This window comes from Gossypium hirsutum, chromosome A01 (genome assembly GCF_007990345.1).
Source record: "Gossypium hirsutum isolate 1008001.06 chromosome A01, Gossypium_hirsutum_v2.1, whole genome shotgun sequence".
Classification (NCBI taxonomy): Eukaryota; Viridiplantae; Streptophyta; class Magnoliopsida; order Malvales; family Malvaceae; genus Gossypium; species Gossypium hirsutum.
In genome coordinates this window covers 106,979,215-107,051,303 of record NC_053424.1, presented here as the reverse complement: position 1 = coordinate 107,051,303, position 72,089 = coordinate 106,979,215, and the positions used below count along the sequence as shown (strand labels likewise).

At 35.1% G+C, this 72,089-nt stretch overlaps 4 protein-coding genes across 5 annotated transcripts; all 4 read right to left on the bottom strand.

Moving 5' to 3' along the window:
• Window positions 1–41,672: 41,672 nt before the first annotated feature.
• Window positions 41,673–42,299, bottom strand: LOC107917503 (AT-rich interactive domain-containing protein 1A-like). Its single transcript, XM_016846846.1, has 2 exons — window positions 42,062–42,299; window positions 41,673–42,013 (listed from the first exon to the last, which is right to left on the bottom strand). The coding sequence occupies exons 1-2, from the start codon at window positions 42,297–42,299 to the stop codon at window positions 41,673–41,675; spliced, it is 579 nt and encodes a 192-aa protein (XP_016702335.1).
• Window positions 42,300–45,811: 3,512 nt separating this feature from the next.
• On the bottom strand, window positions 45,812–49,163 carry LOC107916765 (ubiquitin-conjugating enzyme E2 10). Of its 2 annotated transcripts, XM_041112411.1 has the most exons (5): window positions 48,257–49,163; window positions 48,042–48,169; window positions 47,864–47,968; window positions 46,693–46,787; window positions 45,812–45,981 (listed from the first exon to the last, which is right to left on the bottom strand). In XM_041112411.1, exons 1-5 carry the CDS (start codon window positions 48,324–48,326, stop codon window positions 45,930–45,932), a joined length of 450 nt encoding a protein of 149 aa, XP_040968345.1. In that variant the 5' UTR covers window positions 48,327–49,163; the 3' UTR covers window positions 45,812–45,929. The 2 variants fall into 2 exon arrangements, with proteins under 2 accessions (XP_040968345.1, XP_040968346.1); XM_041112412.1 differs by lacking the exon at window positions 45,812–45,981 and having other exon boundaries at window positions 46,153–46,787.
• A 118-nt stretch (window positions 49,164–49,281) lies between these two features.
• Window positions 49,282–53,708, bottom strand: LOC107916764 (rac-like GTP-binding protein ARAC3). Its single transcript, XM_016846133.2, has 7 exons — window positions 53,305–53,708; window positions 52,238–52,325; window positions 52,036–52,145; window positions 51,873–51,936; window positions 50,032–50,096; window positions 49,846–49,911; window positions 49,282–49,762 (listed from the first exon to the last, which is right to left on the bottom strand). The coding sequence occupies exons 1-7, from the start codon at window positions 53,401–53,403 to the stop codon at window positions 49,658–49,660; spliced, it is 597 nt and encodes a 198-aa protein (XP_016701622.1). The 5' UTR covers window positions 53,404–53,708; the 3' UTR covers window positions 49,282–49,657.
• Window positions 53,709–65,228: 11,520 nt separating this feature from the next.
• Window positions 65,229–69,108, bottom strand: LOC107916885 (protein MCM10 homolog). Its single transcript, XM_016846255.2, has 11 exons — window positions 68,794–69,108; window positions 68,331–68,508; window positions 68,045–68,119; window positions 67,431–67,668; window positions 67,225–67,349; window positions 66,467–66,500; window positions 66,335–66,381; window positions 66,084–66,224; window positions 65,909–65,973; window positions 65,752–65,824; window positions 65,229–65,662 (listed from the first exon to the last, which is right to left on the bottom strand). The coding sequence occupies exons 1-11, from the start codon at window positions 68,894–68,896 to the stop codon at window positions 65,536–65,538; spliced, it is 1,206 nt and encodes a 401-aa protein (XP_016701744.1). The 5' UTR covers window positions 68,897–69,108; the 3' UTR covers window positions 65,229–65,535.
• Between the last annotated feature and the right edge of the window lie 2,981 nt (window positions 69,109–72,089).

Below are 72,089 nucleotides of genomic sequence, written 5' to 3'. Positions count from 1 at the left end.
AAAGCTTTGACTTTTTTAATTCATAAAATAAAATTAGATTTTAATTCATTCGAAAATTAAGAATTCTCCACCACAAAATTTTAGTAGAACAAGACAGCTTACAGATTCTGGTTAAAATGAGATATGAAAAATATAAAAGCAAACATCAAAATGTCATGTATTACATTCATATTATTATTCATGTAATTGCATATTGTATTCAACAAGTTGATGAAAATTAAGATCGGTTTAAGGTCGGTTGAACCATTGAATGTTGTATAAAGTATAGCATCAATGATTTTTTAATGAATACCAATTTTGATGGACCAACTTCTACCACATTTAGACAAAAAAAAGTAAGACTGATGATTATGACAGGAAAGTATCCTCCAGTTAAAACTTCAGTTAAATTATGATATAATATAAAATTAATCAGATCCACTATTTTATTAAAAAATTCATTTCCTATTTTATTTACGAAAATGAATTACTTTTGTAAAGCCCAATTTTAGCCCGAGTTCAAAATAAAATCAAATAATAAAAAATTAAACAGTCCATTTATAAAAAAAAACTCAATTTCAATTAGCCCAAACCCGAAGTCCAATCCAAAACCTAAACCCTAGCCTAAAATTACAAGGCCCAAACGACCCGAAAACTAAAACAATTTTAGCCAACCTTAAGAACCCTAGCTACTCTTTGGCGCCGCAGCCTTCAGCCATGACCACTACGTCCACGCACGATCTCCGTGCACTTCACGTCACCCTCCTCCACGTCTTTACGGCACCTGCGACTTGAGCGAGAAAATAGCAAGAAACAAATTGTATTCGACTAAAAAAGCCCTTAAATTTTTAATGTTTGGGGACTTTTTTTAAAAAAAAACACAGATTAATCAAAAAAAAACTCAAAAGTTGCAAATGAGGTTATTTTTATTTTAATTTACTCTTTTTTTTTACAGATGCAAAAATACAAAAGGGAAGGAAAAGGAAATCACCGGATTCATTCCGCGTTTTCATCGTCGGAGGCTCTTTCTCTGGTGTCAAAATCGGTTGTAGGAGAAAGGGGCTTTTTCCTTCGTTTTTTGGGTGTTTTAAGGCCAGATTCGGATTCAGGGGGGTCGAAATCTTAAAAAACACCTTTTTTTTATCTTCGCCGGCCACTGTATGAGGCGACGCCGACAAAGGCGACCGGCGACTGGTACGGCAGTGGCCCATCAGAGATTTGGCCAGAGGCTTGGGGCTGAAGGAGAGAGTTGAGAGGATTTTTAAAGTTTTTTTTTTAAAAAACAGATGCCGAAATGAAATTTTGGTTGAAAAATTTGCTTAAATAGAGGGCCAAAACAACGTCGTTTTGGCCTGGGTCTTTAAACCCCAAAATGGCATCGTTTTGCCCTTGACCCGTTCGACTTGACCCGCTCCAGCCTAGGATTTGCGTGTTTTTAATCGGAAGGGCTAATTGCGCATTTAGCCATTCCGCTTTTTTTATAGCTTTTCAATTAAAATTTTTTTTATTTCTGATTTGACCCTATGATTTATTTCGATTGCATTTTAGTTCATATTTAAACGACTCCGTTTTGGAAGGCGGGAATTATTGCCCTTTTGGTCCCTCCTTGTTATTCGCGCGTTTAATGTGGTCCTTTTTTCCTTTTATTTATTTCAAATTTTCCCCGAACTTCTATTTAAAGTTCAATTTAGTCATTTTTAGTTATTTTTTGCTATTTTATTATTAAAATTAATTATTATTATTTATTTTTCTTACATTACCATTATTATAATTGTCGAAACCATTCTTTTGAAAACGGGAATCGACTTTGTTTGAAAGTGAAAATTAAAATGGGAGTCGCCACCGATCTTTTATTAGGTGTGATCGGATCACCTTTGTTTTAATAAATCAATTTTAGTTTACTAAAACAGGGCCTTTGGTCTACGAAACTTGAGAGAATGAGTTCGGGAGTCAGTTACGTGCGAGGAAGGATTATCACCCTCGACACGCCCAAAAATTGGTACCGAATTGATTAGTTAGTGTCTTAATGTCGAAAATTAAAAATCGGGAAGGGACTTGAAATACGATCTTTTCTATTAATACTAATTTTAAAATTCTTGAATTGGCTTAAATCGATTTGTTTAAAGATTTCCTTATCTCGAGATATCGGAGTATCACATCCCGTAAGTTAGGACACAATACCATGAATTCCCGAGCACAAGGTCGTCTTTTAATTTATATTGGAAATTCGTGTATTTCAAAACTCAAAAGGATATTTAGCTATTTAGAACCAACGAGAGAACCGAAACCCCGTAAGTTTGGGCACAATTCTTTGACGTTCCAGAATGCAAAACATTGCCTTATTTATTGAAATTAGTAAAAACATGAATAAAAATCTTTAAAGTAATGAACAACAGAATGATATAAAATGGGCAGGAGAAAAAAAATAAACGAGTTGGAAATACATTGAAACAAATAATAAATATGAAAAAATATTAAAACAATAACAATGCATGCGATATATTAAACGTAATAATAGCATCCAACGTGAAATAAAAACAATGAATATATACATAATAAAGATATTGAGAGTATGTACGTAAAATATATATATATAAATAGTAATAGTGTTAGAAATATACTATATATAGTGTTTGAAGTATATACATAAGATAGTAAAAATATATAACTAGTAATGTTAAAATATATATAATATATACATATATATATAAAATAAATATTGAAAAATGTATGTACATGATGTATATGAAAAATATATACATAATGATATTAAAATAAAATAATAAATTATGACAGTGAAAATAATAGGTATAGTAATAAATATAATGATATATGAAAATAATACTATGTATAAAAGTATATATATACTCGTATAATAAAATGTATATACTAGTATTAACAATATAATAGGGATAAAAATAGATATAATAATACATACATAATATGGTATTAAAAGTATTTACATAGCTTTTACATATTAGAAATAAAAATGTTAAAAGTACCTATTAATAATATTATATAAATATAATAAATAATAATAATAATAATAATAATAATGATAGCAATAATAGTAAAAATACAAAAGAAAGTATGACGTAATAATGAGGTAAGGAAAATAAAATATAATATATTAGATATAAAAATATAATAGTAAATATAATAATGTTAAAAAATACCATACATAAAGAGTATATATAAACATATATAATAAAAATATACACTAATATTTATAAATAATAATAGTAAATGTAAATAATAATAATATTAAGTATAGTATAAATAATATGTACATAACAGTAATAATAATAAGTAACAATAATAATAATATAGAAATTCAAAAAAACTAAACATAATATAATAATATTAAAATAAAAATAATTTTAAAAATACTATGTAGATATAAATACATATACGTATATAAATAAAATATACACTAATATAATAATAACGATAATTGAATAATATTTAAAATGAAATAAAATAACAAAGATAATACGAAAATAAACTAAAATCTAAAAAAGGACTAAATTTTGAACAAAAACAAAGTTTTGGGGTAATTTTAAAGAGAAATAAAGAAAAAGGATCAAAATGCTACACGCGCATAACCTAGGAGGACTAAAATAGCAAATATTCCTTCCCATTAAAACATAATATATCAGTGGGGACTAAATTGAAAAGCGCGACAACTTCATGGGGCAAATTTTAAAATAAAAAAAACTTGATTGCAAAAGCTTGAAAACGCGGAAGGACCGTACGCGCAAATTCCCCCTTTTCCAAAAACACGCGGATCCTGAGGCTGGTCGGGTCGAACCGGGTCGCATCAAAATAACGTCGTTTTGGGGTTAAATGGCAACCCCCAAAACGACGTCGTTTTGGGAGGCTATATAAAGGCCAAAATTAACAAAAAAAAATCATTTGGTGAGGAGAGAAAGAAAAAAAAAATGAGAGAAGGAAGAGGGATGAGGACTTCCGGCCATGGACCAGTCACCGGTCTGATCGCCGGACCGTCGCCGGCCGCCGCCGGCCACCTTTGCTTAATAATATATGTGTATATATATATATATGTATATGTGATTGAGTAAACGAGAAAGGAGTAAAAGAAACCGATTTAAAAAAAGGAAAATCACCTTAAGGTTTCGACTACTGTTTTGGCGTTTTTGACTCTTTTTCTTTGGACTGCTTTGTTTTTTTTTTGTTTACTAACACATTGTTTGGCTTTTATTTCAAAGATCTGATATTTTTATTTCTCAAAACAGCCCCCTTTACATTGATCTCATTTCGGATTTTATAGCCTTTACAAGTTCTTTTTCTATTATTTTTTACTATTGTTGTGTGCTTGCTTCCTTCCTCTGTCTTTGCAGGTGCGGTGGGAGTGTGTGATGGTGCTGGTGGCAGACAACATGGGAGATTGGGGAGAGGCTAGTGGCTGAGTCAGTCGAATTTAGGGACTAGGGTTTTGATTGGGCTAGCTTAGGGTTAGGGGTAATAGTTGTAAATGGGTCAAGGGATTTGGGTGTAAATGGGCCATTCGGGTTTGGGTAGTTAAAAAGGGTAAATGGGTAATTGGGTTTATCTTATTGGGCTCCGGGTATTGTAATGTAAATGGGCTTATGGGGTTTAATGTGAATGGGCCCAAAATTGGCCTATAACAGCTGCCCCTTTTTTCATTGTCGTATAACGGGAATAGAGCAAAGACATAAAGAAAAGCCAATTTTGCCTAATCTCGTCGAGTCTTGACTTCTTTGGTGCTTCTCTTGTTCATGTAGTCTCTTTTCAGTCCACCCTATCTTGTAGCTTTGGTTCAATCTATTGCATCTTTTGATATATGCCTTGTAGCTTTAAACTATTCCAATGTAACTTCAAGGATATAAAATTTGTAGCTTTGATTTGCTTCACTACATCTTCAGGAAGGTGAGATCTACAACTTCAATCTGTTCTTCTATCGCTTCAATGAGGTAAGGTTTGTAGTCTTTTCTTCTGCGACTTCAGAAAGGCAAGATCTGATGTCCTCGATTAACTCCGCTGCAACTTCAGGGAGACAAGTTCTGGTGTCTTCAATTAGCTCCAATCTTTATTCTTTACTCGGCATGTGATCCTTTCACGATATGAGTTGATTTTTTTTTGACAAAAATAAATTGAAAAAGCATACTTTGAAAATACCTCGACATGTGACCCAAGGCTCAGCTCACCTCTCGCAATATGAGTTGATTTTGACAAACAGGAATTGAAATTACCTCAGTGTGTCCTGAGGCTCAACTCACCTCTCGCAATATGAGTTGATTTTCTTTCTTTTTTTTTTGAAAGGCAGAAATTGGAAAGCAGAAATTGAAAATACCTCAGCGTGCCCTGACGCTTAACTCACCTCTCGCAATATGAGTTGATTTTTGAAAAACAGAAATTGAAATTACCTCAGCGCGTCCTGAGGCTCAACTCACCTCTCGCAATGAGTTGATTTTTTTGAAAGACAAAAATTGAAAATACCTCAGCATGTCTTGAGGCTCAACTCATTTCTCGCAATATGAGTTGAATTTTGAAACATAAATTAAGAAACAAAAATTGCCAATACCTCAGCGTGCCCCGAGGCTCAACTCATCTCTCGCATTATGAGTTGATTTTTTTTGAAAGATAGAAATTGAAAGTTCCTCAGCATGTGAACCGAGGCTCAACTCACCTCTCGCAATATGAGTTGATTTTTGAAAACATAAATTGAAAATACCTCAACATATCTTGAGGTTCAACTCATTACTCGCAATATGAGTTGAATTTTGAAAACAGAAATTGAAATTACCTCAGCGTGTCCTGAGGCTCAACTCACCTCTCGCAATATGAGTCGATTTTTTTTTTTGAAAAATAGAAATTGAAAATACCTCAGCATGTCTTGAGGCTCAACTCATTTCTTGCAATCTGAGTTGAATTTTGAAAACAGAAATTGAAATTACCTCAACGTATCTTGAGGCTCAACTCATTTCTTGCAATATGAGTTGAATTTTGAAAATAGAAATAAAAATTACCTCAACGTGTCTTGAGGCTCAACTCATTTCTCGTAATATGAGTTGAATTTTGAAAATAGAAATAAAAATATCAAAATACCAAAACCTGTTATCTGGTGGAACTCAGGTGTCTTTTCCTTTGATTCAGTACAGCTATCATCACATCTTCTCGCTCTACTGGAGTATCTGTGTATGTCATGCATGACGTTATCATGATATGCACATGTTTGTCTTGAATGATTTTATGCTTACATGATTATGCTATGAGCTTTAGGCATGTTTGTCGTATGTCCTTCTTCGTCATGATTTTTGCGATGACATGTATTCATTACTTCGGCTCTTGACTTTCTCTTTAGGTCCTATACCCGTCCTCAGGCTTCACGTACAATCTGCATTTCTCAGTTATCGCTCTCTTGCCCCTGGTTGAACTTTGTCCTTGCTTTGAGGCTCTTGTACTTATCAAGTTCTTATCTAGGTAGTGCTTAACATTTCTCTTGTTTAGAGTATGTCATTTCACTATTTATCATGAAAATAAACGACATAATGAGATGCATGAAAATGGTCAGGTAGGGACAAAAGGATACCTCACATTTATTTATTTCAAACGTGGCAAACAAAGAAAATTAACCAATGATAACGAAAAAATGTCATAAAGAGAAAAGGGATCGCATTCAATGGATACAGATGCTCTAGATATTCAACACACGAGCTCTTCCACGTTTCTTATCAAGAATCTTTTCGAGCATGGCTTCTGTAGAGGATTTCGAGCTACTGAAAAATGCTTCAAATACTGTAGTCTCGCTGTTTAACCCACCGTTCAACCGCCTTGCTCTTTAAGCCCGGGTTTGCTTCATTAGAATGCCCTTTCGGGTTTTCATCCTAATCTTTTGTGTTAATCAAGATGCCCTTTTTGGGTTTTCACCTTGATCTTTTTTTTTCTTTTTAGGCATAATATTTCTTCACAGCATCTGAGTTCACTGGATTCGGTAACTCCTTCCCATCCATCTCAGTGAGAATCAAAGCTCCGCCCGAGAATGCCTTCTTTACAACGTATTGTCCTTCCCAATTTGGTGCCCATTTTCCTCTTAAGTCCTTCTGTATTAGGAGAATCTTTCTCAGTACGAGTTCTCCTTCGTGGAATTCTCTTGGCCGTACTTTCTTGTCATGGGCCGCGATCATTCTCTTCTGGTACATCTGTCCGTGACAAATTACCTTTAAACGTTTTTCTTCGATAAGGTTTAACTGGTCATATCGAGCTTGAAACCATTCTGCTTCCTCTAGTTTCGACTCCATTAAGACACGTAAAGAGGGGATTTCAACTTCGATGGGTAGCACAACCTCCATTCCATAGACCAGAGAGAAAGGAGTTGCTTCCGTAGATGTCCGTACAGATGTGCGATATGCATACAAAGCAAATGGTAGCTTCTCGTACCAGTCTTTATATGTCTCGGTCATTTTCCCAATAATCTTCTTAATATTCTTGTTGGCCGCTTCAACAGCTCCGTTCATTTTCGAGCGATAGGGCGATGAGTTATGATGTTTTATTTGAAATTGCTCACACACTTCCTTCATCATCTTGTTGTTCAGATTCAAAGCGTTATCTGAAATGATTCTTTCAGGCAAACCATATCGAAAAATGATTTCCTTTTTCAAAAATCTGCAGACTGCAGTATTTGTCACATTGGCAAATGAATCATCTTCTATCCATTTTGTGAAGTAATCAATAACCACAAAAATGAACCGGTGTCCATTAGAAGCTTTTGGGGAAATTGGCCCTATAACATCCATGCCCCACATAGAAAAGGGCCATGGAGAAGCTATGACATGAAGGGGCGAAGGGGCTACATGAATCTTATCGCCATAAATTTGACATTTGTGGCATTTTCTTGCAAAACTAATGCAGTCGCTTTCCATCGTCAGCCAGTAGTAACTGAGTCTCATAATCTTCCTGGCCATAGTGAAGCCATTGGCATGTGTCCCACAAATTCCCTCGTAGATATCTTCAAGTATTTTTCTAACTTCAACAGCATCTACGCATCTCAAGAGTACCTGATCTTTTCCTCTTTTGTACAGGATATCCCCATCAAGAACGAATCCAGCTGCCGTCCTTCTAATTATCCTTTTGTCATTCTCATTTGCTTGTTCGGGATACCTTTGATTCTTGATATATTCTAAGACATCATGGAATCATGGTCGTCCATCTGGTTCTTTTTCAATGCTGAAACAATATGCTGGGACTTCATATATGCTCATTTGAAGAGGCATTATTTCTGCTTCTCTGTTTGCTTTGAACATTGAAGCCAAAGTGGCCAAGGCATCAGCCAATTGGTTTTCTTCTCGTGGGAGGTAATTAAAAGTTATTTCTTCGAATTCTTTAATCAACTCTGCCACTAGATCACTGTATTTAACCAGTTTCGAATCTCTCACTTCTCAATCTCCACGGATTTGGTAAATCACCAAGGCTGAGTCTCCGTATACCTCTAAAGTTTTGACGTTTCGTTCAATAGCTGCACGAAGTCCCATGATACATGCCTCATATTCCGCTATGTTATTGGTACAGAAGAAATTTAGCCTGGCAGTGAGTGGGTAATGGTTCCCTTCTGGCGATACTAAGACTGCTCCAATCCCATACCCCAATGCGTTCGATGCACCATCAAAGCTCATCTTCTATGACTTCTTTTTTGATGACTCGCCCTCTTTTTCTGTAATGCACATCAAATCTTCATCCAGGAAATCAAATCTCAATGGCTCATATTCATCCATTGTTCGGGTTGCTAAGAAGTCAGCTATTGCGCTCCCCTTTATTGACTTCTGACTTACATAGGCAATGTCGTATTCCGATAGGAAGATCTGCCATCATGCTATTCTTCCTGAGAGTGCCGGTGATTCCATCATGTATTTTATTGGGTTCAGCTTTGAGATTAACCATGTCGTATGATACAACATATATTGCCTGAGTCTCCGAGCTACCCAAACCAGAGCACAACAGTATTTTTCAATGGACGGATACTTTGCCTCATATTTAGTGAACTTTTTGCTGAGGTAGTAGATCGCCTTTTCTTTCTTTCCTAACTCGTCATGTTGCCCCAGAATGTAACCCATTGAATTTTCAAACACAGTCAAATACAATATCAATGATCTTCCTAGAGTTGGCGGTACTAGCACTGGAGGACTAGACAAATATTATTTTATCTTATCAAAGGCCACCTGGCATTCCTTATTCCATTCTTCCGGGTTATGTTTTCGAAGAAGCCGAAAGATTGGGTCGCATTGGTTGGTAAGTTGAGCGATGAATCGGGCGATGTAGTTTAACCTCCCTAAAAATCCTCTAACTTCCTTTTGCATGCGCGGAGATGGTAACTCTTGAATGGCTTTTATTTTATCTGGATCAACCTCGATACCTCTTTCACTGATAATGAAGCCTAGCAACTTTCCCGAGGTAGCCCCAAACGTACATTTGGCTGGATTAAGCTTTAGCTGAAACTTTCTCAACCTTCCGAACAACTTCTTGAGGTTCACTACATGCTCTTCTTCACCTCGGGACTTGGTAATCATATCGTCAACGTAGACCTCTATTTCTTTATGCATCATGTCATGGAATAGCGTCACCATAGCCCTCTGATATGTTGCCCCAGTATTCTTTAACCCAAATGGCATTACTTTGTAGCAGAACATTCCCCACATCGTTATGAAGGTAGTTTTCTCCATATCTTCTGGGGCCATTTTGATCTGATTGTACCCCGAGAATCCGTCCATGAAGGAAAATAATGAATGTTTTGCCGTGTTATCCACCAATGTATCAATGTGCGGTAAGGGAAAATTATCTTTAGGACTTGCTCAATTCAGGTCACGATAATCCACACACATTCGTACTTTGCCGTCTTTCTTTGGTACCGGGACTATGTTAGCCACCCATTCTGGATATTTGGAGGCTTGTAGAAAACCAGCATCAAATTCATTCTTAACTTCTTCTCTTATTTTCAACAACATCTCAGGTCTCATCCGTCTTAGCTTTTGTTGAATGGGCTTGCATTCTAGCTTTAATGGGAGCTTATGGACCGCTACATCTTCATCCAATCCTGGCATGTCCTGATATGACCATGCGAATACATCTTTGTACTCGCGGAGCAAAGCAATCAAATTATGCATGGTGCCCCCTGAAATAGAAGTCCCAATCTTCACTTCTTGCTTCTTTTCTTCAGTTCCCAGATTTATTGTTTCAACAGATTCTTGATGAGGCAAAATCTGTTTATCCTCTTGTTCCACCATTCTTAGCAAGTCAGGAGACGAGACATAGTCTTCAGCATTTTCTTCGGCTTCGAATTCTCCTAAACAAACAACATTCTCAAAATCGATTTCAGGACTCGTAACGGGTTTGTTCATGCTGTTGACATCTGAGCACCTGAAAGTTGAATGGAAAAGGAAACTATAGAGGGGCATCCAATTATTGGAACCAACAAACGAAATGTTATGGCATGGCATGAGGCAAATGTAAGGATTGGTTATGAAATGAGAAAATGATTATGAAATTAGTGATAATGTGAAAGATTATGACAAAATGCATCTCCATTGATATTTATTTGAATGATAAAGAGCGAATGTAGGCTCTTACAAAAGAATTCTATTATATCTAAGGACATAATAGAATGTTAACGTTTGAGCATTACTCTGAAGACTTATAAACTACAAGAAGATCCTCGGCAATCCAATTGTTCAACCTGAAACCTAGGGGACAAGGACGTATCCTTGAGACGTCTTTACTTGCGTTAGCTCCTTTGTCAATGACATTTATACTGATATTCTGAAAACTCTTTTCGATCATTAACATTGTGCCTTGTGCATTATCCCGCCCTGGGTATATCATTCTCGCAGACATAAATGTTCTTGACAAAAGAGGGAATTCCATATGCTCTCATCCTGGTTCTCGGCCTAAGGTTCTCGCGATCTTTCTTTCCTGATCTTTCTTTCCTGATCTTTCTTCCACTGCCTTCTTCTTTGACGCATGTCCGGCTGGAAACCTAAACTGTATCGGGCCCTGTGGTGTACTGGCCTTAGAGCCCTGACTATTCCTTGCAGATATCTCCCTAAACCTCTTCTCACTCGAGCTCCCCTTCCTACAGTCAACTTGACACCCATTCTGGTATTTCTCGACAATTTTGGCACCGAAATTCTATTTCCCTCAGTGACAAAAGTGGCATTGACAAATTCAAGGGATCGGAAGGAACATTTCACTGCGTCTTTGCTTACTTCAAGATATGGTGCATCAGCAGAGATAGATGCGATAATGTCTTCTTCTCCCTCGACAGTGACCAAACAACAATCCATGATGAACTTTACTTTTTGATAGACAGGGGATGGAACTGCTCCAGCAGAATGGATCCAGGGTCTTCCCAAAAGGCAGTTATATGAGGGTGTAATGTCCATGACTTGGAACTCGACATCATATATGTAAGGACCCACTTCCAGAAGGATCTCAATCTTTCCTATGACTTCACGCCTTGTCCCGTCGAATTCCCTTACCGTAGAATGACAGGGCCTTAAATAGGACAAATCTATCGGAATTCTGGAAAGCATGGCCAAAGGTATGACATTGAGTGCCGAGCCATTATCGATAAGCACATTCGGTATTATATAGCCCTTGCAACGAGTCATAACATGTAGTGCTTTCACGGAGCCTCTACCATTGGGTGGTATTTCGTCATCACTAAAAGAAATGAAATTATCCGCATTCAAGTTGTTCACCCATCTGTCCAGCTTCTCCATGGATATATTGTTTGCCACGTAAGCTTGATTCAACACCTTCAGCAAAGCGTTCCGGTGTAGCTCCGAATTTAGCAGCAGAGATAAAACCGAGATTTGTGCTGGTTGCTTATTCAATTTTTCCATCACATTGTATTCACTGTGTTTGATAAATTTCAAGAACTCCTGTGCTTCCTCCACATCCACAGGCTTTTTAGTTTCTTGCACGGGTGGAATTTCTTGCTCGACTTCAGCCTCATGCATCACTGCTTTCCCTTTTTGCTTCCAGTCACTGTTCTTCTTCACTGGTTCGACCTCTTTCGAATAACATCTTCCACTTCGGGTAAAATGACCTACCTCTCCAACATCTCCAATTATGGCTTTGAACTTTTCATCTTCCAGTGTGACGATATTGATGTCATATTTTCATGATATGGCTTTGTCGTCTTTGTACGAGAAAGGAGACGGTACTTCGATTATCATTTTTGGTTTCACCGGCTCTTTCGTCGCGTCATAATAAATTACTAACGGTCGATCCGGGCTATAAGGGAGACCTGATGACTGGTTGTCAGAGGTGCATACTTCTCTTTCGTTGGTCTCTTCCCTCTTGTTAAGGACCTTAATCTCCTTATTATCCATCCGGTCTTGAAGCAATCTTTTAAATTCCTCACATGACTGAATGTCATGTCCTACAATTCCATGGAAATTACAAAAACTTTGACCTTCTTCTCCAAGAATTCTATCGGGGTGACAAAGCAATCCTTTCTTAACCAGTACCTCCCAGATTTTCTGTAGAGGCGTCCTTATTTTCGAAACACATCTTCTGACTTTCCATTCGTCCTCTTTCCCCACTGTGCTCACATTCCCTTCAACATGGTTAGGGAACGGGTTCCTAGTTGCGTTACTAGCACTATCAAATCGTAGAATACCTGCGTCAATGAGTCCTTGAACTCTCCTCTTAAAGGCTAGGCAATTCTCCGTGGAATGCCCTTGGTTCCCCGCGTGGTATGCACAACTAGCGTTTGAATCGTACCACTTTGGGTATGGAGGTTTAAGGGGTGCCATGTAATGGGGAGAAATCAGCTGTTTCTCCAAAAGTTTTTGGTACAATTCCCCATACGACACTGGGATAGGAGTAAATTGCGATCTCTCGGGATTAGGCCTTGTTGGTCTTGGTTCGTTTCTGGGCTGGCTTTGAGCGGGTACCGTGTTTTGTGAGAATGTGGTGACGGGTCTTTGGTTGTTTGTGGCGTACACGGGGTAGGAAGGAGGTGGTGCTTGGTAGTAAGGGGTTTGAGGGAGATAATAGAAATTTAGAGGTGGATAACTTCGAGGTCGGGGTTGGTTTGGATATGGATTAGGGGCATAACGGCTTTCCATTCCCACGATGTGGGCTTCTGGTTCTTTCTTCTTCATGGGCACTGTCCTTTTTTAACCTTCTGAACCTTCCATTCTACAGCTCTTGACGGCGTTCTCTATAAGCTCACCGGATATTACAATATCCGCGAAGTCCTTCGTGGCGCTTCCCACTAGTTTGTCATAAAACGGCGTCTTTAAGGTGTTGATAAAAAGGACGGTTATCTCCATTTTCATTAGTGGGGGTTCCACTTGGGCTGAGACGTCCCTCCATCTCTGCGCGTACTGTCTAAAATTTTCTGACGACTTTTTCTCCATCATTTGTAAAGTCATCCGATCAGGCACCATATCTGATACATGCTTGTACTGCTCACAAAATGCCGACGCCAAGTCTTTCTAAGATCGGATCCTTTCCCTACTGAGCTGGTTGTACCACCGAAGAGCCGATCCTACTAGACTATCTTGAAAACAATGTACAAGTAACTTATCTTCATTCACGTAACCGGTCATTTTTCGGCAAAACATGACAAGATGTGCTTTTGGACATCTTGTCCCATCGTACTTTTCGAAATCAGGCCCCTTGAACTTCGGAGGCAGAATTAGGTCAGGTACCAAACTGAGTTCTTTAGCACCTAGTACCGAGAAGGCTTCAGTGCCTTCTATTGCCTTGAGCCTTTCTTTCAAACTCCTATACTTCTCTTGAGCCTCGTGATCATCTATTTTTAACTTGGCTATTTCGATTGGATCATCTAAATCTGGAACTACAGGATTGGCAGGGGTTGCTCCGGGATTTGACATAAATGTTCCTTGCCCTAGATGAGCAAATGGCATAGGTCGTTGTTCCAAGCCTGTGGATTCCCCTTGAGTATACCCTCTTTGTGCTACGAGGGCATGTGGTGGAGTGAATCCTGGGGGATAGAGTGGATTCTGGTCATGATTAATTCTTGATTGAGGTTCCATACTGTCGGGGTTCTGCATGGGTCCTTTTTCTTTGACCAAAACTGACATCATCTCCATCATTCTAGCCATTTGATCCTTTTGTTCAAGTGATTCCTCCCGAGATCTTATTATCAAATCCCTCATTTCTTGCTGTGACTTAGCCAGTTGCTCTTGTAATTCCATTTGAATACTTTCCATCCTCTCAATCCTTTCGTTGAATTCGGCCTCCATTACTCTAGCTTGTCGGCGCGTTCTATACGAATGACGTGGTTCCAGTCTTGTGGTATTACAACTGCAAATTGTATGTTTTAACCTTAGCGAATAATTATGGGACATGCACATGCAATGAATGAATGCAAAAAGAGGCGTTGATTCCAATTCAATTTTATTAGAAGAACTTTACTAGAAAAAAAATTTCTTTACATAGAACGGATGATTACATATACAACTTCGCCTTAATGCCCAAAGTCTTAACTTTCTTAAGAAGTCAAGCTAAGCTTCATCCTCGGTTTCATTCTGACTCATACTTCAAACTCAATATATCAGCCTGAACTGCCAAGGTTTGCAAGTGATCAGCTACCTCCCGAACCTGAGCTATAGCTTCGCCCATGACATAGTCTCTATCTCTAATCTGATTTTGAGAGTGGTGAAGCTGTTCTCTGTAATGGTAGTTGTTTGTCTCAAGAAGTTTCACTCGACTTTTGCTATCTCGAAGTGCGGTCTCGAGTTCTTCTATTTTCCCTTTCAACTCTTCGATCCTGCTCAGACTAGCCTTCAGTTTAATTATCGAATTATGGCTACGATGTTGCTGAAGTAATCTTTCCAATTCAGCCACTCGAGCTCGTAACTTCTCCTTTTCATTTTGGGTTTCTAACAAACTCTTCTTCAGAGTGTCCTCTCATACTCGGGCATCTTGAAACCTTTTCTCCCAATGATCGGCTCTAGTCTTTTCCTCTTTAATCTCTTGACGCTATTGTTCCAACGTTTTACCTAATCCGGCAATTTTTATCGTTATACGAAGCTTCTTGTAATCGGTTTTCAGACTATCTAAATCTTCCTCGGCCTTGTTCTTTCCTTTCCTTAACTTCTCGGCCTCTAGCTTGTGGATATCGACGTCTAACCCCAACTTCATTTTATCTTCTTCTAGCTGCTCTATCTTCTTCCCCAACTCCGAGTTTCTTTTCTCAAAATCTTGCTTAATGATCTCTAACTTGGATGGGATAACCCGTAAATGCTCCTCTATCGGTTGAGTGTTCCCTTGATTCTGCCTAGGGATGTTGTCGTTGACTCTCCTACCCCACCACCATTCATACTCGGGGGTCGTCATCGGGCCTACGGTGAATCCTTTAATTCTTCAAGTTTGGTTCCATGCATCTGATATCTCGCGAACCATCTTCTTATAATTGTTGTCTTTATAGGGGAACTCACATTGTGCCAACCTTTATGTCACCGGTATAAACTGCCTTGATCGATACTGCCTTAACACCATCAGTGGAGCGTATCCAATGGCTCCCCATATTCCAGCCAGAGGGACCCAGTCAAAATCACCACACCTATATAAGATCTCGTCAGGAATCAACCATGGAGCCCTCCATTCAACGTCTTCGGCCCGTAAATTTTGGAGAATAGTTATCCACCTCTCTTCGGAGATGTTGTCCCGCCTCGATGTGGCCACTAATTCTCTTAATGGGGAATAATCCTTAGAGAATACCCGATAGGAGACCTTCTCCACCTTCCAAAAATGACTATGGAACCAAGCTAAAAGAAGCTGTGCGCAACCAATAAATCTTCCTTCGCCCGCTCTTCGGCATGCATTCAAGGATCGAAAAGTTTCTGCTAGGATTGCCGGGACGGTTGTGGTACCTTTATCAAGTCGATCGAATAAATCTGAGATGGCTTCATCTATGTGTCCAAGTGCTTTAGGAAAGACAATCAAACCATAGATGCTTAAGGAAAAAACATCAACCTTTTTTCTTTGAATCTGAGTGTGCAAGGATCAAGTCCCTCAAATTCCTCCAAGGAATACATTTACTATCCCCTTTTTGCTTGATGCGGGTCGTAACCCATTGCTCGCTCATCCCTGTGGTATTCATCAATTTCTTCAAAAAGAGAGGGACGTTGACAGGTCTTGAATAAGCCCTATCAGCCTGAATCTTCGAGCAATTAAGTAACGCCATGTATTCCTCCACCGTAGGTACTAAATCAACTCCTCCAAAAGTGAAGCAACTGTAAGCGGGATTCCAAAATTGCACGAGGGCCCGAAACAAGTACTTGTCCACTTTTACATCGAGCAAATAGGGTAAGTCACCGTAGTTACAGTAAAAGAGTTGTTTGACTTCGCCATTCCAACTATTCCATATATCCTTTAACTCTTACAGGTCGTTCTGAGTCACACTGATGCGAGTGAAATCTCATAACTCTGATTCATATCCATCGATCAAACTATCTCCTTTCTCCTGTTGCGTTCTCTCAGACCACACTCGGACGGCCGCATTATCCTCCACTCTATCAAGAAATCCTTTTTCCATGCTAAACTCTTCTAATTAGTAATCGAACGTAAATCAACACCCTTTTTATGATGAAATGTCATGCGAAAATAATCAAAATACAACAAGTCAGTATTATATACAAAGAATAAAATTCAAAGCAAATAAGGAGTAAATAAGCACCTACTCAGGTAACCACTAGGGTTCAGTGTGGTTCTACCTAGGGTAGGCTCCTATGGCTCATTACATGTAGTTTGGTTCTAAAGTAAAGGTACCTGAATTAGCAGATTCCTCGATCCTCACTTATTATAGGTTCATACAGACCGAGTTCGATTCAAGGGAATACATTTCCCTACGGCTATACGGAGGTGAAAACCTCACGAAGACGCAGGTATGGATGTATCCCGAAAGCGATCCACTATCCTATACGGAGGTGAAGACCTCACGAAGGAGTAGTTTTTCACTTCCACTTAAGAGGGTGAAATTGACCAATAATGCGATACGATATGCAAAGATCCCTCAAAGAATTAAACCACTTAAAGCAAGCATATTATGAAGAGAGTCGCGAAAATAACAGACAACATGCAATATAGTAAATTTAAAACCAATTTTCGATTTTTGACAAAAGACAAAAAATAATCAATTTAAGGCTCGACTCTCGAGGTCCCCAGTGGAGTCGCCAAGCTATCGAAACCATTCTTTTGAAAACAGGGATCGACTTTGTTTGAAAGTGAAAATTAAACTGGAAGTCGCCACCGATCTTTTATTAGGTGTGATCGGATCACCTTTGTTTTAATAAATCAATTTTAGTTTACTAAAACAGGGCCTTTGGTCTACGAAACTTGAGAGAATGAGTTCGGGAGTCAGTTACGTGCGAGGAAGGATTAGCACCCTCGACACGCCCAAAAATTGGTACCGAATAGATTAGTTAGTGTCTTAATGTCGAAAATTAAAAATCGGAAAGGGACTTGAAATACGATCTTTTCTATTAATACTGATTTTAAAATTCTTGAATTGGCTTAAATTGATTTGTTTAAAGATTTCCTTATCTCGAGATATCGGAGTATCACATCCCGTAAGTTAGGACACAATACCATGAATTCCCGAGCACAAGGTCGTCTTTTAATTTATATTAGAAATTCGTGTATTTCAAAACTTAAAAGGATATTTAGCTATTTAGAACCAACGAGAGAACTGAAACCCCATAAGTTAGGGCACAATTCTTCGACGTTCCAGAATGCGAAACATTGCCTTATTTATTGAAATTAGTAAAAACATGAATAAAAATCTTTAAAGTAATGAACAACAGAATGATATAAAATGGGCGGGAGACAAAAAATAAACGAGTTGGAAATACATTGAAACAAATAATAAATATGAAAAAATATTAAAACAATAACAATGCATGCGATATATTAAACGTAATAATAGCATCCAACGTGAAATAAAAACAATGAATATATACATAATAAAGATATTGAGAGTATGTACGTAAAATATATATATATATATAAATAGTAATAGTGTTAGAAATATACTATAGATAGTGTTTGAAGTATATACATAAGATAGTAAAAATATATAACTAGTAATGTTAAACTATATATAATATATACATATATATATATAAAATAAATATTGAAAAATGTATGTACATGACGTATATGAAAAATATATACATAATAATATTAAAATAAAATAATAAATGATGACAGTGAAAATAATAGGTATAGTAATAAATATAATGATATATGAAAATAATACTATGTATAAAAGTATATATATACTCGTATAATAAAATGTATATACTAGTATTAACAATATAATAGGGATAAAAATAGATATAATAATACATACATACATAATATGGTATTAAAAGTATTTACATAGCATTTACATATTAGAAACAATAATGTTAAAAGTACCTATTAATAATATTATATAATAATAATAATAATAACAATGATAGCAATAATAGTAAAAATACAAAAGAAAGTATGACGTAATAATGAGGTAAGGAAAATAAAATATAATATATTAGATATATAAATATAATACTAAATATAATAATGTTAAAAAATACCATACATAAAGAGTATATATAAACATATATAACAACAATATACACACTAATATTTATAAATAATAATAGTAAATGTAATAATAATAATATTAAGTATAGTATAAATAATATGTACATAACAGTAATAATAATAAGTAACAATAATAATAATATAGAAATTCAAAAAAACTAAACATAATATAATAATATTAAAATAAAAATAATTTTAAAAATACTATGTAGATATAAATACATATACGTATATAAATAAAATATACACTAATATAATAATAACGATAATTGAATAATATTTAAAATGAAATAAAATAACAAAGATAATACGAAAATAAACTAAAATCTAAAAAAGGACTAAATTTTGAACAAAAACAAAGTTTTGGGGTAATTTTAAAGAGAAATAAAGAAAAAGGATCAAAATGCTACACGCGCATAACCTAGGAGGACTATAATAGCAAATATTCCTTCCCATCAAAACACAATATATCAGTGGGGACTAAATTGAAAAGCGCGACAACTTCATGGGGCAAATTTTAAAATAAAAAAAACTTGATTGCAAAAGCTTGAAAACGCGGAAGGACCGTACGCGCAAATTCCCCCTTTTCCAAAAACACGCGGATCCTGAGGCGGGTCGGGTCGGGTCGAGTCGAACCGGGTCGCATCAAAATGACGTCGTTTTGGGGTTAAATGGCAGCCCCCAAAACGATGTCGTTTTGGGAGGCTATATAAAGGCCAAAATTAACAAAAAAAATCATTTGGTGAGGAGAGAAAGAAAAAAAAAGGGAGAGAAGGAAGAGGGATGAGGACTTCCGGCCATGGACCGGTCACCGGTCTGATCGCCGGACCGTCGCCAGCCGCCGCCGGCCATCGTGGACGGTGGCCGGAAAAGGTAAATTTGTTTTTTTTGCTTAATAATATATGTATATATATGTATATGTGATTGAGTAAACGAGAAAGGAGTAAAAGAAACCGATTTAAAAAAAAAGGAAAATCACCTTAAGGTTTCGGCTACTGTTTTGGCGTTTTTGACTCTTTTTCTTTGGACTGCTTTGTTTTTTTTTTGTGTACTAACACATTGTTTGGCTTTTATTTCAAAGATCTGATATTTTTATTTCTCAAAACAACCCCCTGTACATTGATCTCATTTCGGCTTTTATAGCCTTTACAAGTTCTTTTTCTATTATTTTTTACTATTGTTGCGTGCTTGCTTCCTTCCTCTGTCTTTGCAGGTGCGGTGGGAGTGTGTGATGGTGCTGGTCAGACAATATGGGAGATTAGGGAGAGGCAAGTGGCTGAGTCAGCTGAATTTAGGGACTAGGGTTTTGGTTGGGCTAGCTTAGGGTTAGGGGTAATAGTTGTAAATGGGTCAAGGGATTTGGGTGTAAATGGGCCATTCGGGTTTGGGTAGTTAAAAGGAGTAAATGGGTAATTCGGTTTATCTTATTGGGCTCCGGGTATTGTAATGTAAATGGGCTTATGGGGTTTAATGTGAATGGGCCCAAAATTGGCCTATAACAATAATTATTACTATTATTATTATTTTTACTATTACTATTATTTTCTATTATTATTATTATTATTATTATTACCATTACGATTTCTATTATTATTATTGTTATTATTATCATTATAGTATTATTATTATTACTATTATTTTTATTATCATTTTTACTCTTAAAAACCATTTCATTCAATGTTTCTTATTTCATATGTTCATTTACTTATTCTCAATTTAAATTAAATTTTCACTAGATTTTTTTTTCGTCATTTCATTTATTATTCCTTTATTATTTTATTTATTTATTTCATTTTTTATTTTATTTTTGTTCTCATTATTATTATCTTATTATATATTTATTTATTCATTTATTCACTTATGTCTTTATATACCTGCAATCTTATGTTATTTGTTATTATTATTGTATTTATATTGTCATCTTCGGTATTATTATTTTATTTCACGTATTGGCACCGCAATTCATCTTCATATTTTACCACAAAATCGCATTACATTTTACCCAATTTATTGAAAACTTTGCTTTTTTTAAATAAGCAATTTTTCGTATTTCGAGATTCGAAAAGTTGTTCCCAAACTTATGGGATTTTGATTTTCTCGATAAATCTGAACCAAACGAACATTTTAAAATTTTTAATGTTCTCGGGAATTAGGGAAAGATCGTAATCCAACTTACGGAATATGATTTCTTTATGAAACCGAGATAGTCAAATTTCTTTCAAAATAAATAAAAACTTCGGGGTTTATTCTCATTTTGAGAATTTAAGACATTGTGTCCTAACTTACGGGACATAATTCTTTTTCTCGATTAATATGAAATATGCCCTTCTCTCAAAAAATTTTCATTGAAATGAATTTTTAACAAATGATCGTATTTTAAACATTTTCAAAGTTCTTAATCTTCGACATTTAGACACTAATTAATCAACTAGGTACCAATTTTAGGCGTATCGAGGGTGCTAATCCTTCCTCGTGCGTAACCGACTCCTGAACCCATCTTTTTGAATTTCGTAGACCAAAGAGTGTTGTTTTAGTAAATCAAAACCGTTTATTAAAAACGACCATTTTACGAGGTGGCCCGATCACACTTCATCAAAAAAGGGTCGGTGGCGACTCTCGTTTTTTTCGTTTTCATTTTCAAAACCAAAGTTGACATTTGTTTTCAAAAAATGGTTTCGACAACTTTAAATTTTATTTATCGGAATGGGTAAAAAAAATGTAACCACATAGGCGCGTTTTAAAGTGAAATTTCAGAAGAAAAAAAAACGCGTACTTGAGGGAGCGCTTTTGCCATGTCAGCATAAAACGTACTAACATGGACGCGCTTTGCTGACATGGAAAAAGCGCTACCCCAAGGACACGCTTTAGCTCGTGTTTTTGGCCCCAACAGTCATTTAAAAATTTGACTGTTGGGGGGCCAACAATAAAAAAAAACTATAAACTCCCCCACCAATTTTTTTCACACAATTTCCTTTAATTTCTTCCAAATTTCTCTCTAAATTTCTCAAAACTCTATTTAAATCACAATTTCCTTTAATTTTTTCTAAATTAGTATTTTTTTATGATTTCTAAGATATTTAATCGTGTTTACAATGGCCGAGGAATTAATTTGTCTCGATCATAAACATATCTTCATCGAGCAAATGAAAATGGTAAGGGTTAATTTCAATTTTTGAATATTATTTAATATTTTTTCATTTATATAATTTTAATTAATATTTATTTTATAATTTTTATAACAGTCGGTAGATCGGGTGTTACAATGTTATATTTGTAATATGTCTGGTCCTTCATCACCATTGATAGAAAATTACTTGAGGGAAGCGGGTTGTTGGCACGTGACCAATATAGGCAGAGGGTGTAAGTTGGACCCGAAACTCATCAACACGTTCATAGAGAAGTGGAGACCCGAGACGCACACATTCCATTTTCTATGTAAGGAGTGTACCATCACTTTGGAGGACTTGCAGTTACAATTAGGGTTGCCGATAGATGGGTCGTACTCACCGGGTTTGCTCAATCTGCTAATTGGGGAGCCGTATGCTACAATCTTTTGAGTGTGATTCTAAATAAAATTTATGGAGGTCGGATCAAGATGGATGGTTACGAGACACAGTCCCGGAGCGAGGGATAATTCGACTAAAATAGAAAGAATGCAATACACTCGGGCATACATCCTTGAGATCATTGAAGGTTATCTAATGCAGTACTTGTCACGAAACCTCATACATTTGAGGTGGTTGCTGAAACTCGTCAATTTTAAAGCAACTGACGAACTCAGTTAGGGGTCTACCGTGTTGTCGACATTGTACCGGGAGATGTGTTGGGCGACGCAACCAATTAAAGCCAAAATCGGAGGTTGCCTATCACTGCTACAATCATAGGCTTAGTTTCGCTTTCTATTTTTACGTCCTCAAGTGAACCACTCGTATACATTCCTACTCTTAACGACGTAAAATTTATATTAGATTTTACAATTATTACATAGATTTAAAATATAATTTTATGCTAAAATTTTATTTAATTAGATGAAACCATTTGGCGTGTTATGTTGGAATACCTACCACTTTTAAAGATATACGGCTTTTCTTAGACCAACGGTCGAAAGCGCACGTAAGTATATATATAAATGAAATATATATACATAACATAGTTGTTTCATATTTAGTATTTAGTATTATGTACATAACTACTATTTTTATTATATTCGTATAGTTTCAATAGACACCATACGAGGATCTGACAATTCAGGCAGTAATTTCGGATGAATTACTACAGAATTCGAACATCTGGCATGTTAGGGTCCCATTGATCAATTATGTTACTATCGAGATGCACCAGACAGATAGAGTATTGCAGTAATTTAGATTCCGACAACAGATTCTCGTTGCGCCTGAGGTGCTCGATGAAGAGCACAAAATTGACTTATGGCAACCGAATACGCATTGGCCGGTTTTCTTCTTGGATCATATCGAAATGTGGGAAAATATGTATGATCATATGCCTACTCGTGAATCGATCATCGTTCCAGAGTTAACGTGCGAGTCGTTTACATATCATGGGTTAGGATTCATGGCAAGCCATATTTGCTCTCCGAAAAGTAGAGACGTCGACAAATCCATGTTAAAATGGAACGGCGGGGCCCTTTAAATCCAAGAAAAAAAGTTAACAGGCGGCCCCATCAACATCACCCACGCAATCACCGAGCCCAACGCCTACGCCTCAAGCAACGACGCCCACACCACAGCCCCTTCAGATTATGCCAGGTGCGTATTCTAGGCCTTATATGTATCCTAACCCTTATATGTTTCCTTTTTCCACTCATATGCCAGGTTAGAATGAATCGTCTAGTGCATCTCCTTTTCCGATGACTCTGATCAACCGACGATATATAGGCTATCGTCGCAGAAAAGATCACATGAGGCACCGTTGGGAAGCTTATCTCATTTTCAATCCCCATCGCCTTATGGGATTCAAATACTTCCGCTGTGGATGATGCAAACACCTCTGTAGTCTTTGTTCTATCAAGGTGGGGAACAACCACAACCCCTGTTGAAACATCAATGGAACCAGGTCACTTGTTGTCATTCAGTGATAGACTGATATTGCCAGCAGCAGTTGGACGCAACATGCCTTAGACAATACCGATGGTATGTGCGACCCCATAAACTTCCCTATCGCTCAATTGCGACTAGTATTCCAGTGCCCCGATCCGATATAACGTAGATATTAGGTTGGGGGCAGACATGCCTCTTCAACCTAAAAAGAAAGAAATCTCAATCGTCACCTAACTCCCCCGATGTTATTGCAAACGCAATTGGAAGGATTTTCCCACCACCATCTTATGACACAACTGGCAATATCTGATGGGTATATCTACCATACATAAAGGTACTGCCAATTTGTACCAATGGCTTGTAGTACACAAATGCGTCCTAACATTACTTAAAGCTCCAGAATAGACGCTTGAACACTTAGCATCCACGCAACAAGTGGTCGTTGTAGTACGCAGGGCCAGTTTCAAGGTCTGTTACGCAATCTAAGATGTACCTCTCCAGCACTTGACACCACTTCCACACCTTATTATATGAAGCGTCCCACCCATTGTGCATCTTATTCGGTGCCTTTTGCTTAGCTATCCAGGAATTGCGGTAAGAAGGTATGTACTTGAATTAGCTACGAATATTGGCAATTAAGATTGACATAGAAGTCCTAAGATTCGCCTTCACCATCGGTAGTATTATGCTTGCTATTATATTTGAATCCATCTTGGGATGATCTTGTAAAACACCTGTCAACCCATGAGTATGTTAAATAATGCAATATTAAATAATAATAGTAATATTCGAAAACCCTAAACACCCAGTGATATTGTACCAACAACACACCCTAAACCCACTTGACCTCAAACTTCTCAGATTTGGATTTAACTACGTGCTAATTAACCTCGTTCATGATGCTATATTGTTTCAATGCACCGAGAAAACTATTCTTATTGGTAAACTCCTTACCAACTTCCAATTCACCCGAATCCAACGACGAACTTGTATGGTCATGCCTTCTATGTGGTAGATCTAGAAACTCCAACACATCATCTTTCAATAGATCAACATTATGCATGTGGGCTGGAGGCGAGCGCGCCATAAATTGCAAATTTTCTTCTTGTTCATCTGAACCCCTTTTATCGTCTTCAGGTTCAGTTGGAATAGGTTTCGGTTTAGAAAATAATGTAATTTCTACACCATCAGGATCGGGCTTTCGAGGTGGATCCACATTAGACTCATTATTCGACCCACCATCATCTGTAACGTGCGAGGTCCCCTCACAGGTGGACGTAATAAGGAGTACATCAACCCTTCTCGTAGACATTTCATAACATCCCCAATCAGATGTGGATTGTCAACCACTAGAAGTTGATGTCATTCCTCGGTACATATTTCCAGCATCGAACATCAACCCATCGATGTGTAACGGAGTGTCGTATAAGGGTCGTGTATTCCATACTACTACCAAACATGGACGCTTCCATGTTCTACCTCCCACTAACGAAGTGTTGGATAGAGGTCTTCCTCTCAAATAACAGTAGATGTTGAAATGTCAAGTGCTTCATTTTGGCAATGAAAATTGTACATATAACTTAAGAAAGGGTGATCCACTAGCGAGATGAGTCTGCACCATTTCCTTCAGGCTACGAGCACCTTTGATATCAAATGAGTCATATGTCACAGGATCAACCGAAGCACAAAATTAATACTTAATAGACAAAACTCTCATTGGCATTTTTCTGAAGCTTTTGTGCCTAATTCTTTTACGAAGTTCTGACAAATCTAAGTTCTGGTTAAAAACTATTCACGCTGTGTTCTCCGATAAGAAAATAACACCGTTCTCGTTGTCACGGACCTCACTATCATAGTAAATAACAGAACTAATACGTTCACTCATTTTCATCCAAATGATCTGTCGAAAGGGATTCAAAACAAAAAAAAATATTATGCAAAAATATAATGATTCGTATAAATATTAATACGATAAACCAACCTATACCTTTTCAACTTCTTCAATTTATATTCTTCTGAACTTTTTCAATTTCTATTCTTTTGAACTTCTCTAATTTCTCTCGCTGTAACTTATGCAACATAAGAATGAAATTTGGCTCATTTATATCTTAAGGTCAAGCAGGATGTACTATAGAAAAAGAGCGTCCAGATGGGATTTTTTCAGTACTTTTACTGATAGTGCATCCTTCTTGAAGCATTTTTGACACTATTTTTTTAAAACCATATTCTCAAAATTATTTTTTCAAAAACTACTATAGAAAAATAGCGTCCATCTTGGTGTTTTTTTTTCAGTACTTTTGCTGACAGTGCATCCTGCATGAAGCATTTTTGACATTATTTTTTTCAAAACCATCTTCTCAAAATTATTTTTTTTATAAACTACTGTATAAAAAAAGTGTTCAAGTGGGAGCTTTTTTCAGTACTTTTGCTGACAGTGCATGTAACTCCCTTCACCCGTATTCAACGCTGGAATAGGGTTACGGAGTATTACCGAACATATTATACAACTACACATACATTTCACATACATTTTCAAATTTCATTTAATCATCAATCAATAACATTCATATTATCCCTAACATGAGCCTACAAGACCCAAAACATGCATTTGGGGTGATTTGGGACTAAACCGATAACTTTAAAAACTTTCAAACACTTATTTTTTTTTTTTTGCAAAATACAGGGGACATACGCCCGTGTGACCCGACCATGTGTCTCACATGGCCAAAGACATGCCCGTGTCATAGGCCGTATGGACATTCAAAATAGGATCACATGGCCGTGTCACAGCCCATGTTCGACTCGTATAACTCTCTGACTTGGATCACACGGCCAACACACACTCCCATGTGGCTAGCCCGTGTGTCCTAGAAATGGCCACACATGCCCGTCTACCAGGCCATGTGCTAGGCCGTACCAAACTTGTAGGGTATACTGACTTAGGCCACACGACCAATCACACCCCCGTGTGCTAGGCCGTGTGAAGTATACTGACTTGATTTTTAATTCATCACCAAGGGATATATAGCCGTATAACTTGACCATGTATTACATACGGTTGAGACACACACCCATATCTTTGCCCATGTGGACAAAAATAGGCTATGTACCAAGTCTTTTTACCATCCAAATTTGAATGCACCTACACCAAACCAAAAAGCACCAAAAAATAGCATATATAGGAAATCAAACCAACTAAATCAAGCTTAAATCATGCCAACTTGACTCCATTATCCACAATATACACAAGTTGTAACAACCCGATTTAGGGCCTAGTCGGAATAATGGTCTCGAGACCACAAATACAAGGTCAAAAGGATTTTTTATTATTATTTTGAAGTCATAGCATGTATATAGTAGTCCATGAAAAATTTGGTGAGTTAATTTTGATGCTTGTGAGCCCAATTACAAAAAAAGACTAAATCACATAAAATGTAAAAGTCCTAGATTAATAGCTAAAGTTGTAAAATAGCTAGAGAACCAAAATTTGGGGTCTTTAAAGAGGAAATAAACCCTTAAAAGGAAGTCTAGCCGGCCATGAGACAAAGAAATCAATTAGTTAAAGTGTTAGGTTTTGATGACATTAGCAAATTGATTAAAATAAAGAAAAGTTGTCATCTTTTCTTTTCTTCTCCTATACATCACCGAAAATCAGCCATTGAAGGGGGTTTGGAAGCTCAAAATTTTCAGCCACTTAGTTGACTCATAAGTAAGTGGTTTCCATGTCCTTTGTTGATGATTTTTGTATTTTTGAAACCCTTGAAGCATGAGCTTTCAAATGAGGGGTCTATTTTGCAAAATGACTAAGAGTTTAGGGTTTTTCCATGAATGGATTTGTGATAGTTTCTGAGTTTTTATGGAATAATATGAGTCCTAGTTGTGTTATAAAGACTTTTTGTGAAAGGTGTTAGCATGAAAACACCTAAAAGGACTATTTTGCATAAGTTGCAAAGCTTGAGATACGAAGAAATTCGATAAAAATTAATTTTCGAGCATACGGAAAAATGGTCATTTTACCTAAGATGTGAATTTTAAATTGCCTAATTATGTTTAGTGACTAAATGAGTGAATTTTTTTAATATAGATCAAGAATTGTCAAATCCGAACATAGACCGGGGAAAGGCCAAGCAAATTGATTAAACCGACTAGTCGTGTGCGTTTTGTAATCTGAGGTAAGTTGTATGTAAATAACACAACTACATTGTTTATATATGTATTTGAATTGTTATTGAATTGATATAGCATGAATTGTTTTGTTTGTGACTTAAGAATGCATATTGATAATTAAGACAGTAGAAATCTCGTTGGAACCCTAGGAAATAAACCGGATATTCATGCCGTGACATTTGGATTAATTGTGTGAGCTAGTATAAGACATGTTTGGGACATGCATCGGCCACATTATAAGAGCCAGTGTAAGACCATGTCTGGGACATGGCATCGATGTTGAGTCGAGTGCTAGTGTAAGACCATGTCTGGGACATGGCATCGGCCTCGAGACGTAAGCTAGTGTAAGATATGTCTAGGACATGCATCAGCTACGAGATGTGTTAGTGTAAGACCATGTCTGGGACATGGCATTGGCACAGATATGCGAGAGCTAGTGTAAGACCATGTCTAGGACAAGACATCAGCCTCGTTGATGATAGCTAGTGTAAGACCATGCCTGGGACATGGCATCGGCATACTTACTCCATGTGTGAGGCTTTTGGAATATCCAGTAGTGTTCCGAATGGTCCAACGGTGAAAGTTATGTTCTTAATCTAATAAGGAGAGTATAACTGTGTTGTGAATAGCACAGGTACCTAATTGGTATGTATGAGATATGAGCTCATTGTATAATATGTGACTTGTATGGATGGTAATGAGTAAGTTATATCTATGCCTACCTTGGTGTTATGAGCATGTTGATTATCGATGTATTGTTGTGGTATATTCATTTATATGCAACTTACTAAGCTTTTATGCTTACTCCATTTCCTTTCCATTTCTTTACAGAGCCGCCTATCTAGCTCAAGGATCACCAGAAGTCAGAGATATCGGTCACACTATCAGCCAAAATATTTGGTATAGTTGGATTTATATTTTTGAATATGGCATGTATAGGGTTAGAACTTATTATTTTGAGTCTTTGAGAATTGGCCAAATGTGTTGGCTTGGGATAGATCCCACATTTACTATTGAGCTATGAATGATAGCTAATATTTATTTTGAGTTTATAAAAGATGCATCCTCATGGTTGAATGAATATCTATTGTGGCTAATTTGATTGTGGAAATCATGCTTGATTTAGTTGGTTGGCATTTGCATGAAAATAGGTATGCAAGGGTGGCAATGAGGATTGGTAAATAGCCTTATATTGTCCACATGGGTAGGCACAGGGCATATATCTAGGCCGTGTATGACACAAGGTCAGATGGGCGTGTGGTCCGGCTGTGTGTACCCTGCATGTAAAAATTTGAAGTCAGTATGCATGATAATAAACACACGGGCAGAGACACAGCTGTGTGTCTCAACCGTGTGGGGGACACGGCCTAGTACACGGGCATGTGCCATAGCCATGTGATATTCTGGAGTTGCTGATGTCAGAAATAGAATACCCAAGTTTTTGCACACGAGCTAAGACACGTGCATGTCGTGGCCGTGTGAGGGATACGGGCTATTGACACGAGCGTGTGTCTAGCAATGTGAAAACCCCTGTAGGTGTGAATTAGAATTTAATTCCACACGGATGTGTCGTAGAGTGCTTAGGCCGTGTGAACCACACGGGCCATCAGTATGACCTTGTCAAAATGGTCACACGGGCGTGTGCCCTATTTTAAAGGTAAAATTTTTAAGGTCGGTTTAAGGATCTGGAATGGTTCTAAATAATTTTTGATGATCTATGTGGGGCTCGTAGGCCCATAATAAGAAGTTTAAAGTAGAATTTGAAAAAGTTTTAATCAGGACCAAGTCTTGGTAACTTGAGATTGGTGGTATGCATGAAGTTGAGTTAGGTAATGCCTTGTACTTCGCCCCGGCGTGGGTTACGGGTATAGGGTGTTACACAAGTCACAAAATGGACCATTACATTATACAAAATTCACATATACAATTCAACTAAGTAAACATTTCCAAATATGCATCATTATGCTCAAATTTACAAGCATATATCTTCTCTAATATCAACCATTTGACAACCACAATATCAACTATCAATAAGCATCACAAAGTCAACCTCAATCACATAATATAAGCCATATGCACACATATATATACACAACCAAACCAACCAAATTAAGCCAACTTTCATGGCTATATATACAAACCAAACCATAAACATTTACAAGTCAATACAAATGGCTAAATTAATCATCAACTTATATACCAAAATGAGCAAAGTTCCTACATGCCATCTATTCCAAAAACATAGATTCAAAAGTACCAAAAGGATAGCTTGATAGTGATAAAGTCTCCGACAATCCCCGAATCCGAGCTACCTTTGAAATCACTAAAAAAAACACGGAAAAATAAATAGAGTAAGCTTTATAGCTTAGTAAGCTCATATGATTAATAAGTATAATTGCCAATTCAATCACAATTTAAAGAACATAAGTAATACATTCAATTCAACAAGTTGCACATTTCCATAATTCTATGTATCATGTATAAATTTATCAACTTTCACTTACTTTTCATATGAACTTATCAATTATCACTTACTTGCCAAACTTTCACAAGTACCTGAACTGATCCGTATCATTGCTTACATCCATGTACCATTAGCTTTTCCCGTTGAACCATTCGAAATTCTAACACCTCTAAACTCTAAATCATCGCCGGAACAGGGTTACAGGGCATTACCAGACCTTTTAGACAATTTACGAAAAATATACAAATAAATATCTAACATACTATAAAACATTCATAATGTCCCTTTTATGGACCTTCAAGGCCTAAAATACGTATTAGACGTGAATCGGGACCAATTTGGGTGCTCGGGAAATTTTTCGTGAAATTTTAAAATTTTTCCTAAGTACAGGGCTCACACGCCTATGTGCCAGACCGTGTGGACTCAATATAACCCCTTTACAATAACCTAACCAACCCTACAAATTTTAAATCGCAACCAATTCAAACCAATATCACAACTAATGCAATTGTAATATACAAATACCTTTAAAACATATCAAGACATCAACATGATAATCTATTCACCAAACATTCACAAGCAACATTAAAATTAGTTTAGAAATTTCATTCTATTCCATTTCAAAGTTTAGTATTATATGTGCCATTTTGTCTTCTTATCTTTTCATATGACCATTCAAAACAACATATGTCATCTTTTACAACTAAATCCACCATAACAAACATACATAACCTAGGTACATGTCATATTTACCAAAAAGAAATATACATTACCAAGTTTCTGAGGTCGGGATCGGCCTGGATGCTGGACCGGATCGTTTAACTTCTACTAACTTGTACACGGAAAGCAACCGTACGCTGAGTATGGATATACTCAATGGTATTACTATATTTCAAATTATTAAAGTAAAGTAACAAATAAACATATTAAATTATATATAACAATTAATTTATAAATAAACTATTTCAATTTAACTTTCACTTTTTAACAATAGCAACTCAATTTAGCTATTCATCAATTTGATATCATATAACATCTCATTTGAATATCAATCACTTCATGGACCTTTGATTCTTTCATTTCCTTTTCATTTCTTCATTTCAATTCACATTTTATTTTATAAACAAAACCATTCATTATCATTCAATTTTTCTATCTCATTTATTTACCCTTATTAACAAGACTCGGACTTTGACGGATACATAGATCCAACCATACACACCAATATGGCACCCAGTGCCTCATCGGATAATTCAAAGTAATATAATGACACCTAGTGTCTCATCGGTCTAGCCGAAGTAAGTTGGTACCCAGTACCTCGTCGAATCTATCCGAAGTAATATAGTGACACCCAATGTCTCATCAACTCGAGGTCGAAGTATCTCTGAACACTTCCAATCCTATGGCATGTCAACTATATCCGACCTAGTCCGACTAGTTAATAGGGTATTCAAATGACATATATACCTCAATTCAATCACAATTTCTCACATTTTCAATTCAATTATTTTCCACCTTTCAACCAATATTCAATTCACAAATTCACACATTTTCACAACTCAATACATTTTCATTCAATTTAATATCATTCACCATTCGATTCAAATTCACTTCTCGCTTTCAATCAATATACAATTCAAATATTAATTCATATCAACTATTCAATTTAATTCCCACTCATCTCAATAATAATAATACTTACCTCATATTTCGTTTACCATACACATAAATTAAAATTTAACATTTAACAATAAATAACTTAAATTATAGTAATACAAACCAGACTTTCTACCGAGTTACTCCCCGGCAATCTTTTCCTTTTCTTTCTGGACCGATGCCTCCAATTCGATGTTAACTACGAAAATTAAAGTAATTTACAATTATTAATACAACACTATTATATCTAATAGTTAGATTTTTCTATTGAACATTTACCTTAATTTTAATTTAATCCCTAACAAAAAATCATTTATTTTTCCATCATCATTTATACCTTATTCCTACTCCATAATCATCCAAACTCAAACTTAACTCCTAATTTTCATCATAAATACCTGATTTTGAAATTTTTACAATTTAGTCCTTATTACACAAAATTTATACCCTATTCTACAATTAAATCCTTCTCCCACTTCTAACTTGAAATTCTATTAATTCAATCCCTAATTCACACTTTTACTCAACAAAATTTAGTGTCTAAAAATCTAGTAATTTCCAAAATTTCAGCATATACTTAGTAGTATTTTGTTCTAGGAACATAAAAACTCAAAAATTTCAAAAAAAAGGATTTAGATTGACTTACCAATTTAATTTGGAACCTTTAAAACCTTATTTTCCTTATTCTTTCTTTTCTCCCTTCTTTCCTTTCTTTTTCTTTCTGTTTCGTCCATGCTTAATATTTTCTTTCTTTCTTTCTTTTATTTCATTTACTTTATATATATAATATAATAATAATATATAATAATAATTTCTTATATTATAAATAATTATATAATTGTATTACAAATGTATGTATTTAATTTATAAAATAATAAAATAATAAAATAATCTAATTAAATAATATTTATAAAAAAAAATATAAGAATTTTATCAAGCCGCGTCATTTAATACATTAGGTATAATTGTCTATTTGATCCTTTTTATTTTCTTTTAATCTATAATTAAACTTTCACACTTTATTCAATTTAATCTTTTTTGCTAATTACTCGTAATTAAGTTAAATTTACCTAACTAAAACCTAATTAAACACACAACTAGCTTCGTAAATATTTTTAATTAATATTTACGAACCTGTTTCACTAAAATGAAGGCCCGATAACGTACTTTTTCGATGCCGTGAATTTTGGGTCATTACAGGAATAATGTCGGATACTCGGGAATCTCACACCAAAGTGCCATCATTCATAGCCAATTCTATCTCAATATCAAATCACATATATGCTCATTCTCGAGCTATCAACAGGCCTACTCACACAAGCTGTCAGTCAAGACGTAGCTACACGGTGCTGCTTACACAAGCTGTCAAGTAACCGCAACACATGCCGGTATACTCAGCCACCGGTAGGACGTACATGACTAGCACCTGGATCACATAATCACAATAACCCCTAATGACATGTCACTAGTATCTTATCTATTCCTAAGGTTCAACCGGGATTCTCACTGTCTCAATGTTTTGTCGATATATTTCGCAGTGTCGTAATATTACAATTGTAATATTTAAGCATATAAACACGTATAACATTAAGCTTATTAATCATACAAACTTATCTCAATTCACAAAAATGATGAAATAGGTCGATTAGTCGAGTACTTTGTTTTTCCCTCGATCTAGATCCGAATTTTGCGTTTCTTGATCTATATGTAATAAAATTTAGCTTATTTAAAAATCTTTCTATTCAATTTAATCCAAAACACTCATTAAAACATATTTACACTTTTGCCCCAAGTATTTCACAACTTTTACAATTTAATCTTTATTTATAAAATCACAAATTCATGCAATTCCACCCAAACCCATGCTATCGGAATTTCAATTAGATCCCTAGCAGCCCATATTTTTCATTTATTTCACATTTTAACCACAAATTTTCCACATTTCACAATTTAATCCCTAATTTACATTTTCACTAAAAATCACTTAACAAAACTTGTATAACTATCATCAAAATTCATAATCTATCATCAATCATTAAAGCTCATACATATTCATCAATGGAAACATCCTAACCTTTAACAGTTTTGCGAATTAATCCCTAGGCTAGCTAGATTAAGCTGCAACGATCTCAAAAACATGAAAATCATTAAAAACGGGACGAAAATGAACGTACATGCTCAAAAAGACTAGGTCGAATGCTTCAAGCTCTTTAATGGTGTTTCAAGCCCTAAATTTCAGTGGTGGAAGCTTAATGGTAAAGTTGATACCATGTTTTTTTATTATTTTAACTTAAGTTATTTTATAATTTACTAATTTAACCTTTATTAAAACATTAAAAATTTCATATAAACCATGTACATAAATGTCCACCCAACTTAATAATGGTCTAATTATAACGTAAGGACCTCCACTTTAATATTCCATAGCTATTAGACACCTTTAACTAATAGAACTTAAATTTTACACTTTATGCAATTTAGTCCTTTTCATTAAATTAAACACTCAAACAATAAAATTTCACACAAACATACTATCATATTGTAGACATTAAAATAATAATAAAATAATTATTTTGATTTTGAATTTGTGGTTCCAAAATCACTGTTCTGATTTGACTAAAAACGGGTTGTTACAGTGCATCCTGCTTGAAGCATTTTTTACACTATTTTTTCAGAACCATCATTTCAAAATTATTTTTCAGAAACTACTGTAGAAAAATAGCGTCCAGCTTGAAGCTTTTTTTAGTACTTTTGCTGACAGTGCATCCTGCTTGAAGCATTTTTGACACTGTTTTTTAAGAACCATCTTCTCAAAATTATTTTTTCAGAAACTACTGTATAAAAAGAGTGTCCAGGTGGGAGCTTTTTTTAGTACTTTTGCTGACAGTGCATCCTGCTTGGAGCATTTTTGACATTATTTTTTCAGATCATCTTTTCAAAATTATTTTTTCAGAAACTCCTGTAGAAAAATAGTGTCCATGTGGGAGCTTTTTCAGTACTTTTGCTGAAAGTGCATCCTGCTTGAAGCGTTTTTTACCCTATTTTTTCAAAACCATCTTCTCAAAATTATTGTTTCAGAAACTCCTGTAGAAAAATAGCATCCAGGTGAGCTTTTTTCATTACTTTTGTTGACAGTATATCCTGCTTAAAGCGTTTTTTACCCATTTTTTTCATAACCATCTTCTCAAAAAAAAATTTCAGAAATTACTGTAGAAAAATAGCATCCAGCTTTTTTTCAGTACTTTTATTGACTGAACAAAAAAAAACAAAATCAATCTCGTTAAAATAATTTTTTCAGAACTCATCCCTAAAACTATTACAAAAATCCTAAAACCCTAAACACAAATTTATTTTTAAAAATCCTTAAACCCTAATTTATTTTTTATAAAAAATAATCTTAATTTAATTTATTTTTTAAAAACCATAAACATTAATTTATTTTTTAAAAACTCTAAACCCTAATTTATTTTTTCCAAAACCATAAACTCTAAACATATAAAACTTTAATTTATTTTAACAAAAACCTTAACCTTAAAACCCTAAACCCTAAGCCCTAAACATGCAAATGACACACCCTAGAAAAAACACGGGCTAAAGCACGTCCCTGGGGGAGTGCTTTTTCCATGTCAATAAGCGTGTCCACGTCAGCGCGTTTTATGCTGACATGGCAAAAGCGCTCCTCCAAGGATACACTTTTCTGAAATTTTCCTTTAAAACGTGCCTATATGGACGTGTTTTTTGTTTTTTGGCCCATTCCAGTAAATAAAGTTTAAAGTGGCCCATATCCGTAAATAAAGTAGGAAATGGACCTTTTTTAGAAAAATAGTCATTAAGATCCTTTAAATTTGAATTGAATATGCAGCTAGCTAGATAACCTGAAGGCTTGTGATTAGTGGTGTTCATGGGTCAAATTGAATCGGGTTTAAATATAATATTAACATACCTTATGCTTGTTTAAAATTTGGTTTGGCTCGAAGTTTAAGTCTAAAATTTTGCCCAAAATTGCTCATATTTGCAAAAGACTAATACAGTCTCATTTTAATAATTGTATACATTTTTTATTTATTGAAAATTTTTATATAGTCATCTTGACATTTTTTTTAATATTTACATTATAGTAGTATTAAATATTTAGTATAGGTTTATTTTTTAATGTGTTCTAAATTACATGATATATAAAAATAACAAAATATAAAGTATTATAAATTTAAAACGAGTCAAGCTGGGCTCGGGCTCGGGCCTTGAATGTTTAAGCCGGAACCCGATCCATATTTTAAATGAGCTTAATTTTTTTTGCTCAAACCCTTTCGAATTTTGTACGACTCTTCGAACTTGAACACGTAGGTTGACCCATGAATAGGTCTACTTGTGATAGAAGGAATTGGTAGAATTTTTCTATTTTTCATTTCTATTTCCTTTTTTTTCCTTGGCTAAATTTCAATTCTAATTTATCTTCTTCTTCTTCTTCTTCTTTTAGGATTATACTTAACACTTGTCAATTATTATTTTCTTTTCTTTTTCTTTTTTGACATAGTTAAATTTCAATTCTAATTTCTCTATTTTTTTAGATGTTTTTTTTAGATTGTATAGGAATTATTAACTTTTTATTTTGATCCTTATACTTCACTTAAATTTGAGATTTAATCTCTATACTTCAATTTTAAAATAATTTGATACCTCAACTCTTATAATGCTAATAAATTATTATTTTGGCTGAGCCGAAAAAAAAACTCTTATAATGTCATTAGTTAATCCAAATACTTTATTCCGACTAAAATGTTAATGTAAATTTTTAAAAATTGCTAACACTATTAAATTTAAGCGCATTATAAAAGTAGAGAGATTAGATTCCTAAAAATAAAAATATGAAGACTAAGTTTCAAATATATTAATAGTACAAGAACTTAGAACATATTGAACCTTTAAATTTTTATTTTATAATTAAAATAAATAAATATTTAACTCAAAGCTGAGTAAAAATCATACTAGCTATATTAATTAATTGATAAAAAATTAGTGTGAATAAAAGCTTATCTACGCTAATAATTTTTTATTATATTAATTAGTTGGTTCCGGGAAAATTACCAATAAAAGCTCCATTTTTTTTAAATTTACCGAAATGGGTCAGGTCAGAAATTATTAACCGAAATGGGCCAATTTTTACAAAACGCGTCCACGTCAGCGCGTTGTCAGGGGAAAAAGCAGGAAAACGCTTCCTCAAGAAAGCGCTTTACCTACGTGGACAGAAAACGCTTCCTTGAGGGCGCACTTTCTGTCCACATAGGCAAAGCGCTTCCTTGAGGAAGCATTTTCCCCGTATTTTTATTAGGGTTTTCTGCAATTAGGGTTAAGGTTTTGAGAATTTTGGGTTTTTAAAGTTTAGAGTTTTAAGGAAAAAAATTAAATAAATTAAGGTTTAGTGTTTGTTAATTAAATTAATTACTAATTTTAAAAAATTAGATTATGGTTTAGTGTTTATGGTTTTTAAGGAAAAATCAAATAAATTAGGGTTTAGGGTTACTTGAGTAAATTAATTATAAATTTAAAAAAATTTAGATTAGGATTTTAGGGTTTAGGGTTTTAGAGTATTTAAGAAAAAAATCAAATAAATTAGGGTTTGGGGTTTAGGGTAACTTAATTAAATTATTTGTTAATCTAAAAAAGCTTCTACGTGGACGTTCTTTTGCTACAGTAGTCTCTGAAAAAATAAATTTGAGAAGACGTGTCTGCACAAATAGTGTCAAAAACGCTTCAAGCAGGATGTATTGTCAGCAAAAGTACTGAAAGAAGCTCTCACGTGGACACTTTTTTGCTACAGTAGTATCTGAAAAATAATTTTGAGAAGACGTGTCTGTGCAAATAGTGTAAAAAACGCTTCAAGCAGGATGCATTGTTAGCAAAAGTACTGAAAGAAGCTTCCACGTGGACGCTCTTTTGCTACAATAGTCTCTGAAAAAATAATTTTGAGAAGACGTGTCTACACAAATAGTGGTAAAAACGCTTCAAGCAGGATGCATTTTCAGCAAAATTACTGGAAGAATCTCCCACGTGGATGCTCTTTTGCTACAGTGGTCTCTGAAAAAATAATTTTGAGAAGACGTGTCTGCATAAATAGTGTCAAAAACGCTTCAAGCAGGATGCATTTTCAGCAAAAGTACTGAAAGAAGCTCCCACGTGGACGCTCTTTTGCTACAGTGGTTTTTGAAATAACTTGGGCTATAAATGAGCCAAATTTTGTTCTCAGGTTGCATAACTTACAGCAAAAAAAAAATAGAGAGGCTAAGAAGGATAAAAATTAAAGATGAGTGAACGCATTAGTACTGTTATTTACTATGATGGTGAGGTTCATCACACCGAGAACGGTGTTGTTTTTTTTCGGAGAATACAATAGAACTGGTTTTTAACCAGAACATAGATTTGACAGAACTTCGTAAAAGGATTAGGCGTAAAATATTCAGAACGACGCCAATGAAAGTGTTGTCTATTAGGTATCGATTTTGTGTTTCTATTGATCCAGTAACATATGACTCGTTCGACATCAAAGGTGCTCGTAGCTTGTAGGCAATGGTGCAGACCCATCTTGCTAGTGGAGCACCATATATTGAGTTATATGTACAATTTGCATCGCCAAATGATACATTTGCGGCTGCTGTTCGAGAGGAATACACGACCCCTGCTTGACACTCTGTTAGTGGGTTACATAACACGGAACCTCCAGTTTTTGGTAGCGGTATGGAATACACAATCCCTGCACGACACTCTGTTAGTGGATGGGACATGCACCTAGGTGGATCAATGTTTGATGCTGGAAATACGTACTGGGGAACGACATCAACTTATAGTGCTTGGCAATCTACATCCAATTGGGGACGTTATGAAACGCCCAGAAAAAGGGATGATGTACTCCCCATGACGTCCACTGGTGAAGAGACCTCATACGTCACAGATGATGGTGGGTTAGATGATGAGTCCGATGTGGATCCACCTCGAGAGCCCGACCGCGATGGTACAGAAGTTGGATTATTTTCTGAACTGGAGCCTATTCCAACTGAACCTGAAGATGTTGAAGGGGGTTCAGATGAAGAAGAAGATCCACAATTCAGGGCATACTCGCCTCCAGCCCACATGCATAATGTTGATTTACCTGCAGATGATACATTGGAATTTCCAGATCTACCATACAGAATACGTGATCATACAAGTTCGTTATTGGATTCGAGTGAATTTGAAGTTGGTAAGGAGTTTTCCAATAAGGATAGTTTTCTTGGTGCATTGAAACAACATAGCATCAATAACGGTGTTAACTACCACGTGTTAAATCTAAATCCGATAAGTTTGAGGCGAAGTGTGCAGTGCAAAACAGAAGTTGTTCATGGAAAATCTATGCCTCGTTGAGGAAAAGGACAGGGTTATGGGAGATAAAAAAGTATAAAGGTCCACATACATGTGCTGCAGGTACAGTATTTAAGGTTTTTAAATAATACTGTTATTATGTAATGTTACATTATTTAACGTACTTCGTTGACAGGTATTTCACAAGATCATCCCAAGATGGATTCAGCTATGTTAGCTAGCTTAATACTACCCACGGTGAAGGCAAATCCTAGGACTTCAGTGTCAGTCTTAATTGCTAATATTCGTAACCAAATGGGGTACACGCTCTCTTACCGCAAGGCTTGGATAGCTAAGCAGAAGGCTTTGGAGAAGATGCATAGTGGGTGGGACGCTTCATATAATGAAATATGGCAGTGGTGTCAAGTGCTAGAGAGATACATCCCAGGTTGCATAACAGACCTTCAAACAGAACCTACATACTACAACGACTGATTGCTCTGTGGATGCCAAGTATTTAAGCGTCTCTTCTGGAGCTTTAAGCAATGTTGAGACGCATTTGCATATTGTAATCCATTGGTACAAATTGACGGTACCTTTATGTATGGTAGATATACCCATCGGCTATTGCTAGCAGTCGCACAGGATGGTAGTGGAAGAATCCTTCCAATTGCATTTGCAATAACACCGGGAGAGTCAGCTGATGACTGGGATTTCTTTCTTTCTAGGTTAAAGATGCATGTTTGCCCCTAACCTGATATATGCGTTATATCAGATCGAGGCACCGGGATACTAGCTGCAATTGAGCGACAGGGAAGCCTATGGCATCGCACACACCATCGGTACTGCCTAAGGTACATTGCTTCCAACTACTACAGGCAATGTCCATCTAAAGGTGAATGACGGCAAGTGGCCAACATGGGTATTTAACTTTATCTCTATTAATATAATTTCGTTTGGAATATTAAATTTATTTTAAATGGAAAAGTGGTATGTAATTTTCGCTATCAACTTATATTGGCAAGCTATGAGATAAGTAAGGACCGTTTTCATGAGATGTTGGTAGTTTTCCATTCAGTTAACGAAGAGGGCCATGACTACCTATGTAATATACCTTTCGAACAGTGGACACAAGCATACGACGGTGGCTTACGATATGGTTACATGACCTCAAACCTGGCCGAATGTATAAATTCTGTTCTGAAAAGAACACGTCATTTACCGATAACATCAGTTGTGCGAGAGACATATTTTCGTTTAGCGGCACTATTTTCCAAACGAGCAGCGAGTTATGCAGGCCAAATACAGGGAAGCCATGTATGGTGCGCAAAGGTATTGCAAGAAATTAACAAGGCAAAGGCACGGGCGAACACTATGCACACAGTGTGTCACGATCGAGACAACTTATGGTTTCGTGTGACAGAGTTTGACAAACGGCACCAAGGTATTACTGGCGGGCAATATCGTGTACACTTAAGAAATAGAACTTGCGATTGTGGAAGGTTTGACGCACTTCGTTATCCATGCGCTCATGTAATTACAGCTTGTCAAAATCTTCGTCTGGATCCCATGAGCTATGTCGACGACGTGTACAAATTGGAATACATGTACAACGTGTGGAGACACATATTCCTACCGGTCCCAGATGAGCGTAAGTGGCCCTCTGTATCGCTTGCTCCGTTTAAGCTGTTACCGGATAGAGAGTTGCGGCGTAAACCAAAGGGTCGACCTTACTCGACTAGAATACGCAACAATATGGATATCCGAGAAACAACCAATCAACAGAAGTTATGTGGATGGTGTAGGAACCCAGGCCATACAAGTAGATCATGTCCAAATCGCAATAGTTGATAGTTGTTGTAATTGTCAATATGTTGTATTATTTATATTTTATTACATGAAATAATATAAAATATTCAAAATATTGCTTTATTTAAAATAATTTTCATTTTATTAAAAATATAAAAGTAAATTATAATTACTTTATTTAAAACAACCTTTTATATTATCACATGAAATAATATAAAAATATTCAAAATGTTGCCTTATTTAAAATAATTTCCATTTTATTAAAAATATAAAAGTAAATTATAATTACTTTATTTAACACAACCTTTTATATTATCACATGAAATAATATAAAAATATTCAAAATGTTGCCTTATTTAAAATAATTTCCATTTTATTAAAAATATAAAAGTAAATTATAATTACTTTATTTAAAACAACCTTTTATCTAATTACATGAAATAATATAAAAATATTCAAAATGTTGCCTTATTTAAAATAATTTCCATTTTATTAAAAATATAAAAGTAAATTACAATTACTTTATTTAAAACAACCTTTTATCTAATTACATGAAATAATATAAAAAGATTCAAAATGTTTGTACAAATATATTAAAATAAAAATCAATGTCCGTGCCGGTCGGATTCAGTGCCACATGGAGGTCGTTGACGGTTACGCGTTGGATTCCTCCTTTGTCCAGCTTCTAGCGGGGGTTGTGCTTGCTCCAGCAAGGATTCTGGTTGTGGGTGTTGGGAGGATGACCCGCCTTGATAGAATAGTGACTGTGAAGGTGTTTGCATCATTAATGAAGGAGGTGTTTGAAACCCATAAGGTGATGGGGATTTGTAAAAAGAAGAGCTCCCCGACGGCCCCTCCTGCGATCCCTCGTGCGACGGCTGCCTATAGATCAGAGGTCCACTCGGAGTAATCGGAAATGGAGATGAACCGGGCCATGCATTCCAACCTGCCATAGGACTAGAAAAAGGAAACATATAAGGGCTAGGATACGTACCTGGCATCATCTGAAGAGGCTGTGCTGTGGGTGTCGACGGTTGAACTGTTGGGCCCGGTGATTGTGTAGGTCCTGTTGCTAGGCCGGGTGATTGTGTGGGCGCTGTTGATGGGCCTGCGTCGTCGTCCCTTCTTTTAGGATTTAAAGGGCCACGTCGTTCCCTTTGGACACGCAATTGCCGCTGCATCTCCTCTTCTGACAGTGAATATGGCTTGCCATGAATCCTAAACCATGGCATGTATTCCGGCACGCACACCAACTCTGGAACGATGATCGGTTTCCGAGTAGGTATATAATCATACCGATCTTCCCACATTTGGATATAGTGTGACCAGAATCTCGGCCAATCTGTATGCAATTGCCGTAAGTCGATTTTGTGATGATCATCCAACACCTCAAGTGCCACAAGAATCGGTTGTCGGAATCCAAATTGCCATAATACTCTGTCTGATTGGTGCATCTCCACAATAGCAAAGTTGACCAATGGGACCTTCACGTGCCAAGCGTTTGGATTTTGCAAGTATTCATCCGAAATTACTGCCCGAATTGCCGGATCCTCGTATGGTGTCCATTGAAACTATATAAAAATGATGGAAATATTAGTTAAATAAAAAATACTAAATACTAAATACTAAATACGAATCCACTATTTTATTATGTATGTATATATATTTTTAATACTTACTTGTGCTTCCAATCGTTGATCTAATAGAAGCCGTATATCTTCAAGACAGGTAAGTAATCAAGCATAACTTGCCGAATGGTTCCACCTAATTAAATAAATTTTTAGCATACGATTATATTTTAAATCTACGTAATAATTGTAAAATCTAATATAAAATTTACCTTGTTATGAGTGGGAATGTATATGGGTGGTCCACTCGAGGACGCAAAAATGGAAAGCGAAACCGTGCCCATAATTGCAGTAGTGATAGGGAATCTCCGATTTTCGTTTTATTCGATCGCGTAGCCCCGCACATCTCCTGGTACAGTGTTGCCAACACGGCAGACCCCCAACTAAATTGACCAGCTGCTCTAAAATCAACGAGTTTCAGCAGCTATCTCAGATGTACAAGGTTTCGTGACAAGTCCGGCATCAAATAACCTCCAATTATTTGAAGAATGTATGCTCGAGCATATCGAATTTTTTCTAGTTCGGTAGAATCATCATCCGGCTCCGAAAATGTGTCTCATAACCAGCCCATCTCGATCTGACCTCCGTTAATATTGTCCGGAATAGCACCCAAAAGCTCGTAGCATACCGCTCCCCAATCAGCAGAATGAACGGACCCAGTGACTGCGTCCTCGTCTACCGGCAATCCTAATTGCAAATGCACGTCTTCCAAAGTGATAGTGCACTCTCCAAATGGAAGATGAAATGTGTGCGTCTCGGGTCTCCACCTTTCTATCAACGCACTAATAAGTTTCGGGTCCAACTTGCACCCCCGGCCTATCATCGCCACGTGCCAAAAACCCGCTTCCCGTAGGTAATCCTCTATCAACGGTGATGGAGGACCAGTCATGTTACGGATATAGCATTGCAATATCCGATCTACAAACTTTTATAAGAAATAATAAAATAAAAATTATTTAAATTTGCATAAATGACAGAAATCTTAAATAATATTTAAATATTAAATTTAACACTTACTATTTGCATTTGTTCAACGGATATGTGTTTATCATCGAAGCGAATTAATTCTTCGGCCATTGCTAACACGATCAAATTTTTTTATTTTTAAAAAATAAATCTAGAAAAAATAAAATTAGAGCTTTTTTGAAAAAAATTAACGAGAGTTTTGAGAGGAGTTTAAGAGAAATTTGAGAGATTTGAGAGGAATTTGAGAGAATATTGAAAAATTGAAGATTGAAAGGATTTAAGTGTGAAAAAAATGAAAAGGGTGGGGGGTTTTATAGTTTTTTTTTGGACCGTTGGGGGGTTACCAACGGTCAAAAAAGTAGTCGTTGCTACTATTCAAACACGGGAAAAATGCTTCCTCAAGGAAGCGCTTTGCCTACGTGGACAGAAAGCGCGCCCTCAAGAAAGCGTTTTCTGTCCACATAGGCAAAGCGCTTCCTTGAGGAAGCGTTTCCTGCTTTTTCCCCTGACAACACGCTGACGTGGACGCATTTTGTAAAAACTGGCCCATTCTGGTTAATAATTTTTGACCTGGCCCATTTCGATAAATTTAAAAAAAAACGGTGCTTTTATTGGTAATTTGCCCGTTGGTTCCATTGTTTTATTATTTGTTTGTTTAAGAATTTTTATCGAATATTTTTATTTGAATTATTTAAATAGAATTAGTGTGGGTTTAAATGGACAATGCATTAACGGCGGCTGTGAGATTAAATATTATAGCGTGAAATAAAAAGTAAACTAAACGCACTGCATATCATATCAAAACTCACACTTAAATTATATAATATTTGTATTGCGAGTGAAAAAAATATAAAATCAACATCAACTCCAATCCTGATTGAACTTGTAGAAAGAAATTCTTCCAACTTTATTACTAATTCATTTTGGGATTTCTTTTAAAATTTTAGTCTAAGTTATTTAATTTTAAATAAATATAAAATTATTGAGAGCTATAAATATTTTTATAATAAAATTTATTTTTTTAGTATCTTCTCAATTAAATTAGTGTTTGACTAATTTGTAATACCAATTCAATTAAAAAATTTATAAATAATATAGATACAAAACAAGGTCCAAGAGTATATATATATATATAATTAATTTAAAAGAATTATTAATTTGAATGGAGCAATAGCTAAAACTCGACGCTTATTTAGCCCCATCCCTTATCTCTATTATTGTATCAAAGAAAAAGAATTATTAAAAATATAATGAATATACTTTATTTAATTTTAATTATAGAATATAGTTAAGAATTAAAAAAAAAAAGCTAATATTTAAAAAAAATTCAAAGGCCTTTGTTGTTAAGGGTTAAATACTGCTTTGCACAAAAATTTTGTTATTTAAACTTGACTTAGGGTGGGTTTGGATGGACGGTTGGATGCGATATGATACGTTTAGCTTACTTTTTGTCATACACTACAATATTTAATCTCACCGCCACTATTATTTTTACACTAACAATAGATAAACGCACCGCTTTTTAACTTCAAATTCACCTTTTAACTTAAGTAATAATATGACGTATATTAACAAGGATAATAAAAAATTTGAAAGAGTTTAGGGGTGAGGGCCGGTCAGCCTTTTTAACTTCTCTGTAATATTGAACTATAGTTCCTATATATAGAGAGAGAATTAAAATTTTAAATTTTAATTACATGTCATCTTTAATTTATTGAAAATTTATAAAATTTGGTAAAAGTACTATTGAGGTCTCTATATTAAGAGTTAAATTGCATTTTGTTCTCTCTATTTAAAAAATAGATAAATTAGTCTTTATATATTAGTTCAAAGAAAATATTGGCCCTTTCTGTTAAATTTTCATCTACTTGTATTAGCAGTTAACGAAATAACCAACCAGTACAATGAGAAATGCCACATATAAATCATGTCGTCGTACATGGATCGATTTTTAACAGTAGAAACAGTTGAAATTTTTAACGAAAAGATCAATTTATTTTTTAATTAACATATAGGAATTAATTAACCTATTTAAATAGAATATAGGGACCGTTTTACCTATAAAATCCTTAAGCGGGATTACCATTCCCACGGTTAAACCCTAAAATAGATTCAGAGATTTGGTTAAGGAGATTAAAGATTAGTAATCTCGTATCATTATTTTATAAGCAAAGCAGAGTAATTAAACAAAACACCTTAGGAAAGTTGAAACCAAGGACCAAAGGAGAAGCCGATACATTGTTATTGAAAACCAAAGTGGCACTTTTCTTATACTATCACTACTTTCTTGTTTCTTCTTTTTCGTTTCATAATAATATACCTGGAAATAGTGGGAATTAATTAAGTTTATACCTTCAACAAAGTAGTAGGCAAGACAACGGTGAAATTACATATTAGCTCTCTCTATCATAGAAACTGATTCAAATTATTTCTTATACTTTCTAATATATCAATTTAGTCCCTATACTAGTATGAAAGAATCAAATATGGCTATTTTAACAAAGTAAACATTTACCATTTAATGTTCAAAATATTAGCTTTGTTAAACATTAAATAATATTTTTTAAACAATAAATTTTAACTTTATTAGAGTTTAGTCTTATTTGATTCTTTTTACTAGCATAATGATTATATCGATAGACCTACCAATCCCTTGCTCTTCTAACTTTTGAAATTTGGTTCCTCTACTTTTAATTTCAAAAATGTAGTCCCTCTACTTATCTGATTTAAAAATTAAAGTGAAATTGATAACATTGTCTTCTATTAAATATGAATGTGTAATCAATCAAACTTTAAACCTTTAAACCAAAGGTTTGAATACTAACATGTCACATATTTAAATTACTCAAAATCCATTAACAGTATTATCAATTGTACTTTAATTTTCAAATCAAAGGGACTATAATTTTAGAAATAAACCCAGAAGGACTAAATTTCAAAATAATGAAAAGTACAGGGACTGAGGGCATATTTTAACCTAGTTCAGCCCATGGCCTATTTATGGGTCCAGCTCCGAGCAGTAGATTCATACTTGAATTTGTCAGCTTTGCACATACGAGCAATCTCCGGTACAAGAGGATCATCAGGGTTTGGGTCGGTTAGCAGTGAACATATAGACAGTAAAACCTGCATTAGCCCAATATATATAAATATAGCATTTAATTGGTTTACATGTTGGTTTTTTTTTTTTTTTACTATATTTACAAGTGAGTAAAATTCGATTTGAAAAAATTAAAAAAAATTTGGATTTCGAGTTAATCAAATCCAGTTATTCAAATTATTTGAGTCAACTCGAATAAGTAATTCGAATTTCAAGTTCGAATCGAGTTAAATTTTACAATTCGAATAACTGATTAGTGCAAATACTCTTTTAGTCCCTATCAGGTTTGAAAAATAAGCTAATTGGCATCTCTCTCAACAAAAATTACAAAAAAAGTTCAGCATAATTTTCAAAAATTTCAAAACAAATTTTAAAATTAAAAATATTTAAAAATTCCAAATTTTATATTTTTTAAAAAAATTTAAAAAATTTAAAAAATATATTAAAATTAAAGAAATTAATTTTTTTCTAAAATAATAATTTTGGGATCTAAATAAGTTGATTAGTGATTCAAGTTATCATACTAAAGTATTTTTTTAATTTTATTTTAATTTTTTTTAAATATATATGATTTCAAATTTATGTGTTTTAACATTAAAATAGGGTAAGTTCTATTTTGGTCACTCTATTTTTTTCTAAATTTAGTCACTTTAAATAAGATAATTATACAAATTAGTCATTGTTGTTAAAAATTTTGTTTTCTTTTAATGGATTGTTGACGTGGCATATTAGCACATTGAGTGATTAACATGTGGCATTTTTTTGTTGACTTTTGACTAAAATTTAGGACCTCTCTATGAAGTTTAGGGGAAAAAGTTTTGGACTAATTATAGGGAGGTCCCTAAACTTTAGTCAAAAGTCAACCAAAATGTCACGTGTCAATCACTCAATGTGTTAATATGCCACATCAGCAATCCATTAAAATAAAACAGACATTTTAATGGCAGTCGCACAATTATCCTTGTTCGAGTGGTTAAATTAAGAATAAATTTTGAAGTGACCAAAATAGGACATATCCTATTTTAGAGTGACTATGCTTCTAGCTTACCCTTTTTCTTTTCTTTTTTTTTTTCTTAATTTTATTGATCCAAGCTTTACCTACCTTGGATATGGTGAGTGCAGGACTCCATTGTTCTTTGAGAATGTCTAAACAGATATTGCCATTAGTGTTTATGTTGGGATGGAAAACCTTGGTTCTGAAGGCAATCTGAAAAACAATTTGGTGAACATTATTATGTTAAAAAGCCCATAGAGATGCATTAGGTGCTAGATTATGGTACCTTGGGAGGTTTAAATGGGTAATCAGGAGGGAAATGGATGGTCACAAGGAAAACACCACCAGCATATGGACTATCATTTGGACCTATAATGGTTGCCTGCCAATGAAACATATTTTCACCCACTGGACCTGGATAAAGTACAGCTTACGTAGTGAATTTACCTTGCAAACAACAATGGAGATTAGCTGCAATGCGATTTTGCTTCTAAGTCTTACCTGCACTGCATGAAGCTGGAGGATCTCTTTGCAATTCCTTGAGCTCCTTCAGTATTCTTTTTGACGCCATTAATAAAGTTCTTATATATATATATATTCAAGAGGGAGAATGGGGAAATGTAATGGAGAACTTCAAAAGGGAAAGATGGTAGCTCTATTTAATGGAGGAATTGTAGGAGTTTGTGAAAGAGGTCCACCAATTCTTTACATATTGATGAAAGTGGACACAGTATAAATTCCAAGGAAAAAGTTGGTATTCTAGGTTAATGAAAGAGAATCGAAAGAAAGGCACCTTCCGATGCTTGAGTCGACAAAATTTGAATGGACAAAGACAAGTTTAAGTGCCCTTATCTCATTCGTTTGTACCATCTTCTGATTTGTGCATCCCCCTTGTTTGATGGACTTAATGATTGGGTACAACTTGAAGAATCAACAACTTTATAAAAGGAGGAAAACTTGGGAAGATATTAATGGCGTCTCATGTCTCTCTATTTATAATTGTTGGGTATAAGAGCAAAAGTTAACTAAAAATATAACTCGAAGACTTTTCCAATGACTAAAATGGCGATGCCATATTCTAATTGATCTTTCTCACTATCTTGGTAAGGAGAATTATTTTGGTTCCATATTCGCTTTAACTTCCTCAAAACTGACTAAATCATCATTTTGATTCATGTATAAGCAGAAAGATGGCATCTCAGTTCATCTTTCATACAAAACTATAAGGCCAATGAGATCAAAGAGAACCATTTGTATGGAACACCATGTGGAAGCAACAAACAATCGAACCGAGGGAACTACAACAGCCTGACAATAAGGAGCGAGTATATATGCTGGAATTCGATTCTCAAACCTGATGATTACGATCTTTTTAAGCATGACTCTTGCAGTTCATGAACCAGCTAGACTTTGATCCGAGGCTCATTCCCTTTATATCCGTATAAATTCGATGTTAGAAGGGAGAATGGAAGTGGCAAGATGAAGTAGAAGAAACAATATTCAATCAGGTAAGCAAAAGAAATTAGTGAACTCCAAAACCACAAATATAATATTAGTTCATTAAAACATACTAGATCAGATTACATCACAAGAAACAATAGGAAACAATTTCTCCATGTTTCAGTTAACAGATCAAACATATCTAAATCCAAAGTAACTGAAGGAAAGTGTGAGAACACAAAGGGCCATCAATATACAAATTCAAAAGACAATCCATGAGAGAAAAAAAGAAAAGAAAAAGCACAAATTTAGATGATTATAGGAAAGATCCTAGTTCCGTTAGTACAGACTACAAACCAAAAGGAGCTATTTTCTCAAGGTGAGAAAGAGATGATAAAAATGGTGAGAGACTAACAGATTTATGTGATCACAAAAGACAATCCATAACAGTTCATCACGTGATCACAATATCGAGCAGGCCTTTTGTGACTTTCTCTTCTTTTTCTTCTTCTGCTTTGGTGGCTGGAGAACCACTTTGATGGCCGCATCGAAGACTGCTTTCACGTTCTGTATTTCAAGAAGAAGTAATTAACATACTTCCAAGGCTTGAAAACAAAATGCAATGGTAGATCAGTCGAATATGTACATACCTGCTGTGTCTTTGAACTACATTCAATGTAAACAGGAGCTCCAATCAGCTTTCTTAATTCCTCCCCCTTTCAACATGAAAGGGTAAAGAACATAGTCAAAATTAGGATTCGATGTTATCAAGAATCAACAAGAATGAACAATAACGGAACTTAGAAATTATTACTACAAGAAGCAGCTGAGAGTACCTGGGCTGTGGTAATGGGCACTGCTCCAGGGTGATCTACGAAGAACTGCTTATCATCCCGAAGATCTACAGTAAGAAATGTGGCAGCTGTTAATGAAACATAGAGTGGCAGCGTTTAAGATTAACATTGGGTTCATTCTTTGCTTGTTATTCATTTGCCATGGGATTTGTAATTTTTTTCTATCAAACCTTGTAATGGATTCATTCCTCCATGATTAATGATTCAAACCACAGTTTAGCTAGCTCAAGAATATAAAATGATAAGACTCATATGAAACCAAACCTGAGAGTGAAATTTCAATAAGAGAACATAGATCAGGCCCAAGTTTAAAAGTTTTCTGCTTATTTCTAGCTTTCCCATTTTCTTCAAGCATCTTCCTCTAAGATGATGAATATTATATTTGGTTCACATTCTACTTCAGCATCTCATAGGATTGGTTCACATCGACTTTTATACAATTCCCAAAGACTTAGTTAAAACCAGTAAATAGCGGTCCCAAACAGCTGTTTTATCAATGGAACTTTAGTTTTAATCTTGCTTGTTCCACGAGTTGGGAAAGGTTGGGGCTGGGGAGGACATAAGAGCATCGGAAAAAAGTTACTTTTGATGACTCATTAGAAGAAACAATTTACTGGAGGATAACATACTGCAATGCACCGTAGCAGGATTTGAAGTTCTGCAAGATTAAGTTCCAAAGTATTCTTTCAAATACATTAGAAAACATACTAATTAGAGGGAAATTTAAAAAAGACAAGACTGATTTCAGGTTTCTGTCAAGATATAAAAGGGTGGGCTTGGCTGAGTAGAAAACTGAAAGGATGGAAAGAGGGAGTGGAAAAGTGAAAAGAAATTGCTTGGTAGGAAAAGAAATAAAAAAGCAGATCATTTTTCATCCTAATACATAACAACAAATCATTCCAAATTGGAATGATTAGAGTACAAAACATGAAAGAGAGATGAAAATTCAAATTTATGCATTTATAAAAGTTGCGCTTTCTTTTGTCTCATTTTTCAACTCTATCAAGCAATGAATGAAAAGAAATTTACTTTCTTTTTCAATTTTCCATATTTCTACCAAGCATGGTAGCACATCAATGGAAAGAAAATATATTTTTTAAATCTTTTTTTTATTTTTCTACCCTTTCAACTTTCCATCTTTCCGATTTTATTTCCACTCTACCAAGAAAGCCTAAGTTCCACAGGACAACTCAAGTAAGTTTCCCAAACTTGTCATATTAAAGGATTCTTTCAAATGCATTACAAAGCATGCTAATTCGAGGCAAAGTTGGAACAGATGGACTTGTTTCACATTTCTGCAACCACAGAAGTTTTTCCTTACTGAAAATTAGTTAACAACCACTGTGGAAGAAGAAGAGGCTAACCTCTACTGTTTATATAAAGACAAAATGGAGGAAGGTTTGGGCATAGGGCAATAGTAATTGAACCGTAAAAGGTCTAATTGTTTGCTCTCTTAACAAGAAAACTGAAAGAAAATAGCAATAGTTGTAAGGGTGAAGGAAGCTTTATATAAGTCTTGCAAATAAAACACCATCATATAGAGAAAAACGCTTAGGATTTAGGTGCTAGAACGGACTAATCTTACGAGGCAAGGAGGCATCTAAAGGACTACACTACTTCAGCCACCAACAGGAACATATGCCCTTCTCTCAATGGCAACAAAAAAGGGTGTTGGAAATATTGCAAACTATAGCATTCATTAGCCTTACCCATAACTCGTTATATGAAAAGAAAATAAGAAAATCATTGCATAAGAGCATACTGAAAGGAACAGATCAAGACATTTTAAAGTACTGAAAATAAAGACTGAAATAGAATCTAACCAAGCTTAGTCCCAACAAGAATAATTGGAACACCAGGTGCATAATGCCTCAACTCCGGAATCCACTGAGGATTCAAAAAGAAGACAACGCATTAGCAGATCAAGTAATTGAAAGTATCTTGTCCAAAAACCGGTGAAAAGCTTCTAATAACAAATAATCTCACTTTCTTAGAAACGTTTTCGTAGCTGGCTTTGCTAATGAGAGAGAATGCCAACAAGAAGACATCTGCTCCACGATAGCTCAAAGGTCTTAATCTATTGTAGTCTTCCTGGCCTGTTCCAAGACAATAAAAACAATAAAATCAAACCTACCACAATAAGCATTCTAAGATATGAATAAGGAAAATTAATGGAATTGAAACTTACCAGCAGTATCCCACAATCCAAGATTAACAGTGTTGCCGTCCACAACCACATTTGCGCTAAAGTTGTCAAAGACAGTTGGCACATAATCCTGTTTCCCCAAGACATTGCAGAGGATGTGGAAAACATGTTATAAGCAATATCTCCAAAAGTCATCTTAAAATAATCATAAGAATAAAGCAAGAACTAGGAAATTATGATCATAATTGCATCAATCAACTCTACATGAAGTTAGGTTTACTAAAAGAACAAACTATATTAGACACATTTTCTGGACAAGAGCATGAAGAAGTAACCCTCCAAGGACCCTCCAAATGCATGAAAAACTAGAAAATTTGAACATATACATGCCGGACAGATACTCGTACCCGATACACACGATTTCCAACTAACATAGATGGCCATAACCCAAGATTCGCAGTAAAGAAAGCACCTATCATGAAATCTCTAAATGAGACTTTCTACCAGCAATAGTTTTAGATTTAGCAATTTTTTTTCTTTCTCCTCCAGCAAAAAAAAGGGGAGTAGCAAGATATAATGTTTCCAGTTTTAACTTTTGACCTTAACTCACTAATTGAAATGAAAACCTACAAGACAAAGAATCTTTATCCTAGATGATGCATCATCAAAACACAAACAGAAGAAATAAGAAGGTATAAACTACAAAAAGGCAATAAATTTTCTGCAAGTTTTTGAAGCAAAAAACCCTAAGAATTTGCTCACTTGAACACAATTTACGAAGAATGATTCTATTATTCAGAAAGATACTATGCCCCAAATTCAAGATTCCAAAGACAAGTACAACCAAATGGGAAAAAGAAACAGAAAAAAAACCCAATAAAGAAAGCAACTTTACCAAAGTTACATTGACCACCAGAAACCAGTGTAGGGTCTGCTTGGTGGCCAAGAAAATAGGGGAAACAAAAAGGGAAAGAAAAAGAAAAGAAAATCCATGAAAATCCAAGTAAAGAAAACGTTAAGGGCCAGCCAAACTTTCTTTTCCATTCCTCATATTTTCTCAGAGACCAAACAAAAAAAAATGGGTTAGTTTCTTTCTTTTTGGAACTCACAGTAGGGAAAGTATTGCTGGTGTAGGAGATGAGCATGCAAGTCTTGCCGACGGCACCGTCACCAACAGTGACACATTTGATGAACCTTGATGCACTCATTTTGCACCCGCCGGCAAAAGTGAAAGTAATTTCAGAGATGTTCCTCTCCCTCCGCCGCCCCCCCCCCCAAGGTTATCTCTTGCTTCAATTATTGTCCCAAACAATAGGAAAAAAACAAACCCAAAAACACTGAAATGAAGATGAAGATGAAGATGAAGAAAGAAGAAGAAGAAGACGAAGTACTAAGTAAAACTGGAAGACATCAAAGACATTGTCCGAAAGAAACAGAGAGAATCATTAGGGAAAGAAAAGACAGCTCTTGGACAGCTATCTGCTTACATTACAACAATATATTTTCCATAAATAATTTAGTTATTTTATTTTATTTTATTTTATTATTATACCTAAAAAGTTCATTGAAGGGCTTATTGAGTTATTTCAAGTAGGACATATTTATTTGGTTTTTTAATAATAATGTACTTTTAATGATTCGATAAGAATGATTGAATGATAGAAAATGAAATTAAAAGGAAATTAACAGTGAAATAAGAAAGTTCTGATTTTTGTAAGTATAAATATCTGAAAATGGGAACAAGTATCAATCTTTTCTTTGAATTTGAAAAAGTATTAGTTGTCCAAAATTATGATTTTAATTTTAATTTCTATCTTTAAATTTTAAAATAATTTTGATATTTTATATGTTGTCATTTGTAATTACTTCTTCTAATAATATTATCTTCAAAAATTAAATATTTGTATCATATCAACCAAATATTTTCATTAGCTTAATTGCTAATATAAGTGCTATCTATCAATTTGTATTTAATGAAATGCGTTTTTTTAAAACAGGTGACGTTTACTAGTAGCGTTAACAACTTGAATTTAGTGTTGGAAAAAAAACATGTCATTTTCTTTTAATACGATATATATAAATTGTTCATGTAATAAATATACACATATACTTGTAATTTGGGCTAATTTAGAATAATATGCCCCCTTTTTTATTTAAACAGGCTTTTAGGCCATTTTTTTAAATTAGAGAAATAGACCATGTTTTGAGAGAGTTGGACGCACCTTTTTTGAACGTTGGCAACGGTAAAAATTTTTAAGGACTCTAACGATAATTTTGTTTTCTATAAATATCAGGCCATTTTTCATTTTTTTCACTCAAATTCAACTCTCTCAATTCTCTCAATTTTTTCAAGTTTTATTCTAAATTTTCTGATATGCTTGTTTAAAAATATTATAGTTTTTATATCATTCATTTTGATTAAATTTTTACGAATGACAACCTCTCTGCTTTGTTTCAACGATAAGCACATTTTCATCGCTCAAGCGACAATTGTAAAACAAAAATTTAAATTTCACTGTTTTCAATTACGTTAAATTTAAAGTTTTTTATTTTTTAAATTAATTTATTTTGTCGATGTAAATAGGCGAATGATCATGTTTTGGAGGGGTTTATACATAACTTGTCAAAAAGCCTAGATGCCGAAATTCGTGGTTACTTGCAAGATGCAAGATTCTTACATGTGCCTCGTATACTCGTAAGCTACAAACTTGATCCTACACTTATCAGCACATTGGTGGAAAGATGGAGGCCCGAGACACAATTTTCATCTACCATACAGTGAGTGTACAATCACATTGAAGGACGTAGCTTTACAACTCAGTTTATTAGTGGATGGGCCAATCGTCACGGGGTCAACAGTCATTCCTAATAAAGAGGACCTTTGCGAGGCATTTTGGGAAAGGTGTCGGATAAGTTTTACAGTGGCCAGATAGATATGAAATTGTTGGAAACCAATTTCAAATATCTTTCTTAGGACACATCCGATATTGTCAAAGAATAATACACCCAATCATTCATTTTGAGGTTAATTAAGGGTATTCTAATGCCCGATAACTCTCGAAATTTGGTATACATAAGGTGGCTACTACACCTAGTCAACTTCAAAGAAAGTGGATGACTAAGTTGGGGATTAACCGTGTTAGCCACGTTGTATCATAAGTGGTGTCAAGTGACAGAACTGAATAAGATGTCAATCAGTGGTTGCCTGCTCTTGCTACAGTCACGGCCTTAGTGGCGACTACCATTTCTACGCCCCTAAGTAAATGACCCATATACATTCCTATTAGTGACAAGGAGTAGGTCGAAGAATATGTGGAACCACGGGCTGAATTAACATCACTTGAATAGGTGAAACCATGAACCTATATACCTGTTATTTCTTTATTTTATGTTTGAATTAACATATAACTTGAATAAGTGGAATTATGGCCGAGTTACGTAGGACTATTGGAGTAACTTGAAGATATCCGACTGATGTTAGATCAACGCTCGAAAGTCAAGGCTAGTTACTTATTTTTTTCAAACCTATAATCATTATACAATGAGTTGTAAAATAAAATTACGTATATAACAAAATTTACAATTGTGTACTGCGGTTTGATAGATGCCATATGCCGAGTCAGATATCATAGAATACGTCTTGCTAGAATTTTTGGCCATTCGGAGTATATGAGAACGTAAAGGTGTCGTTGATAGTGCACATGATGGTGAAAATGCACAAATCAGGTCAAGTAATGTGACAGTTTGGGTGGAAGCAACAAATTCTACTGCCACCATGATACATGGAAGCACTGTACAAGCTGGATCTGCGGGAAAAAACCGAGGAGAATTGGCTAAATTACCACAATGAGTATATTGACATTTTGGATCATAGGATAAAATTATTACCTATATACGAACCTTTTTCTCATTGGACATAGAGACATGTTTGGAGTACATGCCCTAGTTCAGAGTCGCCGACAAGCCATATTTGCTACCAGTTGAGGCATGGAGTAGGCAACTTAGTCAAAAGAAGCCACGACGAGTGACCTAGCAATATATATCCAAAAGAGGTGTCGTGACGAGTTCGTCACTAGCTCCAACCCAACAAGCGCAACTGATGTCTACGCCACATCTCGATTAGTTTACTTTACTTATTCCTGTTCATTTCACTAACTCCATATTTTTTCATAAGCACCACACTATGCACCATCGCAACACTTTGCTTCTACCCCTTCCGCAGGTACATATTTCGGGGTACCTCCGTCCTCAGCATTTTACGCCCCCATACCGACGCAAATGTCGAGCCATATATCAACGCATGTACTGTTATTTATGACGACACTAATGTTATCATCGATTCTAGTATTGATGCTCGGATCAATACTGATGTATCCGAGTATTGCGACATCATACGGTTATTCACCGATAGTGTCACAAACACTCATCGCATCATTATTTTATCAATGTGGGTCATCAGCACCATCTTCTCATGGAGTAGAGGATATACGATGGAAGGCTAAGACGACTTCGCAATCAAGCACGGAGGAAGGAGATGGAGACGAAGATGAAAATAAAATTGATGGTAGAGATGAAGATAAGCATGAGGGTAGAGGTGAAGACGAAGATGACGACGACGATGGTCACGATCAAGTGGAAGAGCCGACACCACTAGTTGTGCACAAAAATCCTACGTGTCAGCCACCGCCTTGCGGCACACATTCAGCCCAATGACGTATTTTTTTTTACTTATTGTGATGTAAATATAAATGGCATCAATAAAGAAACAATATTTCTATTGCAACTCATATTTTTCTTTGTTAAATTCTAATGTAAGTTATACGTAAATTTCCATATATAATATTTGATATGAAATATGTAACTTTGGATAGGCATCTTTTATCGAACTAGTGATTAATAAAGGTACATGGATTAACTCGTAAAAATGGAAAAAGTTCAATTCCTCGAGAAATAGTAATTGATACTTGAAGTAGCACTTAAACTATCATTTTTTAAACTATATAAATGCTAGTAGGTGGTAACAAATATATTTGAAATGTAAGTTAAAAAATAATAAAAAAAAGTTTTTACACAAAATAGGAAACATTGTAATCAATTTTATATCGTCTAGCGATGTTGAAGCCCCAATGTACCCCTTAATACAGAGCATGTTGCCTTTGTATGCCCTTGGTTTCTATAGTACCCGCATAACTTCTCCTGATTATCCCTCTCTCGAACATCTATATTAGTGTGTATCTGAGTAAAATTCGGGTGACTTTTCGGGACGTGATGCAAGTTCATGTTTGGGGCCAACTTGAATAGCACGCTGGGCACTGGTGGCCACATACTCTCATCTAGGGTGGGTGGGAATTCAGGTCTCCATACATTGTGCATGTGTTCCAGTTTGTACACATCATTGATATAAGACATGTACTCAATTTTCACATTTGCATATACGATAATTACATGTGTGCATGGGAATCGAAGTGTCTGGAATATCTCATAATTACTAAACTTTTTTGGTATGTCAACACGATATGATGCCTCTAGCATGTCCTGGTCGGCTAGCGTACTCTGTGACCCTAAACTGCAAGTCTTGACGTGAGTGACACATTATATACATAGTGTTCACTCTCACTATATTTCGTATAGTTTCTTTCATGACAACCCTGCACCAAACTTAACTGCCCGCTATCTGCCTAATATGACGTCGTCCGCTTTGGAAATAAGGTAGCTAGGTAAAAGTATTTTTCTTTGACAACTGAGGTTATCGATTAATAACACATCCCTTTCAATACGAAATAGATGAATTCGACTAAGTTCGTTGTCATGTATCATTCTTATAAACCTCCATCATATGATTGCGTCCATTGTTAGAAAGGTATGCTGGCATGGTAGTCTACATCAACATTGTTGATATCATGCAAGTTATCCAACATCTCATGAAAATGGCATTGGACAATCTCGTACCCTGTCAAGAAAAGTATACCCATAAATGCAAACAATATATGATGATATATGGTTTAGCATGTTTGTGGGTAAAGTGGAAACTACGTCCCCATTTCAATGCATTGATCTCACTCACTTTTTGAAAGTTATTTTGTGTGGTAGTTGGAGTCAACATGTTGTATACAGTACCTATAGTGGTTGCGATCCCAATGGCTACCCTTTCACTCAATAGTGGACAAGATTTCGATTCCCTTGTCCGAAATGGCACATATGTCGAGTTGTGGGTAAACGCGTCGGTGCAATCAGTTAAGGAAGAAATTCCAGTCATTTGTCTTTTCGGATAGAGTTTCGTAAATACTATCGACAGAATCCTTCGATTACCATTCTGGGCAACAATCATCAACAACTGATGCTAGTACCTCCTGTACAGCTACATGCCGTTAATTTGCACTAAAGACTTGCAATATAGGAAAAATTTCATGCATTGATCATATCCAAAAAAATTAGTGGAATATTTTTTTCCTAAAGACTAGACGAATGCTAAAGTACGCTGGGTGCATTTCCAAATTGGTTACGGAACTTGGTACGTACCGATCTAGTACTTGACACCATTGCCATAAATTGTTGTATGACTTGTCCCATCCATGATGCAACTTATCAATAGCCTTTTGTTTTGTAATCCATACTTTGTAGCATGATGATGTGTAATCGTGCTGACTAAGGATTTTGGCAATCAACACTAAGATGAGAATCCTAAGACTTACGCTCACCATAGATAGAATAATTTCAGATATAATGTCGAAGTCTAGCTTCAGTTGATCCTGATTTACACTTGTAAAAGACGAGTTAAAGTTATGTGATTAGGAAAAACAAAGACCCCAGTCAGGTCACATTATGTTAAAAAATCGGGTAATCACCTTATGTGGACCGAAATACTTCTTTATTGTCCACAAGCTCGTCTTCTTCTAAAGATATGCCATGATTTTCCATTTGCACCTCCCGTCGCGTATTACACACTTCCCTTGAATTTCTTCGAATAAGATTTTGTGACTTGATAGTTCATGCCATTCCTAAAGCTGTACTACTTCAATGCACCAAGAAAAGCATCTTTGTTGGGGTATTCCATGCCAATTTCTAATACCCAGACATTTGACGATGAGCTTGCATGGGCAGGTGTTTTGTGCAGTAGTTGCCGGAACTCTAAACCACCCTCGGCGAAGAGGTCGGCGTTGGTCATGTAGGGCGAATGTTCATATGCATTGAATCACAAATCTGGAAACTGAAGAATGTCTTTCCATTAATGTTTCGGGGACATCATAATAAGAGCTTTGTAACAAACTAGTGAACCCACCATACAATCGTGTAGTAGAGCTTTCTGTTTCTATTTTGATTCCAACATTAGCCGCAGTGGTGGCTGAAGATGGACCAGTTCCATTAGCCTCGCAAACTTGACATATAACTTTATTATAATATTTTTTCTTAAGCAGTACGATGATATGACCGCCTCCATCTCGAGTTCGCCTTTCACATCAGATAGCTCATATTTAAAGTGGTCAACCGATGCTAGTTTTCTACATTGCAAGCTCGAAATTCTTCCCTGACTCAAACCTCTAACTTTCCTTCTGATTCTAGTCTGTAGTTTACACAATTGAATAATACGGTTGAAAGCCAATTCTATGGAATGGGCTCCTATAAATACGACCTTGACTTCCGTATTACAGATTTGACCGTCATAGTAAATCACAGATTTCATTCGTCAACTCATTTCAATTTAAAACGAATTGGATATTTAGAATAAAAAAAAATCTTCATACGATTATCTAAAGAAATACAAATGACTCTTGCAACTCAACTCTTCAATTTTGATATGAATTTGCTACGTGCCTAAGTTCTGAATATTTTGGTACTTTAATAGCAAAATAGAACAATAAGAGAGGGAATGTGTACTTCAAAATCCAATTTTGAAGACACACTTTCATCGAATAATGAAAATGGAACACTAGTCGGTGCTCGAAAACGTGTTTCACAGATCAAATAATTTCATCAGAGCATGCTTCAAAAGGTATTCAGTGCCTCAAAACATGCTTTAGATTTTACCCGAGATTCTTGAGGTCAAGTACATTTTTAGACTTTATGAAAATATTAGTGAAAACTCGTCTAGCTCGGCGAGCTTCCCTATTGACATGGCAAGAAAACACACCTAATTGGACGAGTTTTCACTAACATTTTCATAAAGTTTGCAAAAAAAAGTACCTTGCCCTGGGAATTTTTTTATAGATTTGAAGCACGTTTTGAAGATATTCGATGAAAATGCTGGTCCTGCGACGCGTTTTTTACCATAGATATTTTTTTCATTTGCAATCTCACTATTCCTTGATCCTATAAAAGGGGGTTCCCCTTTCATACTCCATCATCCCTAAAATATTATCTCTTCCGGCCTTCATCCCTCCACTTTACAATATTTATCTCTCAATTTTCTTCCTTACTTCAGTGTTAAAAATTTCTGTTGCTAATAAAATTTTTAGTTCGAGGTATTCTTGAGTCGTTAGTGATGTAATATCACTTTGAGATGTACACATTTCATATATCCTATTGAGATGAGACCATTAACACTGAAACCTATCCTATGAAAGTCGGGTTTCAGGGTTGTTTTATTTTGTACGGTCATGGGTAGAAGTCTATGTAGAGGTCTCAATTGACGGCCATTATGCGGTTATGGATCAAAGTATAACGAGGGAGCTAGTTGACGATCGTTACGTGAGCACAAGCTCAAACTTTAAAGATACCAGAAATTGTTACCGTATAAATATCATACAGAAGTTTGAGGGCATAATCATATGGAAAAACTGTGGAGCTTCCTGCTATAATCAGTGTAATTTTTTTCTCTATTTCTACGTAGCCAATATCTTTAACTTTCTTTCTTATCTGAAGATTGACACTGCCGTGGACGCAAAAGGACTCTCGGACAAACAACAACTTGCGATGCAGTAAAAGTGAATATCTTTTCTGGGTGACACCGGTTGCCATTATTAAAAAACTCATTAATAACTATAATCGTTACTGTATCGACCCGAGTTTAACTTTTATTGTGCCAAAACATTCGCTTTCCGCTTGAGAGACCTCTTGTATCCACCTCAGTGTCAGCTGTCAAATAAGAATAAAAGGTTAAAGATACCGACTGCCTAGAAATAGAGAAATATATGTAGAGCTTCTTGCTATAATAGGCATAATTTTTTTCTCTATTTCTACGTCGCTGATATTTTAACTTTCTTTCTTATTTTAACGTCGGCACTGCCGTAGACGCATAAAGACTCTTAGACGAACAATAGCTGTTGCGATGCAGTAAAGGTGATGCTCCTTTCGGGGTGGCAATGGTTGCCATTATTAAAAAACCCATTAATAACTACAACCGTTACTGCGTCAACCCGAGTTTAACTTTTATTGTGTCGAAACATCCATTCTCCATTTGAGAGCCCTCTTGTGTCCACTTCGGTATCAACTTTCAAATAAGAATGAAAGGTTAAAGATACCGACTGCCTAGAAATAGAGAAAAAATTACATTAATTACACCGGAAAGCCCTCTGTTTTTTCTTATGATTATGGCATCAATCTTGTGTATGGTATACATAATACATCATTTACGGGAATTTAAAAAGTTTAAACTCGTGAGCGCATAACGACCGTCAATTGGCCCCTAGTTATACTCAAACCCATGGCCGCATCACAGCCGCCTACTGGGACATCCACTTAGACTTCGATTCATTACCATATCAAGCATTGTCACCCCAAAACCTGACGTCCATAGGATGAGTTTTTGAGCTAATAATCTTATCCCAACATGACATATGAAATGTATGTGTTCTGAGATAAGTTTTCACATCCTTGGCCCCTCAATTCTACCAATAAACTTTTGTGATTTCACCCTTTAAACCTTAATCCCTAAAAAACTTTAACCCTAACAAAATTAATAAAACCCTAACCTTAACCCTATCAAAAATAAATATAAAAGTGCTTTTACACTTTCTTTTCAAAAATGGCCTATTTCTCTAATTTAAAAAAAATACCTAAAAGTCCAATTAAAAATAACTCCCTGCATATATATTTAATTTAGCCTGTAATTTGATGAATGTTCTTTAAATATGATATTAGTAAATTGATAATTTCATTAAAACATTTTTGAAATTTAATGAGGGGTGAAATTAATTTTTTAAAAATTAAATTTTCTTTAGTAATCCATAAAAAATACATGTGATTTTTGGAGCAATTTGGTGGTGATGAAGAACTAGATAAAAATCAAGAAAATAGGGGGCAACATGCCTAAATAATTTGCATGTGAACCGCAAAGCTCGTTTGTTTTATTCTGAATTTATTAGTATCTCAGGATTTTATTTTAATTAAAATGCACAGATTGGAAGAATTGATGAACTATTTGTTTTTATTTTTTCTTCCAAAGTCAAATGATACTTGGTTAATTCATTATTTTTTATACCAAAACCTCCTCCCACGCTCATTCCTTTTTCTTTTGGAAACCAAATTAATGAACCTGTATTTCATTTTATATATTTTCCAAATAAAATACTACGCCTTCACAACATGTAGCCCTGACTACATAACCACAATTGCCTATATAACAGTTTTTTAATTTCAATTTCTCATTAAAATATTACTTATTTAAAGAACAAAATAAAGTTTATGTATATAATAATAAAACACTTCTACTCTTAAAATAATATCTCGATTTAATATTATTAAAAGAGATAATCATAAATTTGAAATAATTAATTTTTATGAACTACAAAAAATACGTAAATAATATCTTGATCATACAAGAAAATATTTTTTCTTTAAAGTTATAATTATACCAATGGTTCTAATTATAGTAATTTATTTTTTGTTTTTGAAATTAAGATATTTTTCATTATTGTTTTACAATACATAGAATCTAATTATTTCTAATTTATTAGAATCAATTATTATTAACTCGAATTAAATATTACATGAAACTCTAAGGTTAGAAAAGTCTGGACCTTATCAAGGTAAATAATACTCTATTAAATCCAAATTCAAGTAGGATGAAACTCAAGGCAAAAGGTCAAATAATACTTCAGATATTTTAACATTTGTAAAGAGTCAAATAAAACTCCATTGCTTGGGCCATCAGCAAGAATATAAAAACAAGTTGTGTAAATTATTTTCTTCCATGTAACTATGGACTTTCACTCTCACAGGCCAAATCACAAACAGGTGGGCGACAGCTTCCCTTCTTCGGGAAGTAAAGCTTAAAAGATATATATATACATATAGAGAGAGAGAGAGAGAGAGAGAGAGAGAGAGAGAGAGATGAGAATCTTGGGTTTCAAGAAATAATCCTAAGAAGGCACCTAAAAATGGGGTATAATCCAAATTCAATTTAAAAAAAAAAGAAAAGGAAAAAAAATAGCAAAATCGTGATGCAACGTTGTCATTGTCTGCAGGGTAAATATGCATCATCAACCATCACAATCTATTGAAAACCCAACAAGCTTAAATTCGTTAATGGTGGTTGTTAAGTTGGTTAAAAGGCACCTAATCGAACTGCAACATTGAAGGCGTTCTTCTATCATCCAACTGCGACATCTCAACAAAAGTTTATAGCTTCATCATTATATATTATTCAGTATTTTATGAAGGCCGCTCGCTTATTTGTTACTTCAGGGCCCAGACTACGACCCCATGCTTTAATTTGTTTCTGGGTTCTTTAGTATCATATATCTGAAAATAAGATCAAATTCTTGAAAAAAAGATAAAAACTTTTTAAACTTTATTTGATAAATATCCAGGTTGTTTCTACTCAATGAAACTTAACAGTTTCAAAAGCTTATTTATAATTACTTCATTTCATGTTGTCCAAAATTTAAGTAAAAAATAGAAAGAAAAAGAAATATTCAAATTTGAATAATAGAAGTCCAAAATTCAAGCATATACACCTCAGCATAAAATGGCTACCAACCCCACCCCTCGGGCCCTTCATCTCTGTTGGCCAATTGGTGTTCTCTTTCTCAAGCACAGCTGGTTTCACAAGTGAGCAAAAATTCATTTACACTTACCAAACAATTTTGTCTTAACATCAGTATTGTATTAGAATTTTGCCTAATAAGACAACTTAAGTGAGAAATCACCCTAAAGTACTTGGGTTTTTGTTGCCATTAATTTGGATAATAATGAATGAAATAAAGAGAGTCAAGATTTAATGACACGATTAATGCCTACTAATTTGTGGTACCAGATGCTATTGATACTAACAGATGAGGTTATTTAAGGCTTAATGATACGATTAATATCTTATATTTGATTATATTTTCAATTGAAATTTTAGTGTGATTTATTTTTGTTTACACCAATTCTGAATTCAATTTCTAAATAACCCTTATCACTACTCTTGAAACTAACAACATTCTATTATTAATTTGTAATGGAGAAAACTTTGTAACATTTCAAAATGATTAATCATTGGAGTTAGGACTAAACATTTTACATTGGCAAGAATCATTTTCCTTTTGTTTATGATTTAGGATGTTGTTTAAATTAAGGGAGTTGTTGTAGGGATAGTTAGTGGACAAAGTGTAATTGTGATTTATCTAATGATTCCTAATCATCTAAATTATAGAATTAGGCCAACTAACAATATATAATTAAAATTAGAAAAACAAGCATTAAATTTTTCTCAAAGCACATGGACCATTCACTACCAACTGCATGTGCATGGATAACCAAACTTCTTTCCTACTCTTTTTCTCTCTCAATTAAACATCATTGTATCTAGCACTGTCATAAGATGCCGTGTCCCCTACTTTGTTTGTTCCTACTAATCACCTGCATATCCAATCAATTTCTTACACATTATGATCATTCTTTTGTTCATAGAATGGTTAGCTGGTACCTGAATCATTTTTTTATGCTTGAATTACCAATTTAACACTTGGATTTGGGGTCCCCTAAGAATCATATTACATTAGATTCTTAGTTTTTATGACAATCTTTCAAACTAATCGGTTTAGAATTATATCAACAATTACCATAAAAAATCATTAAAAATTCAACTACCCACACATGGTGACACAATGAGACTCAAACTTATCCTCCCTTCAAACAATAATATGATTTTTAATCCTAGTGATAAATTGACAAGAACTAAGTTAATTGTTGTTCAAAGAAATGAAAACTGCCTGTGTTGTATCCAACTTATGTCTACATACCTTCAGCTTGAAAACTACAAGTTAAAGAGTTATTAGAATTTGGAAAACAAGAACTAGCCTGCATAGCCAACTTCGCAAACCTACTATGGAGATAAGGACCTGTGTACTCAAGCCAAAGGGTTGTTTAACTTCAGTGCACCGTAACACTGAACATCATCTGAACTAAAAATATGAAGGTCAATCGAGTTTCCATCGCTGGTTCCAATGGTCTTCCAAAGTTTGCTCCTGCTCTAGTTTCCTTCTTTTTGAATCCAGATGTTTGTTTCTTTTTAGAGATGTATTTTGTTTTACACTAGACTCTTTCCTGAGCAATGATGGATGAATCCTTTAAGTAAACAGAAAGATGGCAAGAAAGTATGAATTGCTCACAATGAGCAAGAATGTACAATTTACCTCTTCTCAGAGCCAACCGTTTGTTGATCAGGCTTTTTGGATGCTCCATTTACTAATTTGGAACTCATTTCCCCTGCATTTACAACATAACTATCAATAACAGGATATTGCACAGATTTGCAACCAGCATTAGCAGAGACAGTTTATAATCAAACACCTGTAACTGCATTAAGAAACCTTATGCCTTGAGAGTGTCTATTTGTTGTCACTTTATCTCCATTTCTGCTCATTCAAATGCAGTTCACACTAATCAGTTGATTCTCAACTTTGTTCCATCTTCAAAGGGGCTTATAGTTGCAGAAGAAATATAACCAATGCTATCAGTTACATACCTTAATGCCTGTTTGAGTGCATCCACAGATAGTAGTTTAACTGGCTTAGAGGCCTTTTTCGTGTTTGTTCTATCAGATAGAGGATCAACCATGTATATTCCTTCCGATCTAGGAGGATTTCTAAATGCTCTTCTCAAGTTCCTGTACGATTAGAGAAAAGAATGTCAATAATGAAAATTAGAAAAGGAATAAATTAAGCAATTTAATTTAATACGAGGATACAAAAATGAAATGGAGCATTGATCACTTACCCTCCCATTAGCTCAGTCCGCTTTGTGGAATATCTTTCTGACGTTTTCTGCAGAACATAACAGAAAAGTGTTATCTACGGGTAATATACATCCTGCTCCCAAGAGATAAAGATAAAGAAATGTCATGCCTACCGATTTGTGATATTGACAATAAGTGCCTTTACGTCTGAAATAAATGAAGACATTATAAGTAAAAATATAAAGTGAGAAATTACAGAGACAAACATACAAAGAAAGCTGGATAACTTAGAGCCTTGTGTTCAATTGATTAAAGAGTTGTTTAACAAGATGCATGACAAAACATAAGTGCCAAATTGCATTGGTCGAAAAGCATAAGGCTGACAAATAACTTCAAAAACAATCTAAACAAAGAGAAGTCATGATTTCACATCTAATTTTATATCAAAGATTTTCTAAAGAATCAGTTTTATTTACTTCTTGCACAAACCAGACTCCTTAGACCTGAACCTACCAAGAAATTTTCTACAAGGGTTAGGCATTTCTGCTCTTCCGACCCGATAGTTACCATGCACTACAAGCAAACCGCTAACAAGGTAATGAGTACAGGAAGTTTATAATCATGGATTGTTGATGATGCAAGCACAAGAAGGACGGGCCATAACCATTCATTTGGAAGCTCACTAGCATCATCCAAATCACTTTTCCATTTAAGCTTCTTTTTGCCAGTAGTAAACGCTGAAACTAGATGCTGAGAAGCTTGTTACTATAACATTACTTGGATTAATCAATTAGAACATATACCATTAGGTGCAAAATAAGATGATTCTCTCAATCCCATTTCTTGGCAAGGTAGAGTATATGTGATCAATTGTTCAAAGAAAGTCAATATATCAAAAAACCCTAAGCAAGGCTTGTAGCATACTGCATACTTATTTACAACGATTGTGCAAGCCGTCCCATCTTTTCTTCTTCCCTTGCAAACTCCATAGTCAGCTGAAGTGCCAATCTTTAGAATTTGGTTGGGCGCAGCAACACTCAAGGAAAACCCTGATCCCTACAAAAAAATACAGAAGATATCACTTTCTTCATGAAGGGTACCCAACAGAAGCCAATTAAAGTACGACAAAGTTGATACCTTGGTGTCTTTGCGAGCAGTGCAACTGAATAATGCAAAAACGGTTCCAACCTGCTCCTTACTGTTCTGCTCATAAGTGTCACCAAACAAGAAAAGAGAGACAGCATTTTCATCTAAGCACCCAATTTTCCATATGCTATAGCTTTTCCCAATAGAGCTAGTCTTTGGAATCCCCTTTTCAATCAGTACTCCTATGGTTGCCCAACATCCATAAAGGGTGTCTCCCACCAACAAATTCCTGTAAATAGCCAAAATATATTGTCACCTACCTCATGAAGTTTATGCATAACTATGTTTCATTGAGGGCTTTGCAAGTAATATTCTCGCTAAGGCAACTTTGAAGGGAACTTAACATCAAAAGCAGGAGAACTAGCTAGCTCAAATGGCAGCATTCTCCCCTGTAAATGATCTATATGCCATCAGTCATAGTGTTGAGTCTTATTTAGACACTCTGAGATCCCACTTCATGAACCCACTAAAGAATCTCAGCAGAATGGAAAGACAACCTCAACCAAAGACAATATCAGATTTGTTGAGGCCTGAAGGTCAGACCCCTCAACAGAATTCTAGCAATAAAAGCGTATGTTACAACTAAAAGAAGTAAAATTGCATACTTCAAAGTCGGTAGCCGAACAAAACGTATGTCAGACAAGTGCTCACTTAGCTCTGCAGGGCTGACCAATTGCTTCCTAACAAACAGAAGAAAAGCATAAGCTAAACATGAGAAAAGAAGTATCAAAAGATAATTGTCAGGGCTTTTCCATTTGACACTTGGCATGCATGGCTAGCTTTGAGGAAAAATAAAGCATGAAAAGAGTGAAATCTTTTAGCCATTTTTTTGCCTCCAATAATCACAATAGTCACCCAAATCAATCCTAGTCATTGTTAGTCTGGTTTTACCTTATACGCAAACCTGAAAACTTCTCAACTTGAATATCATTTGAACTCTGTGGCTTTGGCTTAGCATATCTCTCAACTGATTTGGGTTCATAATCAAGGCAATCTTCGACAAAATCCTTAAAAACAGACAAGTCTGCTTTCCCTCTTCGCCTTGGCGATCCATCATCTGATTGGTAGCCTACAAAATTTGGCAAACTAACTTGTAACAATAAACTGAGAGATACCAATTACCAAATTCAAAAGCAATAAAAAGAATAGGCAAAACCCAGATGTGAAGCAAACCACAAATAAAAGAAAATTGGGAAAACGCAGAGCCAGAGCCAGAGGCAGAAGCAGAAACCCAAATCCCAAAAGGGGAAATAAAAGATACCCTGAAGGGCTTTATAATGAACAAATCCAAAATAAACCCAAAGCAAAGTGTGGAAAAAAATGTAGCGTGACGAGAAAGCGTGGATAAGTTTACCTGAAGATTGAGAGTGGGGACTTGAAGGGGAAGCAGGAGGCGTTTCCAAAACCCTCTCTTGAAGAGACAAAAGGAGATCAAGATCGTCTTCGTGGCTTGTCATTGGTAGTGATGTTTGAGTAAAACAGATTTAGGCTAAAACGACAACGATTTTAAAGCTCTCTTTTTATCAAATGAAATGAAATAATCGAAAAATATTTAGTGTAGGTATATATCAGGGTTTTTTCATAGGCATTCTGGAGGGATTCTTGAAAGACGTTTTGGAGGGAAATAAACGAGGTTCGCGACTTGGTCGAAACTTCATCTACCGGAATATAAAACGCAGCGTTTTGCTAAATTAAGTATACAATTTTCTTTCTTTGCCCACATTCTATAATTAGTATAATCTTTTTAAATTTATTCTCATTTAAATACATATATTATAATAATTATATTGAAATTTATAAAAATAAATTCAACAAAAATGGAGAGAATAGAGAACCTGATTTCCTTTAAAGTATTCAATTATTTGCAAAGAAGCACGAAGAAAATTAAAGCATAGAAAGTCATTAACGCCAGTGATAAGGGATAACTTCCTAGATCGTGGGTTTTGTGGTGGCTTATTTAGTGAGGAAAAAGAGAATTCCAGATTTGACACTAATCAAGACTACGGATCAAGTGATTCACTGCTCAGCTAATGAGGATTTTAAGGAATGAATAGCCTCTTTTGTTTATGTTTAGCCTTCTTTTGATGCTAAGAATCGGTTTTGGGATAATATGATTAGTTTTTTAGGTTGTATTACTCAACCTTGGACTGTCACATGGGATTTTAACGACTTTGTTTTTCTGGAGGAAAGATGTTGTGGGCATGGCGATTATTTTAAGCATTTTATGCAATTTTAGGATCGATGGAATTTTTGTAATTTGTTTGATGTGGGTTATATGGCTTCAAAGTTTACTTGGGTTTTGAGAGTCCATGGTGTAGTTGTTTTGCAAGAATGTTTGGATTGTGTTTTAGTACATGCTCTAACCTTGCATTACTTCCTAAAATTGAATGTTGTTAATTTACCCAAATTATATTCGAATCATAAACCTATACTTTTTGTTACATATGTAGGTCGTGTATGCCTTCCCATGAAGATTATGCATAACTATGCTTTATTTAGGGCCTTGCAATTAATATTCTAGCTAAGGTAACTTTGAAGGGAATTTAATATATATATATATACAAAGGAGAACTAGCTAGCTTAAGTGGTAGCATTCTCCTTCATAAACGATCTATATGCCATAGGTCATGGGGTTGAGTCTTGTTTAGACACGTTGAGATGCTCACACTCTATAAACCCAGAATGGAATGTTGTTAGTATATATAACCAAATTATATTCGGATCATAGTCCTATACTTTTTGCTACATACATAAGTTGTGTACGCCTCAAGGATAAAAGGTCTTTTTAGATACAAAGCAGCCTAGTTGACTATTAATGAGTTATTTGGTGGTTTTTAGAAGGGTTGGTTGGAAAATTCTAAATCTTTAATGATGGAAATCGTTGGAGGTTACCAATATGGTCAAAGAATGGAAAGGAGTGCACTTCGATAACATATTTAAGAAAAAAAATGAACTCTTTTACAAAGACTTCATAGTATTCAAAGATCCTCAATGGATCATTTTTCTATGCTTTTACAATAGTTGGAGGTAGATTTGGCTAAGGATTACCAGTGGGTCTTTGCCTAGGAAAAATTACTTTGGTTTAAAAATCTCGTGTTGATTGGATCGTTAATGGTGAGCTTAAGAGTAAATTCTTTCATTTGTAAATTATCATTAGAAGAAACATGAATCAAGTGAAAGGATTATTCATAAATGATCAATGGGTGACAGATTGATCCAGGCACATCGACATGTTGATTTTTATGCACAACTATTCAGTGACAGAAATGTTGTGGACATATGTATTAATTATGGTATATTTCGACCTCGCTTGACTATAGAGGAATAGGAAGCCTTGCTTGGGATGGTTAGCATAGACGAAGTTTGTAACACTTCATTTTCTATGAGAGCTTTAAAGGCACTAAGCCCTAATAGTGTGCGACCAATCTTTCTCCGAAAACACAAGGAAACATTTAAATATACTCTTTTTCAATTTGTTCAACGAGCTATGACTTTTGGTACTTTTAATGAGGCAATTCAAAGGTGTTTTTAGTTATTATTCCGTAATTTTTCATGTTGATTGTATTACCTTGTTTAACACTTCTTACAAAGTTTTGTCAAAGATGTTAGTTCATAGGTTGCAACCTATCTTTCAAAGAATTGTAGACCCCTTTCAAAGTAGTTTCTTGGCTGGGCGAAGCACCTCTAATAATATTTTCATTATGCAAGAGGTAGTACACTCTATGATAAAGATGCAAAGAAGATATGGGACTATGATTTTGAAGATTGATCTACACAAGGCATATGATAGTGTTAATTAGGGGCTCTTACATTCACTACTTTTGAATTTTGTCTTTCCTCATACATTAGTGGAGCTTATCATGTTTCGTGTTTTGTCGAGCATGATATTGCCTTTATGGAATGGGCAATTTCTTATAGAGTTTACACCTAAGAAGGATTAAGGTAAGGGAATCTGCTCTTGCCATACTTCTTCATCTCAATTATGGAGAAACTTTCCCACATGATCATTGAAAACCAAGTGTGTACCTCTAGAAACCTTTTAAAATGTCTCACAACGATCTGACTTTAACTCATTTATTCTTTGCTGATGACCTCCTGTTATTTGTGCAAGCCTTTTTTGATCAAGTTGAGTTGATTCGAGCTTGTCTCAAGGAGTTTGGGGATGCCTTTGGCCTAGTGGCTAACTGTTGGATCTGGTGCCCTAGGTGTAGTCTTTTCATCTATGTACACTTGTAATTTTTCTAACAGATTGGTTAATAAAATTATTCATGAATTACATTAATACCTTTTGTATATTATCCTCACGAGGTTTTTTCATGTAAAGCAAAATAGAAATTAATATTGGCTCACTAGTGGTCTAATGTTTTGTAACACCCCAAACCCGTCTTTGTCGCCAGATTAGGGTTACAGTGCATTACCGTATAATCAAAAATTTTTAATATAATAGTATTCAAATAAATTATACATATTGTAATCCATCCAATCACATGCACTTTGTCCCTAAATCAAGCCTTCGAGGCCTTAAAAATAGCTTAGAAACAATTCAGGACTAATTTGAAACAAAATAGAAGTTTTTAGAAAAAGTTGCAAAAATTGGAGAATAGGTGTCACACTACTATGTAACTTTCGAACAAGGGACACACAGCTGTG

Excerpts from the sequence above, each read along its gene's own strand:
- LOC107917503 (XM_016846846.1), bottom strand. The coding sequence starts at position 42,299 with ATGCCATGGTTTAGGATTCATGGCAAGCCATATTCACTGTCAGAAGAG. Across the intron at positions 42,014-42,061 it reads GCCTCTTCAGATGATGCCAG|GTTGGAATGCATGGCCCGGT; the intron begins GTACGTATCCTA and ends GTCCTATGGCAG.
- LOC107916765 (XM_041112411.1), bottom strand. The coding sequence starts at position 48,326 with ATGGCGTCAAAAAGAATACTGAAGGAGCTCAAGGAATTGCAAAGAGAT. Across the intron at positions 47,969-48,041 it reads ACCCATTTAAACCTCCCAAG|ATTGCCTTCAGAACCAAGGT; the intron begins GTACCATAATCT and ends ATTGTTTTTCAG. Across the intron at positions 45,982-46,692 it reads TGCAAAGCTGACAAATTCAA|GTATATTATTATGAAACGAA; the intron begins GTATGAATCTAC and ends CACTATTTCCAG.
- LOC107916764 (XM_016846133.2), bottom strand. The coding sequence starts at position 53,403 with ATGAGTGCATCAAGGTTCATCAAATGTGTCACTGTTGGTGACGGTGCC. Across the intron at positions 52,326-53,304 it reads CCAGCAATACTTTCCCTACT|GATTATGTGCCAACTGTCTT; the intron begins GTGAGTTCCAAA and ends TTGGGGAAACAG. Across the intron at positions 51,937-52,035 it reads ACGAAAACGTTTCTAAGAAA|TGGATTCCGGAGTTGAGGCA; the intron begins GTGAGATTATTT and ends TTGAATCCTCAG.
- LOC107916885 (XM_016846255.2), bottom strand. The coding sequence starts at position 68,896 with ATGACAAGCCACGAAGACGATCTTGATCTCCTTTTGTCTCTTCAAGAG. Across the intron at positions 67,350-67,430 it reads CTGCTCGCAAAGACACCAAG|GGATCAGGGTTTTCCTTGAG; the intron begins GTATCAACTTTG and ends ATTTTTTTGTAG. Across the intron at positions 65,825-65,908 it reads GTTTCTTAATGCAGTTACAG|GGGAAATGAGTTCCAAATTA; the intron begins GTGTTTGATTAT and ends TTGTAAATGCAG.